The sequence below is a fragment of the Cetorhinus maximus genome, chromosome 19 (genome assembly GCF_964194155.1).
Source record: "Cetorhinus maximus chromosome 19, sCetMax3.hap1.1, whole genome shotgun sequence".
NCBI lineage: Eukaryota > Metazoa > Chordata > Chondrichthyes > Lamniformes > Cetorhinidae > Cetorhinus > Cetorhinus maximus.
In genome coordinates, this window is record NC_135897.1 from 29,835,624 (window position 1) to 29,907,712 (window position 72,089).

General features: G+C 46.4%; 1 protein-coding gene across 1 annotated transcript; it reads left to right on the top strand.

The window, feature by feature from the left end:
• Positions 1-7,456: 7,456 nt before the first annotated feature.
• LOC144694165 (G-protein coupled receptor 35-like) lies at positions 7,457-43,393 on the top strand. Its single transcript, XM_078564514.1, has 2 exons — positions 7,457-7,553; positions 42,141-43,393. Exon 2 carries the CDS (start codon positions 42,158-42,160, stop codon positions 43,115-43,117), a length of 960 nt encoding a protein of 319 aa, XP_078420640.1. The 5' UTR covers positions 7,457-7,553; positions 42,141-42,157; the 3' UTR covers positions 43,118-43,393.
• The last annotated feature ends 28,696 nt before the right edge of the window (positions 43,394-72,089 follow it).

The following is a 72,089-nucleotide window of genomic DNA, read 5'->3' on the forward strand; positions in this document are numbered from 1 at the left end:
AAGCAGAGGGCGATTCTTTTGTCCACATGCAGGAATAAAACATACGGGCTGATCCGTAGCCTCGCGTCACCTAACACCCCCGACTCCAAGGCTTTCAACGAGTTAATAAAAATTGTACAAAACCACCTGAGACCAAAGCCCTCAGTCACCATGCAACACTTCAAGTTCAATTCAAGGAATAGGCTTCCAGGGGAGACAATAGCTGACTATGTGGCCATTTTAAAAGCATTAACTGAACATTGCGAATTCAGAGTGTCCATTAGTGATATGTTGAGAGGCCGACTGATATGCGGGATTGGAGATGATACTATTCAAAGGTGTTTGCTAGCCAAAGCTAATCTAGACTTCAATTAGGCGTTAGAATTAGCCACAGCCATGGAGAGTGCCGTTAGAAATTCAGAAGCTGTAAGAGGTGCACAAAATGATGTCGTCCATCTGGTAGGGCGGGACAGACCAGTAACAAAAGGTGCGAAAACATCAGACCCCACAAAAAGGCGGGAAATGCCCTCTATGTACAGATCAGTGAAAAATCAACAGTACTACAGTGAAAACCCACCAAATGAATGAGAGAAATGCATCCAGGCATCCAGTGGGCGATCAACAATTCAAACAAGTTGAATGCTTTTTCTGCCACCGCTATGGTCACATAAGGCGGCACTGCAAAGATAGGCTGAGACAGCATTTTAAAGACAAAGGGAGGAATCATGACATATGTCTCATGGAAGAACCAGAAAAAATAGAAATAGACATCCATTCATTATATAACCTGAAAGTGGGTAGAACCGAGTCAATCCAAGTAGTCATTATAGTCAATGGACAACCCGTTAAGGTGGAAGTTGACACTGGAATGTTGATGTCCGTCACTGGAGAACATACATTCAGATATTTGAATAAAGGAACCCATCCTTTAAGATTGGAAGTTTTGGACACTAAACTGAGAACATGCACGGATGAAGAAATAAGACTGAAAGGGTTACGTCAAGTCTCGATGACGCATGGAGATTAATCTGAAAGGTTGCCCTTGTTAGTGGTAGCTGGAGAGGGCGTCAGCTTAATAGGCTGCAACTGGCTTGAAAAGATTAAATTGAAATGGGTCGAAATTTTTCAAATTACAACAAAAGGCTTACGGGAGTTGTTGCAAAAGTATGCTGCCGTTTTCAACAATGAGTTAGGAAGGATTCGAGGGCGACCATCCAGAATCCATGTAGACCCAACGCAACCCCCAGATTTATATGCTCTATGGGATAAGGTTGAAACTGAACTGGACAGACTGCAAAAATTGGGCATCCTACAACCAGTGCAATTTTCTGAGTGGGCGGCACCCATCGTACTTTCACGGTGGGAGATACGGTCCTCACGAAGAACTTTGGAGATGGGCCCAATTGGCTGTTAGGCGAATGAGTGCAGTAACTGGACCCCTCTCCTACAATGTATCAGTAAACGGCCAAATAATTAGACAACATGTGGATCATCTCCGCAAAAGAACACCAGCCCCACAAGAAGAAATACAGTCTTCATCTACGCTTGAGTCTGTGCCGTATGTAGAGGACAGATCACACGATTTGGAAGCACCGGTGGGGCTTGTGGGACCCACGGGGGGTCAGGGAGACAAACCTGCCAATTTCCAATGAGGAACCTAGTGGACAACTGCCCCCTGAGAAGGAGGTCTCAGAAACACCAGCTGAAAGCTGGACTATGATGCTCAACCTGTCTGAAAAAACCTCCTGAGAGATTTGATTTGTAAATAGTTATTAGTGTAAATATTTCACATGTTATTAAGTTCATCAACTGTATTTTTTAAGTAAAGGGGGAGGGATGTGGTAAAGTGGTGTACCATGTACCTTTAAGCGAATGCAAGTGGACTAACCATGTGACAGTATTGACTAATGACTGCACAGTGCGGGCTACTGGTTAACTAAGTCTAGAGCTGGAAGTGGCTGTGGGAGCACGCAAGGATTTAGTGCTCTGCCTTCTGTTGCAATAAACAAGCAAGTTTGTTCGTATGTCGGTCTCTCTGTTGTTGATAGCGAGCATCAACTAACAAGTATATATGAAGGCGTGCAATTCGAGTTTACTCAACTAGTGAACTCAGACTCAAGACTTAAAAGACATCAAATCAGAAAACACCCTTGGTTTCTAATAACCCTCTGCCACTGGTCTACAGCTCGTGGCAGATTCTCCCTCTGCCTCAAAGCTGCCCCCCAGCTTGACTTCGACTAACTTTCTGTGATAAACCATACAGATTAAAAACCCAAAACAAGAGAAACCCTCCCTGCAATCTATCCACAAGGCAATGTAGCATAACTGAGATGTTCCAGGCAGAGATTTAAACCAATTATCTCCAATTCCCAAACTTTTCCTTTGTTCTGGGAAACCATATGAATAATCTAAACCCATTATTGAGAGAACTATAGACCTCCTAACTCCACCATGAAACTCAGAAAGAGGTTACCCATTGTCTCCCACTTCCAACTCTGACGTTAGTAAATAAACATAGGCCACCTTTTGAATTACAATTATTCAAGGTGCGTTTACCAAGTTCTCAAGCCAGGAGTTTTCATTTATCTTACCTTTGAAAATTTCAATCCTCAGGCTAAAACTTATATTCCTAAAACATATGAATCATGAAATTACATATTCGTAACAAGTTCTGGATGGCAATGTGAACTTTTAACTTGATTGGATTGATTAGATCAAACTGTGGCATTAAAAGAAAACTGATTATGCTTCACTGTTAGTAATAATCTGAATTTGAATGTGACTCATAACACTGTGGAAAGCATCTTCCTATTTTCTAGAATATGCGGTGTGATTAATTTAGCACCACCAACCCCTTTTCAAAACAGCAGCTCAATTGGACATTTTAGTCCGCTGACATTTGCCACAACTTCAAACCTCTGAATATAAAAAAAAGCTGTTTTAATACAGCCCAAAATACTCATAAGAACCCAGGGCAGAGTCTTTAGGTCGACAGGCGGACATGATCGGTGGGCCCGGGGTCGGCCGGGGAACAGACCAAATTAAAAACCCAAAACAAGAGAAACCCTCCCTGCAATCTATCCACAAGGCAATGTAACATAACTGAGATGTTCCAGGCAGAGATTTAAACCAATTATCTCCAATTCCCAAACTTTTCCTTTGTTCTGGGAAACCATATGAATAATCTAAACCCATTATTGAGAGAACTATAGACCTCCTAACTCCACCATGAAACTCAGAAAGAGGTTACCCATTGTCTCCCACTTCCAACTCTGACGTTAGTAAATAAACATAGGCCACCTTTTGAATTACAATTACTCAAGGTGCGTTTACCAAGTTCTCAAGCCAGGAGTTTTCATTTATCTTACCTTTGAAAATTTCAATCCTCAGGCTAAAACTTATATTCCTAAAACATATGAATCATGAAATTACATATTCGTAACAAGTTCTGGATGGCAATGTGAACTTTTAACTTGATTGGATTGATTAGGTCAAACTGTGGCATTAAAAGAAAACTGATTATGCTTCACTGTTAGTAATAATCTGAATTTGAATGTGACTCATAACACTGTGGAAAGCATCTTCCTATTTTCTAGAATATGCGGTGTGATTAATTTAGCACCACCAACCCCTTTTCAAAACAGCAGCTCAATTGGACATTTTAGTCCACTGACATTTGCCACAACTTCAAACCTCTGAATATAAAAAAAAGCTGTTTTAATACAGCCCAAAATACTCATAAGAACCCAGGGCAGAGTCTTTAGGTCGACAGGCAGACATGATCGGTGGGCCCGGGGTCGGCCGGGGAACAGACCACCGCCTGCTATCGACCTCCGACTGTGATTTCACGCTGGCTGGCCAATTAACGAACAGCCAACATGAAGCGCGTGCTGAAGTGCTCGGCGCTGCTGGGGCGGGGGCAGGAGGAGGGTGGGCGCTGACATAAGCGCGGGCGCAGCCAAGTGCTGATTTAAAGCACCCTGAAGGCAGAGAGCTCCCTCAGGGAGCTGAAGACTTTAAAACAAATAAATAAAGCTTTTAAAATCAGGAAAAAAAAGTCCATGCATCAGAATCAGTCACCTGAACACATACATGATAAAAAATGCTGTCCATAGATTTTTTTTTTAATTTAATAACGGAAACCTCATCCTGCCCTTGGATGAGGTTTCATGAAAAATGCAAAGTCTGCCTGGCTGATTCGCCCATCTGCCAACCGTAAGGTTGGACGGACCACAAAACTCGGAGACAATTACAACTTTAATAGGCCTTAACAGGCCTCTTAATTGTCGGCAGGCATGCTTCCAACCTTTGCGTGTGCCCACTGACTGAAATATCGCGCGAGCACAAGATGACGTCAGGACGCTTGCCCGACATCATCCCACGCGATTTTGAGTCCAATCAGCTCGGGCGCGTGCCCACATGCCAACCTAAAAATTCTGCTCCTAAACCCATATTCCACATGATAGTCAATGAGCATTAAAAATTACTAACGGCGCAGTAGGCCCTCCCAACAGAAAATCCCCTGCCCCAACCCTCCCCCCCCACCCCAGCCCCCACGCTTACTGAAGCTGTTTGTAAATGGAGAATGGATTGAACTGCAATCATAATGAAACAGGGTTGCATAAACTTATTTTCCACTTTTACAGGAGTTGCTTTTCATCAAAGGTTTTGCATGTCAGAAATGTCGCAATCAAACCTTTTCCTGACATTGGTGGTGCGTTTACTGTTGGGGCAGTTTATGTCTTCTTGTTGAAAATATCAATGGTTTGCAGCATAATGAAGAAACTGGTCAACTTCAGAAAAAATATTTTTGTTACCAGTTCTTCTCCTATCCCATCTTGTGTGAAGAGTTGGCTCTTTGTTGGTACACAGTGTCCCAGGACTAAACCAAATAGCTATTATTCATGTCCAATCTTTGTCAGTGCATGTCAGCTACTAACAGATGCACCACAACTTAGTCTGAACTTACTCAACATAAGCACACCAAAGACTTTCCAGTTAGGGTTGCAAGCCTGGGAGCTCCAGCCAATTATCTTCTCCTAACTCAGTAGCACCGGGCCAATTGTAGACCTCGCCATCTCAAGTGCAGAATGAAGATCAATCTTTCTGATCATCCCCATGCTCAATTATTCACTAGGTCAACTCACAGGGGCAGAAACTGGATCTTGTTGTGCCTGCTTTCTAGGCAATAGACAGAGCTAAGTGACCCTACCACCGACAGATCAGACCAAAGCTTTGCAACTGCCACATCCTGTTGTGAAGGGTATTAAACTAATCAGCGGATTCTCCAAAAATATCCCCATTGTCAATCACGGGGGAGTCCAGCATATCAGTACAAGTGACAAGGCTGAAGCATTAGCAACCATCCTTAGTCAAAGTGCTGAGTGAATGATCCAACTTGGCCTCCCCCCGTTGTTCCCAGCATCACAGATATGAATCTTCAGCTAATTCAATTCACCCCAGATGATATCAAGAAATGCCTGATGGCACTGAATACATACAGCAACATCCTGGCAGTAGTACTGAAGATTTGTGCTCTAGAACTTGCTGTACCTCTCGCCAAGCTGTTTCAATACAGCTACAACACTGGCATCTACCCGACAATTTGGAAAATTGTACAGGTATGACCTGTCCTCAAAAAGCAGGACAAATCCAACCCGGCCAATTACCACTCCATCAGTCTACTCTTGATCATCAGAAAAGTGATAGGAGGTGGCAACCACGTTGCTACCAAGTGGCACTTACACAGCAATATCCTGCTCACTGATGTTCTATTTAGTTTCACCTGCACTACTTAACTACTGACCTCATTACAGCTTTAGTCCAAACATGGACAAAAGAGCTGAATTCAAGAGACAAAGTGAGAATGACTGCCCTTGACGTCAAGGCAGCATTTGACCGAGTGTGGCATCAAGGAACCCTAGCAAAATTGAAGTCAATGAAAACCAGGAGGAAAACTCTCTGCTGGTTGGAGTCATTCCTAGCACAAAGGAAGATGGTTGTGGCTGTTGGAGGCCAATCACCTCAGCCCCAGGACATTGCTGCAGGAGTTCCTCAGGATAGTGTCATGGCCCAACCACCTTCAGATGGTAACAAACAATGATCATCCCTCTATCATTAAGTCAGAAGTGGGGATAATCACTGATGTGGCACAACGTTAAGTCCCATTCATGACTCCTCAGATACTGAAGCAAGAGCTGGGCAACATTCAAGTTTGGGCTGCCACGTGGCAAGTAACATTCACGTCACACAAGTGCCAGGCAATTACCACCTTGAACAAAAGACTAACCCTGTCTCTTTGGCATTCAACAGCATTACCACCACTGAATCCACCACCATCAACATTCTGGGAGTTGCTATTGACCAGAAACTGAACTGGACAAGCCACATAAATACTTTGCCAGAAGTGCAGGTCAGAGGTTGAGAATTCCACCGTGAGTATCTCACCTCCTGTCTCCCATAAGCCTGTCCACCATCTACAAGGTGCAAGTCAGGAGTGTGATGGAATACTCCCCACTTGCCTGGATGAGTGCAGCTCCAGCAACATTCAAGAATGTTAAACACTATCTAGAATAAAGCAGCCCGGATGATTGGCACCCCATCCACCACCTTAAACATTCATTCCTTCCACCATTAATGCACAATGGCAGCAGTGTGTACCATCTATAGGATGCACAGCAGGAACTCACCAAGCTTCCTTCGACAGCATCTTCCAAACTCGCGATCTCTGCCAGTTAAAAGGACAAGAGCAGCATATGCATGGGAACACCACCATCCGCAATTTTCTGTCCAAGCCACACATCTTGAGTTGGAAATTTAATGCCATTCCTTCACTGTCGCTGGAATTCCCTTCCCAGCAGCACTGATGCTATGCCTACTCCAGATGGAGTACACTGGTTCAAGAAGACAGCTCATCACCACCTTTTCAAGGGCAATTAATAACGATGCCCATATCCTGTGAAATAAGATTAAAAATTTAGTCCCCCATGCCTAAATAACTTTGCAAATACTTTGGACATGGATTCAGGCATCGCTCTCAGCCTTCTTAAACAAACATTAGGCCCTTAAATATGCTACTAAGCAACCTAATGTTTGTTTTAAGACCCAAATAGGAAACTGCATTGCCCTGAAGGCAACAGATCAGTGGTCCTGCTGTGTTTGTGGTTACCAAGTCTGTTTATGGCTAATCAGCTGTTTTCAAAATGAAGGCTGTCACCAAAGCAGGACTTATTTTAAAAAGTATGGCTATGTATGTGAAACCAAGACAGACATGACTATTCTCCTCAGCCCCACATTCCAACCATGAACCACTACCTGCTCCTGATCCTGATTAACTTTCTCCAACTGGCTCACTAAGAGCAGGAAATTCTGTAAAACGCATGCTCAGTGTTTTATGACAGATAAGGACTAACGGATGTGATTGTCACTTGTTTAAAAGCCAACTCACTTTCTGAGGCATATGACTATATATTTGGAAATCGCTTCAGATGCACAAGTCTGATATCATTGGAAACTGAGAATCCTGAGCGTGCAGTTGCAGAGATAGTCCCTTTATGAGTTTCTTCAGTCAACTGGTAAGCATCTGTAACATTGCTCCTCATTCTCTTTTGCGTGATTTGTTCTGTTAAAGACAGCTGCTTGAATAGACATTCTAACATAATATTGAATTAACTTTTTTTTTATTCATTCACGGGGATGTTGGCTTCGCTGGCTGGCCAGCATTTACTGCCCATCCCTAGTTGCCCTTGAGAAGGTTGTGGTGAGCTGCAGATCATAATTTCCCAATTGTATAACCAAAGTATTATCCGACAATATTGCAGTGGCATGTTACAAACAGAATTCAAACAATTGGCAATGATTACTTCATTTGGGACCTTAGCACGTGTTCCAGTATCTGAGATAGTTCGATCCATTACAATTAAACAAAGCATCCTTTAAAGAGAATAAAATGTTCATTGATATATTGCAGGTGTTAAATCTACATAAAGCTTTTTAAAGCTCCACCTATTTTGTTTAACGTTTTCTCCCTTACTCCCTGATTCTCCTCATATCAGTGAGATACTGTGAGAAAAAGGTAATGGGTGGCTTGAGGGCAGACCTCTGCAAATAGCAGCCTTTGAAATGAGGCACACACATCTTAAATCTGAGTCCAGTACTATCATCTATTTTTCCAAAGCACTCTGAGTCTCTAGCTGTATTCAATGGAAATAACTTTGGATGAGATGTAAAATGGCTGCTGGTTCATATATCGCAGTCAAAATTTCCTCCAGTCTAACCTAGGTAATGGGTGTGATTAGTTGTTCAAAATAAAGTATCGTTTTCATATTATTTCTTATTACTGCCATTAAATTCTGCAATAAGAAAGTCTTGCATTTATGCAAGATTTTGGGTTCGGGAAATACCTAAGATAAACGGTCGAAAACTCATAATAATGCATTAGATAAATACTTGGAAGAGTGTACATGACAATTGAGAGTGGCTCACTGATCCCAAAGGACAAATGGTACAGAGCAACAGCTTAAATATAATGCATTAGCTAAATAAACAAGAAGAGTACAACCCATAGATATAAGCAAAAACCTGCGGATGCTGGAAATCCAAAACAAAAATAAAAATACCTGGAAAAACTCAGCAGATCTGGCAGCATCTGCAGAGAGGAACACAGTTAACGTTTCAAGTCCGTATGACTCTTCAACAGAGTCATACAGACTTGAAACGTTAACTATGTTCCTTTTCTATTTTTCCTTAGTTGTGTTGAAGAGTCATACGGACTTGAAATGTTAACTGTGTTCCTTTCCGCAGATGCTGCCAGACCTGTTGAGTTTTTCCAGAGTACAACCCATGACAGCCCAGACTGTTGCTTCTCAAATTTCAAAACAGTAACACTTTGACTAGTTGTGAATTCCATTTCTGACACCAGTCTGTAAAATGGCTTCACTTAATTAATAACTACGATATGCCTTTCACCAGAAACTAAGACTTGCTTCTCAAATTTCAACCCAATGAGACTCAAACACTGTCACTTCAGGATGTCCAATGCACTTCACAGCTAATGAAGTACTCATGAAATTTAGTCACTGTTGTAATGTTGTTACTGATGACAATCAATAACAAAGAGTTTAGATATGTTCTGTAAGAAAATCAAAAGCTACATTTGTAAAGGACCCCTTTATGACATTGTTATATGTATTTCACAGCAAAATATTCCATGAATTTTGCAATCTAGGGAGGCTTTCGTAACATGGGCTTGAATTTTTCAGGCCGCAGGCGGGCTCGACGGGAGTGGGCGGGGGCAGTCACAGACCCGATCACCGCCCGCGATCTGCCCCATGCCGCCATTTTACACAGGCGAGCCAATTAAGGCCCACCCAGCGTAAGACGCAAGCGGTAGCACTCAGCGCTACCGGTGCAGGGCTGGGGGAGGAGGGAGAGTCGAGGCCAGCGCTCTTTCACACATCCACGCGAAAGAGGGCTTCAAACTGCCTGAGGCTCGGAGCTGCCTCAGGGAGGTTGAAGGGCTTTGCAAATTATTAGATAAAAGGTTTAAAAATGTATTTCAACATGTCCCCTCATGCGACTGTGTTACACGAGATGGGACATGTTTTTATATTTTTGAAAAATTTTTTATTTAATAAAAGCTTTCGGAAACCTCATCCCACTCGTGGATAAGGTTTCCTAAAAAATGCAAAGGCCGCTTGGGCTCTTCGCCTGCCCGCCAACCTTAAGGTTGGAGGGACAGCACTAACAATTACAATAATTACTTTGTTAATGGCCTTCATAGGCCACTTACATTTCAAAGGGCGCGCAGCCGACTCCAGCGCACACCCGCCGAACAAAATATCGCGGGACTGCGCGATGATGTCGGGACGCGCGCCCGATGTCATCATGCGTCATTTTACACGTCGGCGTGTCGTGTCCAGCCCCCCCCACTCCCCCCCACCATGCCAACAGAAAAATCCTGCCCATAATATTTACATTTTCTTCATGTTTGCACATCAGATGCTAACTTTGGGGAAGATTTTCTTTGCACACCATGTGGTAGCTGGTGATGAATCATCAGATAAAAAAATGTGGGGGATTCTTCTCTTACAAATTGATTCCTGGCCCATGGTATTGACTCTAAGGATTTTTTTAGGATGCTCATTATACTTTGCCTCAATGCTGTTTCAAGGACAAAGATATATCGAGAGCTCCATTTAATGACTTTTATCAAAAAACACAAATACAGATGATTTTCTATGTCCATGAGGTCAGCATTACTACTCACAGGCATTCGACTCCTCAAAGCTTCTCTCAATCACTCACAGGTCAAACTATATAGAGTTCTTAAAGTACAACAGAGCATTCTGCATTTATATTTTTAATGGCTGTGTTCAATACCTTCTGTTGATATTTCAGATTGTTCAGTTGTAAAGTCAGCTGCTATATTTCAGCCCACCTATCAATTCAGATAATGTATTACACACTGAATATTAACTGCATCAGCATGGGGTTTGATCCCCGTTCTGGCTGATATAGACTCAGAGCCTGCATCCTCACGCTACCCATAGTAAAAAATCATGGCACTTTGCCGTGGTTTGGTGAATAATTGCTAAGAGCCTGCCATCGGGCAGAGAGCTCAAGAAGAAAATGACACACTGAATGCTACCATACACGAGTGCTCATTACAATTCACTGCAACTCATAATCCCTTATCTCTTTCAATCTTTATTGCAAAAAAGACTTATTCGATATCTACCCTAGAGTCCATTCAGCGACTGACATTCCTTTCTCACACGTGCCCCTGCTGTGCTGAAAAGCCTGCCTGTTTCATTTGTGCATCTGTCTAAAGTTTATTTTAGCATAATGATCCTACAGTATTCTAATTCAACAACTTGTACAATTCTATATAAAATCAATTATCTTAGCCTATGAAATAATCTAAATGTGTTTACACTTATTGACAAGTGAAGCAACACTAGATGAAAAGAAAATGTCAGCTTTAACTGGAGTTGATTGTTTCTTTTGAGCCATTAGCTTAAGCTATCTGATTAGAAAGAATTGACTTTGCACTCTTTGAGAGGACAATGATTTTTCCCTGTGCATGAACTAATGTCCTTCAGTGCCACTCGCACCAGAAGTAGGCATGGTGCCACAGACACCAGTCTGTACTTCTAGGCCATTTGGAACACACAAAAAACTGGCACTATACATCCAAATTTTGCACCGATTGTCTAGAAATACATGACAATGCATGGCACGGCCTGCCTACAGCTATTTAACACAGAGTCAACAGGAAGGGATAATTAATGACTAAGGCAGAAGCTTCCCAAATGTTTTCCCAGTGTGACCCCATTTTAATGCTTCAGACGTCGTGTGACCCCGAGGGTGGTGGCTGGGGAGGGGTTTAGCTTCTTAGCATGGTGGTGGCGTGGGTGGGGAAAGGGGAGTTCAATTGTGTTAACTGCAGGGATTTTTGGAAAAAAGAACAAAACACCTACCTTTTCAAAGGCTTTTTTTGTAGCAGCGATCAGGCCTCAACAATCTGTCTGTTATGCTACACCCATCGTTAGAAAAAAAAAAGCACGTGGATTTCAAGGGGTCTAGCAGCTGTTAGTATTCAGTTCGAGCTCCAAAGTAGCTATTGCTGCCTTGGAGCTTGTGACCCCAAAATCTCGTCTCGCGACCCCAAATATATAGACCTCACTGAGGGTCATGACCCACAGTTTGGGAAGCCCTGAATTAAGAGATAAGAACTGAAATGTACACATGCAGCCAAGGCTTCCAAAATACTATGAAGGCAGATTGTTCCCCTTTGAAAATTTAAGGCTCTTAGTGACAGATGTTGATGTTAGTCACTTTTCAGTACAGTAGAAAAGCCAGGTTGCATTAATTGCTGGTCATTTAATGTACTAATGTAGAATGACAGGTAGAGTTTCCGCTTTGGTACAATTGCCGATTTCAGCGTAATTTATGTCCAAAATTGCACTCTTTGAGAAGTGATTTTTCATTCCTTATCAGCCCAATTGTCAATGATTTTTCGTGGCCCGTCCAATATTAAGGTTGGCAGATGGGCCAATTGTCCAGACAGGTTTTACATTCTTGGTTTTACATTTTTGCTCAAACCTCATCCAACGGCAGGATGAAACCATAGTTCAGTTTCAAAATAGAAAGAAATTTCTGGGGACTGTTTATCTTAATGAGGTACGCTGTCAGGCACTTGACTCTGCTGCATGGCCACTTTTTTTTCAGCATGTTTCTGCTTTATTTTATTTCTTGGCAGCCTGCAGCACTTGAAGCAGCTGTCTGCCTTCAGGGAGCCCAGTAGAAGTGCTCACCAGCACCCGGTGACATCAGCACCCACACTCTTCCCGCCTCCAAAGGCAGTGCTGACCCTTTCTCCAGGCCGTTAATTGGCCAGCCAGCATAAGATCACGTTCATCGCGCAATCCCGGCCGGAAGCAGGTTTTACGTGGATTTGGTGGGTCCCTCATTAGGAATTGGCATCAGGCAGGGGGGTGGCCACTGAAAACCATGTCTTGCCCTTGCCTCTGACCCAGTGCCCTCCTACACCCACCCCCAACCCCCATCCTGCCCTCACACACCATTGGCCTGGAGTCCCGAGATGATCCTGGGCCTCTGTTGGGTGCATTGCCATCAGCAGCCACTGATCCCATTGACTCTGCAGCAATGAGGAATTGCCATCCTCTGATTGGCCAGCAGCTCTCAGGGGGCCTCAATCACTGGAAAGGCGCTTAATTCCATCGGGAATTCCCCACAGAACTGAGGGGGTTTCTCTGACCGGTGCACAAGACTCCCATCAGCCTGTCAGTATCCCAGCCAGTATCAATCCATTACCCCTGAGTAACCTGATTTAAAATTATTGAAATTCACTTTGAAAAATATGTAAAACTATTTTCTGGTTATATCAGAGTACAGTAGTCAGTTAATCAGTAAATTTATGCAAAAATCGTATTTAAAACCTTTTAAAACAAATAAAACGCAGAAGGATTTGGCCCGTTGTGTCTATACTGGCTCTTTGCAAGAGAAATTGACCTTTTGTTACTTCCCCACCCTTTCCTCGTGGTTCTGCATGTCTTTCTTCTTCATATAATAATCCAAATCTCTTTTGAAAGCGATGATTGAATCTGCCTCCACCATATTCTCAGGAAGTACATTCCTCGTCCTAACCACTCATTGCATAATAAAGTTTTTCCTCATGTTGCCATTGCTTCCTTTGCCAATCACCTTAAATCAGTGTCCTCTGGTTCTCGACCCTTCCACCAATGGGAACAGTTTCTCCCAATCTTCTGTGTACGGACCCCTCATGAGTTTGAATACACCTATCAAATCTCCAGTCAACCTTCTCTTCTCCAAGAAGAATAGCTCCAAGCTTCTCCAATCTGTCTACCTATGGTTGTTGGAGGCCAGTCATCTCAGTCCCAGGATATCGCTGCAGGAGTTCCTTAGGATAGTGTCCCATACACAACCATCTTCAGCTGCTTCATCAATGACCTTCCCTCCATTATAAGGTCAGAAATGGTGATGTTTGCTGATGTTCACTGATGACAGTGTTCGGTACCATTCGCGATTCCTCAGATACTGAAGCATGTGTCCTTGCTCCTTGAACCTCCTTGAACTGCAAACAAGTGCATTTAGCAAAACTCCCAATGGTAATTTGTTCATCCTGCAAGGGGTTTGGGGGAAGAGTGTTCATCATTTTTTTGGGTGGGGCCTGCTTCCAGCGTAATGTTTTTAAAACTTGCTCAAAGATCACGGAAATTGGAGTTGTGTCGCAAGCAAATTGCGTTTAAAATTTTGCAATCTTTTGCATCAGCAACACCAATTTCTGTTGAATTGCAGCAGAAAACCAAAGCAATCATTCAGAAACCCTGGGCACATTTATATAAGAGCAATACTGTTAATAGTCAATATTTTAAAGCTCATTGTAAAAATTGCTCAGGTCTGAAATAGACAAGTTGCAAAAAAATGTTTTGTATTGGGGGAGAGTGGATTTTAGTAAAATAAGGCAGGATCTGGCCAAGGTAGACTGGGAACAGCTACTTGTGGGGAAATCTACAGAGGAGCAGTGGGGAGCGTTCAAAAAGGAAATGGGGAGGTACAGGCTCAACATGTTCCCTCTAGGGTGATAGGAAGGTCTAACAAGCCCAGAGAACCATGGATGACCAGAGATATTCAGGGTACGATGAGAAGGAAAAGAGAGGCTTTTAGCAGGTACAAGGGAAGCAAATCAACGGGGACATTGGTGGAGTACAGAAAGCGCAGGGTGGAGCTTAAGAAAGCAATTAGGAGAGCAAAGAGGAGATATGAGAAAGCTCTGGCTGGTAAAAGTAGGGAAAATCCCAAGATATTCTATAAGTATATCAATGGAAGAGGATAACCAGGGAAAGAGTATGGCCCATTAGAGACCAAGGGGGCAATCTATGGGTGGAACCAGAGGACATCGGTAGAGTGTTGAACGAATACTTCACATCCATCTTCACCCGAGAGAATGAGGATGAAGGCATCGAACTCGGGGAGAGAGACTGCGAGGTTCTTGAGCAAATTGATATAGGGAGTGACAAGGTATTGGAGGTGTTGGCAGGCTTAAAAGTGGACAAATCTCCAGGTCTGGATGATTTGTGACCCAGACTGCTGAGGGAGGCAAGGGAGGAGATCGCAGGGGCTCTGACCCAAATTTTAAATTCCTCTCTGGCCACGGGGAAGGTGTCAGAGGAATGGAGAACAGCTAATGTGATTCCGCTATTTAAGAAGGGTTGTAGAGATAAGCCAGGGAACTACAGACCAGTGAGTCTCACATCAGTGGTAGGGAAACTATTGGAGAAAATTCTGAAGGAGAGAATCTATCTGCACTTGGAGAGGCAAGGTTTGATCAGGGATAGTCAGCATGGCTTTGTTAGAGGGAGGTCATGCCTAACAAATTTGATTGAATTTTTTGAGGAGGTGACCAGGTGTGTAGATGAGGGTAGTACAGTTGATATAGTTTATATGGACTTCAGCAAAGACTTTGACAAGGTCCCACATTGGAGACTTATAAAGAAGGCAAATGCACATGGGGTACACGGTAATTTGATAAGGTGGATTCAAAATTGGCTTAGTTGTAGGAGACAGAGGGTGATGACAGAAGGATGCTTTAGTGACTGGAAGCCAGTGTCTAGTGGCATACCACAGGGATCTGTGCTGGGTCCCCTATTATTCATCATTTATAGAAACGACATCGATGACTATGTAGGGGGTAGGATTAGTAAGTTTGCGGATGACACAAAGATTGGCTGGGTGGTTAACACTGAGGTTGAGTGTCTTGGGCTACAGGAAGATATAGACGGGTGGTTAAATGGGCAGCTAAGTGGCAGATGGAATTTAACCCTGAAAAGTGTGAGGTGATACACTTTGGAAGGAGTAATTTGACACGGAAGTATTCAATGAACGGCATGACACTAGGAAGTCCTGAGGAACAAAGGGAGCTTGGCTTGTGTGTCCATCGATCTCTGAAGGCAGAGGGGCATGTTAGTGGGGTGGTGAAAAAGGCATATGGGACACTTGCCTTTATCAATCGAGGCATAGATTACAAAAGTAGGGAGATCATGTTGGGTAGAATCTTGGTGAGGCCACAGCTGGAGTACAGTGTGCAGTTCTGGTCGCCACATTATAGGAAGGATGTGATTGCACTGGAGCGGGTGCAGAGGAGATTCACCAGGATGCTGCCTGGGATGAAACATTTAAGTTATGAAGAGAGGTTGGATAAACTTGGGTTGTTTTTGTTGGAGCAGAGAAGACTGAGGGGTGACTTGATCGAGATGTACAAGATTATGAGGGGCATGGACAGGGTGGATAGGGAGTAGCTGTTCTCCTTAGTTGAAGGGTCAGTCACAAGGGGACATAAGTTCAAGGTGAGGGGCAGGAAGTTTAGGGGGATGTGAGGAAAAACATTTTCACCCAGAGGGTGGTGATGGTCTGGAATGCGCTGCCTGGGAGGATGGTGGAGGCGGGTTGCCTCACATCCTTTAAAAAGTACCTGGATGAGCACTGGGCACGTCATAACATTCAAGGCTATGGGCCAAGTGCTGGTAAACGGGATTAGGTAGGTAGGTCAGGTGTTTCTGACGTGTCGGTGCAGACTCGATGGGTCGAAGGGCCTCTTCTGCACTGTGTGATTCTGTGAATCATACAGATGTTGGGCAGAATCATCCCAGACATCGACAAAGTCCAATATTTGGCAAGGAAAGTAGTGTGTGACCCTCCAACAGCAATGGCGTCTTTTTCCACCGTATTGTGCGGCACTTTGTTTTAAAAATGCAGATTCACAGGTTTCATGTTGGATCACTGGCAGGGCAGCCTCTGATTCACCCGCCCCACCGTCACCTCAGGCCTTCAGTAATCTGGGCGCCATATTTAAAAGGGGCCCCTGCACAGAGCTAACACTCTCTAAGTGATTGGAAGCTGCTGGAAAGTCATGGCTGCCAAAGGGAGGAAACATGTTGCCCCCAAATTTAGCGACACTTCCCTCGGTCGCCTGCTGGACACAGTGGGGGCCCCTCACGAATTCCTCTACCCCAGTCTGTGCAAAGACCAGCAAAAAAGGTGACAAATCCAGCATGGGAGATGATGGCAGTGGTGCCGAATGCCAACGCCCTGCAAAAGAGGATAGCCACCCAGTGCCGAAAAAGGATGAATGATCTCTTCCATTCTACCAGGGTAAGTCACTCTTTTCATCACTCTCAACTCACATACTCACAAGCTCATCTCAAATATAGGGATCTCACTCACTGCCAGTTCAAGGGACATCACCATTCACTCTCTCACACTTACTTTCATCAGCCTTGCAGATTGTGTCCTTGTCCTGTCCATGGCACCACTCACCACACACACATGCCAGGCATTCTTCTCATCTGGCTTGACAGGGATCCTGTTTAAACCCTCTCCATCTGTATTCATGCTGGTACACAACAAAAGGGAGAGGTCGCAGACTGGTGGAGGAATGCCTGATATCAAGGTCCTCATAGACTTTGAAAACAGAGCCATTCTCTGGCCAGTGAAGATCTGGGCCATTCCAGTGCTGATGGTGAGGTCGGTAGCACTAAACCAAGTGAGGATCCAGCAATGCAACATCCATCAGACAACCATGCTGTGAGTCAGTTCCCCTGTTTCGCAGTCCCCTGCCATGCACTAATTATCGCTCCTTCAGGCACATCTGGGAAGCAGCTGAGGGAGTCCACGACCCAGGTCCTCGACTCAAGCCCCAAAGACACTTCAGAAGAGAAATCTGACCCTAACTGAAGACATGTCACAGTGCTCACCCACATCCTCAGCCAGCGCAGAGACACACAACTCAGTGGGACCTAGCTCTAGAGTAGCCTCAGGGTCACAATCTAGTGAGCACATCACACTGTCTGATCCACAGCAGGCAGCGGCAGGGACTTCCCAGATTTCCGGCACTTGAAGGACAGATGGAGGCCAGAAATGTGCTGAGAACGAGTCAGATGAGAAGCCTCTGGACTCGATCATGCCTCAGTTGCTGCAGCTACAAAGGCAAGCTCGGGAACATCAGGATGAGATGTCCGCTGCACTCCTCAGATTGCAAGCACGATGGAGGAGTCCGTCCGTCTTCAGTCTTATATGATACCATCGGCATATCAACGCACCGAGGTCAACATTGGTAGGATGGCGGCTGCTATGGAGGCCCTGCACTATTGGCCCTGCACTACTTCAGGAGCTGCACTCCATCGCTGAGGCACTTGCTGACATCCGTCAGTGTCAACGCGAGAGGGGGGCGCGGCACCTCAAGCTCACTCCAGCTGCCCCTTCCTCTCAAGGAGTCAGTCAGGGGTCCTCAGGCAGCCATTGGGAGGAGAAGCAGCCAGTGCATACCACAAGGTCATCCACCCAGGTGACTCCAGGAATGTCTGGTCCATCTGAATCCCCTCTTCCTGTGACCCTAGCAGCTCCAGCTGCACAGGCGGAGGAGGCTGCCACTGCTACACAGTAGGATGCCAAAAGCAGGCCTCTAGGTCTTGGCCGTGCAGGGGACGCCTGTCAAGGTCATTACAGACAGGGTGTAGCAGTCAGCTGGCTGCCTCCACCTCCAGTGTGTATGTTGGGGGAGCACCAAGACGTAGCGGCAGGGTTAGAAAGGTCAAGAAAATTAGTCGCACAACGTGGGCACGGGTGTTAATCACTTGTTGACTTGTTAATCAACTTAATGACTTAACTTGACTATTGTAAATACACTCCCAACGATATCTATTGCTAGCAATTGTCTATTGCTCCTTGTTATGCTGAGCAGTGTTCATGTTAATCAGATGTGAAACCTTGTTTCCTGTACAAAACAAAGGTTACTGTCACAGTCCAGGGCCTCTCCCCTTTTGAGCACGGTGATTGTCCAGCCTTAAAGTCACTCTCCAAATCAGTGATGCCCGCACCTCCATGTGGCTTATGTTTGCTGCAAGAATCTCGTACCCGAGCGTCACTAGGTTCCATGTTTTTCTCTGTGTGCTCTCAGCACCTTTGGGGGGAGGGAGGGGCAGGGGTGAGGGGGGGGGGGCGGGGGGGGTTGAGGGTGGTGGGGGGTGGGGGGTGGGGGGGGTGAGGGTTGCCCCCACCCCCATCTTGACACCATTCCTGACAGGTGAAGCTGTGGTGCTGAAGGGAACAGGTGATGAAGCCTGCCAAAGGATCAAGTTGTCTTAAAGTCCATGTGGCTGCTGTTTCTCAGCAGCGTCTCGATGATATGAGTCCCTTTACAGAGCGTATGTGCGCTGCCCTCAGCCAGACAGGTGTCAAACATTCCCAGATGCAATGTGAAGATCTCAGGAGTGTCCTCGCTGCTTCTCATCATCATCCTCCTGGAATCTTGTGGCACTGAGGGCCTCACTGGCCTGCTTCGTCTGGCCAGTGCAATGGCCTCATCGCCTGCACCCTCGCCTTCCAGGACCTCATCACCCTCATCCCCTTCAACTTCCTCCTCATTGGAGGAGACGTGTATCTCTTCCATCTCCTTATCATCCAGGATGCCCCCACTTTGCATTGCCAGTTGTGTAGCGTGCAGCAAGCCACTATAATGCGTGACATCCCCTGGGAGTTTGCTGCAGTGCTCCATCAGATCTGTCCAGGCACTGGAATCTCATCTTCAGGATGCCTGTGGTGTGCTCAACCAAACTCCAGGTTGCGGCATGAGCCTCGTAGTAGCTTCTCTCGTCAGGAGCCTGAGGCCACCACACGGTCGTCATCAGCCACGTCCTTTGTGCGTAGCCTTTGTCCCCAAGGAGCCAACCCTGCAGCCTGTGTTGACCCTGGAAGATGTCAGGGACCTGTGATCTGCTGAGGATGTACGAGTCATGGATGCTTCTGGGATACCTTGCACACGCCTGCCTGATCTGTGTGTTGTGGTCACTGAAGCACAATGGTTCTGCAGCACCATAGCACTCATTCGAGTTTGAAGTCTGTGTGCGAGGGGTTAACAGTAGAGGTGCAATCATTGGTACAGTGAGGAATTAGTGCTGATATAGTGGGCAGAATTGCTTGACTAGGCTAACTCAAAGCATGTCAACTGATCTTAAACTAAATGCCCTCAGCTGTGGTGGAGTGCTTATCTTTGACATGTTTTGCCATGTCGTACCTTCGTACCTTATGGCCAGGATTTTACGTTCAGCGTGCAGGCGTGCGCCCGACACACCCGAGTGTAACATGACGTTAGGCGTGCTTCCCGACATCATCACGCACCCTCACGATATTTCGCTAGGCGCGCACGCGATGAAGACGGAGGCATGCCCATCATTAATTAACGAGCCAGTTAAGGCCCTTGAGACACCAATTGTCTCAGAGTTTATGTAGCCCGTGCAATTTTCATTGCGTCGCATGGGCGCAATGGGCAGGCAGGTAGGCCACATTTTCAAAAACCTCATCCATGGGCAGGATAAGAGGGGTGAGTGGGCTCGCTTATGCGAGTTGTTTGTACTTTAGATTATAACTTGCTGCTGCTTGCTTGTGTGAATAGGACATCTTCATTTTGCTTCAGAGCTGCTTTGACAGGAGTAAGAGGCTTCAGTTCAGGACTCCGGAGGAATCATACCACTTGGGGCCTTCCAGGTATCAGACAGCCTCCCCTTACCGTGGTCTGTGGTCTCTGCTGGAGGCACCTCCTCTGAGGAGGAAGAGAGGGCCAGAAGGGGGAGGAGGCCAGGTGTCCCTTTTCAGCCTCCAGGGGAGGGACAAATGGGAGGACAGGCGCAGGCACAAGGGGCGCAGGGCCAACAGGAAGTCAAACGCGGAAGGGGCCGGAGAAGATGCCACTATCCTGCTGCCACGGTTTACAGGTGGTGATGCAGCTACCTCAATATGCCTGAGGTGCAGTGCCGAAGGAGGCTCCGTCTCTCAAAGGAGACCGTGACCTCCATCTGTCAGATGATTGGCCCTGAGATCAGCTCCGACTGTGTGGGTGGACACCCCATGCCAGTGGCACTGAAGTTCACAGCTGCCCTCTACTTCTATGCCTCCAGCTCTTTCCAGGGGTCAGTGGGTGGTCTTTGTGGAGTCTCCTAATCAGATGTCCACAGTCGTGTCAAGCTGGTGGCAGACACTCTGTTCAGGTGTGCATTGAATTTCATTCATTACCGTATGGACAAGGCCAGCCAGGCAGAGCGAGCCAGAGGCTTTGCGGCCATTGCTGGCTTCCTCCACGTCCAGGGTGCAATAGACTGCACACATGTGGCCATCAAGGCGCCAGCAGGTGAGCCCAGTGCCTTTGTCAACAGGAAGGGCTTCCACTCTATGAACGTGCAGATAGTGTGTGATCACAGGATGCTGATTCTACAAGTCTGTGCAAGGTACCCAGGCAGCTCCCACGATGCCTACATCCTCAGACACTCCCAGATGCCGGGGCTCTTCAGTGCTCCAGCCCGGCTGGATGGTTGGCTGCTGGGTGACAAGGGCTATCCCCTCAAAAGGTGGCTCATGATGCCACTCCACCATCCAAGAACAGAGACCGGGCAGCAGTACAATAGGAGCCACGCCTCCACAAGTGCTGTGGTAGAGAGAGCCATAGATCTTCTCAAGATGCGCTTCCGATGCCTGGACTGTTCAGGGGGCGCACTCCAATACCCCCAGATTGTGTGTCACTGATAGTGGTTGCATGCTGTGCTCTCCACAATCTGGCGCTGGAAAGGGGGGACGCAGTGGAGGAAGAATATGTTGACGCAGATGCTCTGGATGAGTCCAGTAGTGAGTCTGAGGATGAGCACGGTCAGGAGAACGCTGAGGGGATAGACACTGACCTGGGCAACCTCCAGGGAGGCAGGGACACCCGGGAGGCTTTGATCCAATGATCCTACAGCTAGCCTAGCAAATAAGAACCACCAACACATGTCAGGGCTGCAGGCTCCATACTTGATACCTGACAGGAACATTTGCTTGGTGAACAACATGCACTATGTGCCACTTTAATAAAGTTCAATGACAAACAAGTTACTCATAACATCATGGCTTACCCTTCACCTGCAGAACTAATGAAGCACCCAGAGGCTTGTTGAACACAAACACATTTAATGATGTGTTGTCTGGCATACATAATACAAATGAAATTGAGAGGTGTTATCCATTGCGCCAATGAACATTTAATATAAAAGTGGGGGAAAAACTATCACCAGTGATAATCCTGTGTTGTGCTTAAGGTACTTTAAGTTTGCGTTTGCGGGTGCTATGTCTAGGTGCTCCCCCCTCGCTGGCACTGGCATTGGAGACACCCTGCTCACTCTGCTGTCCTGTTGGCCTTGATGACCTTGGCGGGCATCCTTTGGCCCGTGGAGCCTGTGATGGCCCCACCTGGGAGGGAGCGGCCAGTGCCACAGCTGCCATCTCCCCAGTTGCCAAAGCCCCATCAGATGTCATGGTCACTGGCAGAGGGGCGGAGGAGCTGCTGCGCTCATCCAGAGCGCCCTGAGAGGAGCTCGCAGAGATGACAGGCAGCTGCTGCGCAGACAAGAGGTCGCTTTGGCCTCCCTGCTCACCATTGATGGACAGACACCTAGCTGGGATACTGGGTGCCCAATCCATCTGCCACACTGACAGTGACCACCCAAGGTCAATGCCGTTGTGAGGTCTTGCAGGTCCGAGCGCATCCCCAGGAACCCCTGATTCAGCTCCTGGAGGAGCCTCTCCATGAGAGTTGCCACTCTCTCCATGGAGGAGGCATTGCACTCGGCCATGAGGGTTAACGCATTGCTCATGCTCCACAGGGACTCCTCCACAATGGAGACCATGGCACGCATTCCCTCATGTATCTCTGCCAGATCCTCCCGCACACACTGCTGGACTCCAGCACCTGCTGCCTCAGGGACGACTCCAGAGGCCAATCATCAGCCATCGACTGAGCATGTTCCTGGTCCCCAGGAGTCCTCCGACTGCCGGCGCCCTGGGCATTCTCTGTCTCCACCTGCACCGCAAGCGAGTGTGAAGTGCCCTCACCGCTGTGCACCGAGATACTAGCCGATGATCTTCTCCCCACCAAGGTGCTGGTATCTGCACTGGTCCCTGCCTGGCTGAGAGGGTGTGACACTGGTGAGTTTCTATGGTCGTTGTCCTCTGGGGTGAGCGGCGGGTCTTCAGGCTCCTCACCCCGATGGGCTTCTGGTGAACCTGAAAGGAAGAACAAGGACATGTCATTAGTTGAAGTTGTTACACTGTTACTGTGCATGCCTGGCACCTGGATCAGGGTGCCCTCGTCTTTTCATTATCAATGGGGATTCCATGTTGGAGGCTCACATCAATATAGAGACAACAGTGGAATGGTTGCTATTACAGACATTCTGACCTCAGTGCACTGCAGTCTTACCTCCCAGTGGCCAGTTGTCCGAGGCATGGCGCCTCTCTAGCTCCAGGGCCTCCTGCTCATATCAAGTGAGGATGAGTAGGTGGGGCGCTCCACCGCCAGTCTGCAACCTCTTGGCATTGTTATGGGATGTCTTCTCTTGAAAGGAGAGAGGAGCATTGATTAGTCCACCCTGTATCTGCATTGCCATTGCAGCCTGGCCAACCCCACCTGTGGAATACCTCGCAGGGCTCAGCCGATTCATGACACCGGAATCACAAGGCACTCAGTCCAAGCAGCCAGGGCTCACTCCCTTGCCCAGATGCTGCCTTATTGACGTTTGCCACTCACACTCTAAGAACTCTGAGGTCCAAGGGCGGGTGGGGGGAGGGGCGTGGGTGCAGGGTGGGCAGCTCCTAACTGCTGTGCTAAGTGACCCATGCCAACACGGTACCCAGCCTCCTTTGCAGAAGACAATTGAAGCGCTTGCGGCACAGTACCCATGTGCGCCTCACCACATCGTGGGAGCTGACCTTGGATGCCGCCTCCTCCCAGGCATTTTTGGTGAGTGGCAGGGGGGTGGTCTCCTCCTCTCGTCCCTGGGGACAAGTATACCTCTCCATGCTGCCACGTCCTCCAGGAGGGCAGCGAGACACTCATTGGAAAAACATGGGGCTGACTGTCCCACCAACCTGCCCTCCCGCCTGCCGTGTTCACCCACTACGATCTCCATCACGAGGTGCAAGTGCTTCACTGGCAGCCTTGGCATGGCTGCTGCGGCCACTTTTCAATTGGCCGCCGGGTCGCCATTGGACCTGGCTGACGTTGAGCACCGGCCCCCGCCCACCCATTCTCGCTCATTCCACAGCCGCGTCTTACGCTGGGCAGGCCTTAATTGGCCCACCCGCGTCAATTTGTGGTGCGGAGCCGATCCCGGGCAGCAATCGGCTTCCCGACCGCACCCACCCAGTCCCGCCGAGCCCGACCGATGTGGAAAACTTCTGGCCTGTGTCATTTTCAGCCTTTATTGTGTGCAGTCTTTTCACAAGATTTAGTTTCCCACAGAAACTCCAACTTAAAATTGCCTGTATATCTACAACAGGCAGCTGGCATGTGATGCTCTTATACATAATGCTGACAATAATCCTTCCTTTGAAGGTTTATTTTTTCCCAGGTATCCCTTTATTTTTATCTTAGCCTCTTGCAATTTAGGTCTGCGCTATAGGTTTATGCAACCCTGCTCAAATATGATAAACGTTTCACTTCCTATATCAAGTTATAAATTCTGTAATAAGAGCTAATGCTGAAAAGGAGATTGTCAGGAATAGGAAACGGAAAATGGAGGGTATTTCCAGATGTAGGTCCGAGGAGCTAGAAAAGGCAAGAGAAAACAAGAGTCAAGATGTGAAGAAACAGTTCTATTGGGCTAGAACAAGTTGAAACGATGGGCGTAGCGGTGTAGTCCTGTTTGTGGACCTCGGGAAAGAGGTAGAAGTGGGTTCTGCAGAATTTGAGGACTATGGGCAGGATTTTACGGCCCCGTTTTGGCGGGGACGGGGCTGTAAAATGTGGCGAGACATTCTAAACCCCATTGACTTCAGCAGGAACATAAAATCCCACTGCCGTAAATTTCTGCCCTATGAGCTAGAAAGACGTGGAGGGCAGATTGCCAGAGGAGATGAAGCCAATGACAGCCTTAGAAACAATGGCTTGACGTTCGGTGGTGAGGATATGGTGCAGGGGAAGCAGAAGAAGGTGTCAGAAAGTTGGCATTCAGCATCCACTAGGTGGAGGTAGGTTCACCAACCAACAAAGTGCACATTTATTGGCATTGTTAGAGTTGGACCTGAGAGAATGGAGTGCTGCAAGTTCATGACAAAAGAGGAGGAAACTCCAAACCAAAGCTGCATAGAAGGACTTAGCTTTTTCCCTTAAACCCCTACCACAATGAATTTCAAGCTTGGTTTGAACGCTGAGCTCTTCTTCCATTGCCTTTGCCTCTGCCAGGAGTTTCCTTCTGCACAGTAGACCTTTCTCCCATCTTCAGAATTCTCAATCCACCTGGAACCCTACTTCTAGCCTCTCACCCTCTCATTGGCCATCTCAATTTTGTTGCTCCCCTAACTCACATCAACCTATCTTCCTTTGAACTTGCAGCATTCCATTCTCTCAAAGTGGATGACCATTTAGTCTGCATTTTAATTTTCTGTCACACTACCTCTCTGACCTAGCAATATAGAAACATGGGGCTTAGGAGCAGGAGTCGGCCATTCAGCCCTTCGAGCCTGCTCCACCATTCAATAAGATCATGACTGACCTGGTTGTGGTCTCAACTCCTTTGCCAGCTACCCCCCATAACCCTTGACTCCCTTGTCTATCAAAAATCCGTCTAACTCTGCAGCCTCCACTGCTTTCTGGGGAAGAGAATTCCACATATTAACTACCCTTTGAGAGAAAAAGATTCTCGTCTTCTCCCTCTTAAATGGCAGACCTCTTATTTTTAAACTATGTGCACTGGTTTTAGTCTCTCCCACAAGTGGAAACATCCTTCAGGTATCTACCCTATCAACGCCCTTCAGGATTTTATATGTTTCAATAAGTTCACCTCTCATTCTTCTAAGCTCCAATAAGTACAGGCCCAGCCTCTTCAAACTTTCTTCATAAGATAAGCCCCTCATCAGGAATAATTTGAGTGAACCTTCCCAGAACTGCGTCTAATGCAATGATTTTTCTTTCAGTAAGGAGCCCAAAACTGTACGCAGTACTCCAGAAGTGGTCCCACAAAGGCCCTGTACAGCTGCAGTAAAACTTCCCTACTTTTATATTCCATTCCTCTTGCAATAAACACCAACATTCCATTTGCCTTCCTAAGCACTTGCTGTATTTGCATAGCAACTTTTTGTGATTCATGTACCAGGACACCCAGATCCCTCTGTACATCAGAGTTCTGCAATCTCTCCCCATTTAAATCGGATACTGCTTTTCTATTCTTCCTGCCTAAATGGACAAGATCATGTTTTCCCACATTGCACTCCATCTGCCAAATTTTTGCCCACTCACTTAACCTGTCTATATCTGTTTGCAGATTTTCTATCTCCTCTTGACAACTTACTTTCCTTATCTTGGTGTTATCAGCAAATTTAGCTACCATACATTCAGTCCCTTCATCCAAATGGACCTCTCTGTCCTCAGCCTCTTATACTGTTACAATCATGCTCAACCTAAAGTTGAGGGACAGCACTTCATCTTTTACTTTACAGCTTTCCAGACTCAAGGGCCAGAATTTTCCAGCCCCTCACGTTGGTGAGATCTTCCAGTCCTGCTGATGTGAATGGAGGTTTCAATGGCTCGCAGGCCCTGCCACGAGGAAGGTAGCGGGGGGCAGGGGGGGGCTGGAAAATTGGATCCAAAATTCCAGATCATAACCTCTGCCCTTATTTCTTTGGACATCACTTGTCAAAATGCTGCCGATGCTGGAAATCGGAAATAAAAACATAAAATGATGGAAATATTTGGCAGGTCTGGCAGCACCTGTGGAGAGAGAAAAGAGTTAACGTTTCAGAACTGGGAAAAGTTAGAAATGTAATAGGTTCGAGCTGGGAAAATGGAGGGAGTGAAAGAAGAACAGAAGTAAGGTCTGTGATAGGGCGGAAGGCAGGAGAGGTTAAATGACAAAAAGTTTCATGGTGCGAGGCAAGAAGGAGTGGTAATGGGACAAGTTATTGTGGTGTGTGAATGGCAGAATCCTGAATAACTGACATCTGAAAGCAAAGTGAAGGAGATAGAATCGTGGCACAGTTACAGCACAGGAGGCCATTCAACACCATCATGCCCGTGCCCGCCCTCTGCAAGAGCAACTCATCTAGTCCCACTGCCCCACCTTTTCCCCATAGTCCTGTATTTCTTTTCCTCCTCAGATAATAATCCAATTCTCTTTTGAAAACCTCAATTGAATCTACCTCCACCACCCTCTCAGGCTGTATATTCCAGATTCGAAGGAAAGAAGGAATGAAAGGTAAAAAAAAAACAGCAAAGGAAAATTAAACAAGATGGAGGCAGAGGTTTCAGTATGAAATTGTTGAACTCAATATTCAGTCCAGGAATTTGTAAAATGCCTAGTCAAATGATAAGGTGCTATTCCCTGAGCTTGTGTTGAGTTTCGTTGGAGCATAAAGCAGGCCAAGGACAGAAAGGGCAGAATGGGAGCAAGGTGTTGAATAAAAATGGCAGGCAACTCAAGGTCATGCTTGTGGACTAAGCGGAGGTATTCTGCAAAGCAGTCATCAAGTCTGCATTTGATCTCCCCAACATAGACTTCATATCATGTGCAGCACATACAGTATACTAAATTGAAAGAAGAACGTGTAAATCGCTGTTTCACCTGGAAGGAGCGTTTGAGGACTTGGATGGTGAGAAGGGAGCAGGTAAAAGGTGTTGCATCTCCTGAGCTTGCATGGGAATGTGCCATTGGAAGAGAGGGGTTGTTTGGGGTGATAGAGAACTGGAACAGTGTACAATGGAGGTACCACTCCCTTCAGAATTCTGAAAGGGGCAGGGGGAATGGAAGATGTCTTTGGTGGTGATATCACGGCAGAGGTAAGGGAAATGGGCAGATGGATGATCTGTTGAATACGAAGACTGGTGGAATGGAAACCTGTCGTGGTTCTGGGAGGGAGAGGAAGGATTGAGAGCAAAAATGCATGAAATAGAATGGGCATGGTCGAGGGCCTTGACAACCATAGTGGGGGAGGGGGATTTCTCAATTGAGGAAGAAAGAAGACACACCGGAAGCACAAGGATGGAAGTGTGCATCATTGGAACAGATGCGATGGAGACCAAGAAACTGGGAGAATGTGGGGCATGAGGATGTGTAGTCAAAGTAGTTGTGGGAGTCAGTGGTAATAGCCTATCCCCAGAAATGGAGACAGAGAAGTCAGTAAAGAGAAGGAAAGAAGAATAAACCATGTGACAGCATGAGAAGGGTGGAAATTGGAAGCAAACTCATAGGCGTCAATGCGGGCAAGGCTTGTACTGCGGTTGGGGCAAGTTGAAGAGGGGCAAGGCAGCACAGTCTGATGGCAGTGCACAAGCACACATGGTGAGGGGAGAGAAGTGGCCATGCAATAGGGAAATCTCGCATAAAGTGACCATTCCTCCGCAGCTGAGACTGCTCAGGTGCAGCCACATTGATGTGATTGGAGTTGGGCCTCTAGCTTCTCTGCCCAGTCAAACAACACAGAGGCATGAAAGTGCCACCAAATGCTCCAGAACTTTGCACCCCTCGGACACAGGTGGCAAATTAGTGAGCATTTTAGGGGGCTGCAAAACAACTGGACAATTGGGCAAGTCATAAAATCTCCTTGCAAAAGCTGGTCATGGAGCAGTGATAAGCTCACAGCCACTTGCAAGGTCTTCATTCAGGTTTGGACCAGTCTCCCCCATGGTTCAAGTTAACAGTGCAGCCTTGCAGTGCGGGTTAGGAGAATGGCTGTGCCTGAGCTGAGAGCACAGCATGCAGTCCAGTGGGCAAAGCTGCTGACAATCGGTCAGGTGGATTGGGGCTGAGGTGGGTGGGGTTTCAGCAGCCATGCAGCGCACTAATGTCTGGCCATCCAAGTGGTGGCCAGCCCTCTCTGGGATGCATTAAGGGGCCTTGAGAAGAAGCCAGAGCCACACACGTAACCATGAGAGGTCCCTAGGAAACCAGTGCTAACTCACGCATCTCCCTCTTTCATCCTGCAGGAGGAGTACATCAGCAATATGGAGCCTGGTGACCTAACTGTATGCCTCATGGCTTGCAGGGAGCAGAGACAAAGGAGAAGAGAGTGCCTGAGGCACTTGGCTGGGGCTCCTACGCGTGCTGCTAAAGAGCCACAGCGAGCTGTCTCAGGCTGGCACATAGCCAGTATAGAGACGGTGCTTGTCATTCATGCAGATGACTAAGACCCAGTGTCGCCGTAGACTGCACAATCCAGGGAACTAATTGGTCACAGATGCCACCTGCTGTAGGATTTGGCACCACGGAGACATGGAGGTCATCCACTGCCAGTGACCATGAAAGTGACTGCAGTGCTCAATTTGTACGTCAATGGCTCCTTCCAGGGCTCCACAGGTGATCTGTGCGGGATCAGGCAAACCTTTACACAGAAGCACATCCAGGAGGTCATGGACACCATGGTTGCAAAGGCACACAACCTGGATCAGGAAAGCCAGGGAGCAAGAGCATTGGGATTTGCGCAGATCTCAAGTTTCCCACAGGTGCAGGGTGTCATCGACTGCACTCATACGGCACTTAGTTCCGCGGCAATAAGCAGTCAACTATGTCAACCGTAAGGGCTTCCACTTACTGAATGTTCAGCTGGTCTGCGACCATCACAAATGCATCCTATAGGTCTGCGCACGATTCCCAAGGAGTGTCCACAACTCCTACATTCTCAGTAGGTGTCAGTCCCCTGATGCCTTCCAGGGTCCACAGAAGCTACAGGGTTGGCTCCTCGGGGACTAGAGCTGCCCGCAGAGAACATGCAGCAGCCTCAGAGAGCAGCAGGGAGAAGGTACAATGAGGCTCATGTTGCAACTCGCACTTTGGTGGAGCAAGCCATTGGGATATTGAAAATGAGGTTCCGGTGCCTGGACCGGTCTGGTAAAGCCCTGCAATACACTTACAGACAGTGTCACGCGTCATTATCGCCTGCTGCGCCCTGCACAACCTGGCACTGCAAAGGGGGAAAGAACTGCCTGAGGAGGAGATGCAGAAGCTGCACGTCTCCTCCGATGAGGAAGACATCGATGGGGATGATGTTGATGAGGTCCTCAAAGGCAAGGATGATGGCAATGGGGCCATCGCGTTGTCCAGATGAGGCAGGCACACTCAGGAGGCCCTTAAAGCTAGTACATTCTAGGGGGATGATGATGACATGCAGTGAGGAGACTCCATAGATCCTCACATAGCTTATGTGAATGTCTGACTCCTGTCTGGCTGATGGCAGCTCACTCGTGCTCTGTGAACAGGGTCATATCATGGAGATGCAGCGGGGAAACTTTAACTTCTCCTGATCCTATGGCTTCCTTCGTGAGCCTTCAGGACCAGACTGGCACCGGACACAGATGCTGATTGGGGGGGCCAACTGCACGTCAAAGGTGCAGGGAGCACATAGAGAGAATGAGGGACTCTGTGCCCCCGGCCCAGGACATTCTGGCAGCAATGATAAGGCCCATTATGATGCAGGCATGGCTGATGTCCAGTGACTGTGAAGGTGCACCATCAGTGTGCTGAGCAGGTTATACAAAGCACAGGGAGGAGGCCCTGGACTGAGACACCTGCCTCTATCTTGTGCAGGAACCAAACTTTCACATCTGAGTGACACGGACACTGCTCATCATAACAAGGAGCCATAGACAGGGGAACATTGTTGGGGGTTTATTTACAAGAGTCAAAATTATGCGCAAGTGATCAAGGCCCATGCCCACGCAGTGAAACTACATTTTCTTGTCTTGGTTCTCCCCCAACATCCACAGTAGAGGTGGAGGCAGCCTGCTGACTGCTATGCCCTGTCTGTGATGACCTTGGTGGACGTCGTCTGGAGGGCCCCGGCCTGCTTTTGGGGTCCTGCCATGTGGCAGTTGCACCCTCCCAGGCCTGTGGAGCTGGTGCTGCTGGAATAACAGGAAGAGGAGATTCAGATGGACCAGACACTCCCAGAGTCACCTGGGTGGATGGCCCCGGGGTGTGCATCTGCTGATCCTCCTCCCTGTGGGTGCCCGAGGGCCCCTGGCTGACTCCTTGAGGAAAAGGGGAAGCTGGAGTAAGATCAAGCTACCTCACACCCTCCCGCATTGACAATGTTGGAGGAACTATGGCATCAGTAATGGAGTTCAGTCTACGTAGCAATGCAAGACTGATGCCCCAAGGTCTCCATGGCGGCTGCCATCCTACCAGTGTTGACCCTGCTGCGTTGGCATGCCGGCGCTATCATCCCAGACTGAAGGTGGACAGGCTCCTCCATCATGCCTTGCAAACTGAGGAGTGCAGCGGACATCCCTTCCCAATATTCCCGAGCTTGCCTTTGCAGCTCAAGCAACTGAGGTATGACCGAGTCCAGAGGCTCATCATCTGACTTGGACTCAGCAAGTTTCCGACCTCCAGCAGTCCTCTGAGTGTCAGGGACCTGGGAAGTCCCTGCCGCTGCCTGCTGTGGATCAGACAGTGCGATGTGCTCACCAGATTGTGACCCCGTGGCTACTCTAGAGCTAGGTCCCACCAAGGTGTGTGTCTCTACGCTGGTGGAGGGTGTAGCTGAGCACTGTGATGGGACTTCAATTAGGTTGTCATCAGACTCTTCTTCCAAGGTGTCTTTGGGGCTTGAGTCGAGGACCTGGCTTGTGGACTCCCTCAGCTGTTTCCCCAATGTGCCTGCAAAAGCAAGGAGAGATAATTAATGCATGGTAGGGGATTGCGGAACAGGGGAACTCACTCACAGCATGGTTGTCTGATGGATGTTGCACTGCTGGATCCTCACTTGGTTGAGCACCTCTGACCTCACTGTCAGCGCAAGAATGTTCCAGTTCATCGCTGGCCAGCTGGATGACTCTATTTTCAAAGTCTGTGAGGACCTTCATGTCAGACATTCCTCCACCAGTCTGTGACCTATGTTATAAAGAACAAAGAACAAAGGAAAGTACAGCACAGGAACAGGCCCTTCGGCCCTCCAAGCCTGCGCCGATCATATTGCCTGTCAAACTAAAACATTTTGCACTTCCGGGGTCCATATCCCTCTATTCCCATCCTATTCATGTATTTGTCAAGCTGCCTCTTAAACACTACTATCGTACCTGATACAACCACCTCCTCTGGCAGCGAATTCCAGACACTCACTACCCTCTGCGTAAAAAATTTGCCCCGCACATCTCCTGTAAAGTTTTCTCCTCTCACCTTAAATCTATGACCCCTTGTAATTGACTCTTCCACCCTGGGAAAAAGCTTCTGACTACCTACTCTGTCCATGCCACTCATAATTTTGTAAACTTCTATCAAGTCGCCCCTCAATCTCCGTCGCTCTAGTGAGAACAATCCGAGTTTCTCCAACCTCTCCCCATAGCTAATAACCTCCAGACCAGGCAGTATCCTGGTAAACCTCCTCTGCACCCTCTCCAATGCCTCCATATCCTTCTGGTAATTCTGGTGACCAGAATTGCATGCAATATTCCAAGTGTGGCCTAACCAAGGTTCTATACAGCTGCAGCATGACTTCCCAGCTTTTATACTCAATACCCCTGCCGATGAAGGCAAGCATGCCATATGCCTTCCTGACTACCTTATCCACCTGCGTTGCCACTTTCAGTGACCTGTGGACCTGTACACCCAGATCCCTCTGCCCGTCGATGCACTTAAGGGTTCTGCCATTTACTGTATAATTCCTACCTGTATTAGACCTTCTAAAATGCATTACCTCACATTTGTCTGGATTAAACTCCATCTGCCATTCCTCTGCTCAAGTCTCCAATCGATCTATATCCCGTTGTATTCTTTGACAATCCTCTTCACTATCTGCAACTCCTCCAACTTTGGTGTGGTCTGCAAACTTACTAATTAGCCCAGTTACATTTTCCTCCAAATCATTTACGTATACTACAAACAGCTTTGTCACTTCCTTGAAAAACTCGATCAAGTTAGTGAGACAAGAGCTCCCCTTCACAAAACCATGCTGCCTCTCACTAATACGCCCATTTGCTTCCAAATGGTAGTAAATCCTGTCACGAAGAATCTTCTCCAATAATTTCCCTACCACTGATGTAAGGCTCACCAGCCTGTAATTTCCTGGATTATCCTTGCTACCCTTCTTAAACAATGGAACAACATTGTGTTGTGTGCCAGCTTGTGCTGCATGAATACAGATGGAGAGAGTGTAAGAAAGATGCTTGTTAGGCCAGATGAGAAGGATGCCTGGCATGTGTGGGTGGTGAGTGGTGCCATGGGTGGGATGAGGACACGATCCTCAGGACAGATGAAGGTGTGTGTGTGAGAGAGTGACCGGTGGTGTCCCTTGAGCTGGCAGTGAGTGAGATCCATGTGGATGTGTGGTGGGTTTGTGAGTTGAGAGTGATGAGAAGAGTGCCTTACCCTGGCAGAATGGAGGAGATCATTCATCCTCTTTTGGCACTGAGTGGCTGTCCTCTTTCGCAAGGCGTTGGCACTAACCACCACTGCCACCGCCTCCCATGTTGGATTGGTCACCTTTTTTGCTGGTCTTCGCACAGAGCGAGGGTAGAGGAACTCGTGGCAGGCCTCCACTGCATCCGATAGGCACTTGAGGAAGGCGTTGCTAAATTTGGAGGGCAGCATTTTTCCTCTCTTTGGCAGCCATGACTTTCCAGCAGCTTCCAATCTCTTAGAGAGTACTAGCTGTGCAAGGACACCCATTAAATGTGGCGCCTGGATTACTGAAAGCCTGAGGTGACAGCGGGGCGGGTGAATCAGAGGCTGCCCATCAGTGACCCGACATGTTTCACGGGAATGCATTATTAATAAGGTGGGACACGCCGGGAATGGGACGATACGGCGTGAAAAGCCATCATTGCGGCCAGCGGGTAAAAAGTCCCTTTTCCCTACATGCCACTGTACTTAGTGCATAGCTGGGACAATTCCATCCATTGAAATTTTCCAGTTCACGGCAAGAATGGAAAATGTCATTGATATAGTCATCAATGTACCAGAAAAAGAGGCGAGAAAGTAGGCTAAAGTTCCACCTATCCCACCTTTTGTTACTTGACTTGTCTCATTACCATATCCTTTGGCCTTGTACCATCATTGCTTTTGTTACTTTATCTCTCCTGCCTTTCACCCTGTCAAAGATGTTCTCTTTTGTACTTGGTTAATTTTGTTTCTCTCACCACAGATGCAGTCAGGCCTGCTGAGTATTTCCAGCATTTCCTGTTTATAGTTTAGATGTCCAGCATCAACAGTATTTTGCTTTCATATTGCTGTTGAATTTTATAATGTTTTTTGGTTCACTGTTAATGGTAATATCCAGACTGTCCAATTTGCTTAATTCACAGCTGCTGCAGGAATTTCCTCAAGTCCTTTGTCTAATATGCATTTGATGTTGCCTATTCTGCACAACATTTCATAGTGCAGTTCAAATACTTTTCATAAGTCCCCTGTGAACATCTGTTCTGTCACTAAATTAAGGGTCAAATCACATGAACTGGTTGATTATTTTTTACTTAGACATTGAGCTGATTTACCTTTTGCTGACAGGAAGCACTGCATCGCAGTATATCTAACATTAGAAATACTAGCTATATGATGCCTTCATATTTCAATGCACTAGCGAGTGTAATAGGCAGCCATATGTACCAGGAAAGTCACAAGGTTGATCTCTGGTCCCTGATGAGTCACCCGGTCTCAACTGAAGTGTTTCGTTTGATCTCAGTGCCCATGGAGTAGGGAGAGAAAAATCAACAACTTTAACATAGAAAAATATCCAAGGTGTTCATCAGAGGAAATTGGAAGCCGTAACATGGACGGAGGTATTTGCTGGAGGTGAGCAGAAATTTGGCTAAAGGGGTGGCTTTTATCATGGGTCTTCAAGAAATACAAGGAGCTGGTGGGTCCTGGGTGGGAACTCAAGGGCGAGGGACCCAGATGGCTGAAGTTCAGTGATAGAGGAAGGTAGAGCGAGGGATTCTGTTTCAAATTGCATTTAGTGTTGTCTTGGACAGAATTTATAGGAAAAATATTCCCCCTGCTGGGGAGGGGGGGGAGGGTGGCGGAGGGAACTGCGGGAGCGGGCATGGGTGGGGGCACCTCCGATCGGCGCCCCCAACTGGGGGCATGGCGCCATTTTACGTGGGTGGGCCAATTAAGCGTGACGTTCGCCAGGAAGCGCTGTGCGCTCCCTGTGCGAGCGGGGGTGGGGGGGGGACTCCCTTAGCCGGAAGTGCGCTCTTTCGCGCATGTGCACAGATCTCCCTGAGGCTAAGTGCTGCCTCAGGAAGATCGGCTCGGAATTAAAATTTGTAATACAAATGATAGAACTCTGACACATGAGTTGGGACATGTCCATAACTTTTATTGAAACCTTTAACAAAAATTTAAATACCTTCATGAAACCTCATCCCGCCCGTGGATGAGGTTTCATGCTTTCTCCGAAGCCCGCCAGGGCTCCCGGCCTGCCCGCCAACCTTAAGGTTAGACGGGCAGGTCCATTAATGTCTTTAATTATTTTTTCAATGGCCTCAATAGGCCGTTGACATGTTGGCGGGTGTACAGCTGACTCGACTGAGCCCCCGCCAACCTGAAAATGGAAATGACGCGAGGTGACATCGGGAGTTCCACCCGCCATCATCCAGCGTCATTTTAGGCATCGGCGAGGGCACCCCACACCCACTCGCCAACCGGAAGATCCTGCCTTATGTGTTTCTTTTCACTGCCCATGATCAGTATGTTGATATGTAAATACTATGTATTTTCTTGCCCTCAGAGTGAGAATCACAATTAAATAATTCCAGCAACAAGCTCTTCTGTGAGTTTCAAAATAAAGAAAGTTATTTCGCACTCTTGCCCTGGATTTTTTAAAAACATGATTTTTCATTCACACGTCTCACATCCATTCCCACACACACAAGGATTAGATACAGATGAAGGTAAAAAAAAAAATGTGGTTGCAATTTATAGTTATCTCAGTCTCTTTTGTGGCAGGTCTGTAGTTACTTAGATGAAGGCGGTGCTTTAGTTAAAGTGAAAGACTGATAAAATGAAGGATTCTCAGTTATCTTCAAGGTTTCTTGTAGTCAAATATCCAGGAGGTTGGTTCTCAGATGAACCCAAAATTTGAACAGGTTTGGGGAAGTCCTTCTCCCAGTTTCAATGTATTGCTGTTTATTACCTTGACTACTAAGATGACCCCCTGCTAGATCGATGTCTTGGTGAAATTCCTGCTGCACAAAAGCTTCTTGCTGCTTTTTAAAAGCAGCCAGCAAAATGGCTTCCTCATCAAGTGACTTGTACAAGTTCAAAGTCCTTTTTCCAAACAAAGCATGGTGTTCCAAACATCCTGTTTTGTCATTTGATACCTTGAGAGTTTGAGACAGCCAGTGTCTCTGTGTTTGAATGACCCATTTAATTTGAAATTAGCCTTTTGAATTAGTTTCAGGAAAGTCATTAATACACCATCAGTCTGGAGTATTCCTTTTTACCCCTCTGGAGAGAGGGGAGTGGTTTCAATCCACAAAAGAAATGAGGGGCAGAATTTTTAGGTTGGCGTGTGGCCGTGTGCCTGACCCCCTCGAGCGTAAAATAGCCCGACATTTCAGTTGGTGGGCGCGGGCAAAGGGCGGAAGCACACCTGCCGACAATTAAGAGGGCAATTAAGCACATTAAAGTTGCAATTGTCCACGATATTTTGTGGTCCGTCCAACCTTACGGTTGGTGGATGGGTGAATCTGCCAGGCGGACTTTGCATTTTTGATGAAACCTCATCCAAGAGTGGGATGAAGTTTCCGTTATTAAATAAAAAAATTAAAATGTATGGGCAGAATTTTCTGCTTGACGTGTGGGGGGGGCGGGCCCCGGGGCGCAGTGTGTAAAATGTCGCACGATGACGTTGGGCGAGCGTCCCGATGTCACCGCGCGCCATCGCGATATTTCTCTGGCGGGCGCACGATGAAGTCTGATACGCGCCTGCCATTAATTAACGGGCCAGTTAAGGCCCTTAAATCATCAATCAACGGTGATTTTCAGGCGCCCGTGTGATCTTCAGGTCGGTGCACGGGCACAACGGGCAGGCGGGTAAGAGACTTTTTAATCTGGTCTGTGAATATTTATTGCAGAAAGTTTTTTAAATTGCCTGTGTGATCTGTAGCAGTTCAGAACCAATTCCAGCAGCTTTCTGTGTAATTTGAACCTTCAGCTCAGCGCTCTTCAGTCAGGAATCTTTATCGGGCCTGCAGCTTTCCGGAGGCCTCCATTTAGCCTGGGTATGGGTTCTGACATATCCACTGGAGGCAGCTCCTCTGAGGAGGAAGGGAGGGATAGAATAAGGAGGAGGCCAGGAGTGGACAATCAGCCTCCAGCGGAGCCACCTTTGGGAGGCCAGGCGCAGGCACAAGGGGCGCAGGGCCAAGAGGTTGTCCAAGGTGGAAGGGGCCACAGAAGACGCCACTATCCTGCTGCCAGGGTATACAGGCGGCGAAGCAGCTACCTCAGTATGACTGAGGTGCAGTGCCAAAGGAGGCTCCGTCCCTCAAGGGAGACAGTCAACTATATCTGTCGGATGATTGACCCTGAGATCTCCGCTAACTATGTGGGTGACACCCCATGCCAGCAGTTCTGAAGGTCACAGTTACCCTCCACTTCTATGCCTCTGGCTCCTTCCAGAGCTTGGTGGGTGATCTTTGTGGTGTCTCCCAATCAGCTGTCCACACTTGTGTCAAGCAGGTTACAGACGCTCTGTTCAGACGGGCATTGACCTTCATCCACTTCCACAGGCAAGTCAGGCACAGCGAGCCAGAGGCTTCGCAGCCATTGCTGGCTTCCCCCGCGTCCAGGGTGCAATAGACTGTACACATGTGGCCAACAAGGCACCAGCAGGTGAGCCCAGTGCCTTCATCAACAGGAAGGGCTTTCACTCCATGAACGTGCAGATAGTGTGAGATCACAGGATGCTGATTCTACAAGTCTGTGCAAGGTACCCAGGCAGCTCCCACGACATCTACATCCTCAGACACTCCCAGGTGCTGGGGCCCTTCAATGCTCCAGCCCGGCTGGATGGATGGCTGCTGGGTGACAAGGGCTATCCCCTCAGAAGGTGGCTCATGATGCCTCTCCACCATCCAAGAACAGAAGCTGAGCAGCGGTACAATAGGAGTCACGCCTCCACAAGGGCTGTGGTGGAGAGAGCCATCAGTGTTCTCAAGATGTGCGTCCGATGCCTGGACCGCTCAGGGGGCGCACTCCAGTACCCCCCCAGATCGTGTCTCTCTGATTGTGGTTGCATGCTGCGCTCTCCACAATCTTGCGCTGGAAAGGGGAGGCGCAGTGGACTATGAAGACTTTGATGCAGTGAATGCGGCTGCACACGATGAGTCCAGCACTGATTCTGAGGATGAGGAAGCACAGGGGAATGATGAGGGGCTGAACGCTGACCCGGGACTACACCAAGGAGGCAGGGACACCCGGGAGACTTTAATCCAACGAACCTTCAGCTAGCTCCACACAAATGGATCAAGGGGACCAGCCTTGTCTGGCGCTTCCATACTCGGCACTTAAGTGCTAAATCAGCCAGGTCATCAGCTGCAACTAAGGGATTTGGACATAAACTTCAATGTCCACTCAAACACTCATAACATTTATCTTAAACAAACAAATGCAGAACAAAGGAGCCACCCTCAGCCACGGTAACACATCTGGTTTTAATTTTCTCCATCATAAGGTCACACAAAGTGAAAACAAAACGTTTTTCAAGCATAAACAAATAATAATTCCCTCATCTCAGGCCAACACAAAATCACCAGTGAGAAACCCGTGGTGTATCTAAGGTGCCTTATGTTTCCGTTTCTGGGTGATACGTCTTGGTGCTGCCCCATCACTGGGAGTGCTATCTGAGCCAGTCTGCTGACTCTGCTGTCCTGTTGGCCTTGATGACCTTGGCGGTCGACCTCTGGCCCATGGAGCCTGTGCTGTCCCCGCCTTGGAGGGAGCTGCTAGTTCCACAGCTGGCATCTCCCCAGTCGTCGCAGCCTCACCGGATGAAACGGTGACTGGGAGAGGGGCGGAGGAGCTGGTGTCCTCACCCAGAGCGCCCTAAGAGGAGCCCGCAGAAACGACAGGCAGCTGCTGCTCTGACGTGAGGTCATCCCGGACCTCCCTGCTCACTGTCAATGGATGGGTAATGAGCTGGGAAGCTTGAAGCCCACACCATCTCCCACATTGGCAATGACCAGCTGTGGCCACTGCCGCTGTGAAGGCTTGCAGGTCGAAGCGTAACCCCAGGAGGACTTGATTGTTCTCCTGGAGGTGCCTCTCTCTCCATGGAGGAAGCATGAACCACTCAGGCTGATCTAAGCATGGGCACTATCTGCTTGCGAAGGAAAAATGCCCAACATGATTCAATGCAGCGACGACAGTAAGACTTAGGTGTGGGGGGACCCTCAAAGGCTAAGGTTACCTGCTGGGTTAAGTGACCAATGCCAACATGGTACTCACCCTGCCAAAGCGCAACAAACCATTGAAGCGCTTACAGCACTGGATCCAGGTGCGCCACATCACACCGCGGGAGCTCACCACCTCCACCACCTCCTCCCAGGCACGCTTCGTCATGTGGGGGGGCCTCCTCCTCCCGTCCTGGGGGACCAACACCTCCCACCGTGCTGCCTCCTAGAGGAGAGCAGCGAGGCAGTCATCAGAAAAACGAGGGGCGCATTGGCCCCCCGCTGGCCTGCCCTGCAGCCTGCCCTGCTCCTGTGACAGACCCTGCAGCCTGCCCTGCTCCTGTGGCAGACCCTGCAGCCTGCCCTGCTCCTGGGGCAGACCCTGCAGCCTGCCCTGCTCCTGGGGCAGACCCTGCAGCCTGCCCTGCTCCTGGGGCAGACCCTGCAGCCTGCCCTGCTCCTGTGGCAGACCCTGCAGCCTGCCCTGCTCCTGGGGCAGACCCTGCAGCCTGCCCTGCTCCTGGTGCAGACCCTGCAACCTGCCCTGCTCCTGTGACAGACCCTGCAGTCTGCCCTGCTCCTGGGGCAGACCCTGCAGCCTGCCCTGCTCCTGTGGCAGACCCTGCAGCCTGCCCTGCTCCTGTGGCAGACCCTGCAGCCTGGCCTGCTCCTCTGCCCTTCCCTCCAGTGTGCCCTGCTCAGCCAACCCCCTGCAGTGTGACCTTGAAGTAGCCCTTGTCACCAGCCTACAGGAGGCTGTCAGGCCTTCCTTTAAACAAGCTGCTGGATCGCCATTGGACCTGGTGGCCTGTGCACGCCCGCTGCAGCCCGCACACTCCCGCTATCCACGGGAGTCGGTGAATACGCTGGGCGGGCCTTAATTGGCCCACCCGCTCAAAATGGTGGAGCGGCCCCGATCGTGGGCACCAATCTGGTCCATGCCCGCCCGCAACTCCTCTGCCCGCCCGATAGGCAGAAAATTCTGCCCCTATGTTCAGGCGACTGATTCTGATGTGTGAACATTTTTTCCAGATTTTAAAATCTTTGGTTTTAAATTCTTCAGCTCCCTGCCTTCAGGGAGCTTTCATTCCGCGCTCCGCCATACCTGCGCTTACCTGAGGGCGCCACACTCCTCCCGCCAGTACCCCCTCCCCTCAACAACCCCCCCCCTCAATCCCTGCAGCGCTGGGCATCTCGGCGCACAATTCACGCTGGCCAGCCAGCATGAGATTGCAGCCGGGGACCGACCGCGGGCTGCGGGCTGTTCCCCAGGCCCACCGATCACGCCCGCACACCGACCTAAAAACTCTGCCCCGGGCTTTCCTCGGGCGGCCAACTTTTGCAGCCTTTTGTTCAGTATTTAAAAGTATAAATGTTGACTGGACATCTATAATATACTGGAACATGTGTCTTGTTGGAAAGCGCGTGTGGATGTGGGGTGAGGAGAGGTTCAGTCTCAGCTCTAAGTGCCTTCCGTTACTTTCCTCACTGCCATGAATGACACTTTGCTGAGGTTGTTGGAACCCGTGGAACAGTGTGTTCAGAGTCGAGAGAAGAAAACGGGGAAAATATGTTACAATTTTTACCCGAGGCCAGTGGTCAGTGCATGAATCAAACTTTGCTCCCCCAGTTTGGAAGTAGTGTGAAGAGGCAGCATCACCTCAATACTGACATTGAAGTGAAGTACTGGACCTCAGAGTAGAGTAGACTCATTTCTAACATTTATCACATCGTGATAAAACAATTACAAAAGCTTAATAAGATGCAGGGACATAGCAATAGAACAGGACACAGTTTCTTTCACATTATGAGTTCAGCTTTGTTGCAAAGCACTTTTCTTTTAGCATCAAAGCTAAACACATGTAGTATAAATGTGGGGTGTTAGGTTCTGGCTGAAGTAAAACTCCACATAGTAAGTGGAATTGCTTCATTTCCACCCAGCAATAAGTCTATTTTTGGAATACTACGTCAGTCACCAAAGTCACAAAAAATTATCTGACTGTAGAGTACAAAAAGAAGAAACACAGTGTAAAAAGGATCTGTCATGAAGAAAGATGAGAAAACCTTAAGCTCTACAGTCTTGAAAAATGGTGATTAAGAAGCAATTCATCAAAACATAAAACTATTAAATGGAGAAGAAGAAGACCTTGAGGAGAGAGGGGATGGGGGTGATCTGAATTGGAACAGAACTTCAGCCAGCCCACTGATGATGTCCCTGGATCCATCCAAGACCAAGGACCAGGCCAATTTCCATATCCTGGTTGGCACTACTGAGTCACCTCCTGAGTGAGTGATTGGAAGCATTTTGTGCAGGTATTATGTCACAGTATTAATGTACACAGGCCTCTGCTGGCTTCTCCAATTTCTTTTCAATTAGCTGCTCTTCTTTATTCTGCTGCTCTATGGTTGATTGCATAGCAAAACTGGCATTTACATATTTGTGCAACCCTCTCCCCAGCACTTCCTCACAGCTTTAGTAATGCTGGAGGCCAGCAGCTTACAAGCATTCCTGATGCTGTGATTGCCAAGGCTGTAACTGAGGAAATTCATCACATGGGCCGACCATTGACCCGACACCCAAAAGTGCCAAGAATACTGACTGGGCTGAGAAGGGGCTGGACCCAACCGGATCCAAATTCACGGGCACCCCTTCCTCAACTGTTAGTGTATCACAAATCCATTCTCCTATATCCAGGAATTTTGAGGCACTAACATTTCAGTTTAGAAGGGGAAAGCAGGAGGAGGGGCATTCAACTTAAAATTAGTGAAAAGTAAATTTAAAGAGATGTCAACAGGAACTTTAGAGATGTATGTTTCTAGAGTTGGGAATTCATCTTGCAGCTGAATATGATAATGGCAGAGCTAAAATACTAGAGAGAAAGACCAATAGAACAGTTCACATACTTGCCTTGTGTTGTTAAACTCTGTGCTGTTGCCTAACATTGCTCCAGAAGCAGAACTGACATGACAGATGCAAAGGGAAGTAATATGAGAGACGCAGTCAGTTCCTGATACAATGGAACTCAAATTTACAAACATGTGTTGCACAGATAAGCCTTTATGATTGAAGTATCCCATGATATACAACTCAATAATTATTGGAAAAAAATATCCTTGATTGAAGAAATCCAGGAAAGAAGTTAGCCCTTTGATGAAAGCTTCATACTCATGCAATATATTTTACTCTTCATATTGTATTGATGTTTTACAGCTTAGCTGATTGGAGAGATGATGTGCAATATTTCAGTGAATCATACAATGCAGTTGGCTCTGACCGCGATGTCCATCCCAGTGTTTCTACTGGGATTAATATTCAATGTATTGACCTTGTGGGCATTCTGCTGGAAGATCAGGAAATGGACAGAGACCATCATTTATGTGACAAACCTGGCTGTTTCAGACAGTGCACTACTCCTGTCTTTACCCTTCAAGATGTACAGCTACAAGCCACCCAGGAAGCTTGACCCAGGCCTCTGTGCATTTGGCGAATTGCTGTATTTTGTGAACATGTACGTGAGCATCTACATCACTGTCTGCATTAGCATGGATCGATACGTCGCAGTAAAGCACCCGCTTAAAGCAAAACGCTTAAGGTCACCAACGAAGGCTGCAATTGCATGCGGTGCAGTTTGGACTTTTGTCTGTTTGATCGGAATTATCCTGCAAATAAAATTTACTGTTGAAAATGAAAAGACTGAATTTTGCTTTCTGAAAAAGAATGAGAAGCCCACCAGCATCTGGATTATTATTGCCATTGAACTAATTGGATTTATAATTCCTTCTTGCATTTTGAGCTTTTGCTCATTTCAGATCATCATGACTCTCTGCAAGAAAAGCAGAGAATCCCAGGGAAACTTAACTTTCAGCCGAAGCATCAGAATCGTCGCTTCAAATCTAATCATCTATTTTATTTGCTTCATGCCTTTTCACATAGGATTATTGATTCAGTTCTTGGTGGAGACGTTATGGAACAATTGTGAAATGCTGAAAAATGTGCGCAATTTTATTAGTGTGTCCACATGTGTGGCTAATATGAACTGCTGCCTGGATGCAATTATTTATTATTTTGCTTCATCAGAGGTTCGTGCTTCTTTAAATCAAAGTAATAGGATGTCTAGTAAAAAAAACAGCCTTTATATCATAGCTGGTGAGAACACCCAATATACACAGCAGTCAGATGACCTGTAGCTCATGTTGACTAATATGGTAGAGAAATAGAGAAACAGGAGTCAGCCATTTAGCCCCTCAACACTGTTCCACCATTCAGTTAGATAATGGCTGATCTGTATCTGAAGTCCATCTACCCACCTTGCTTCCATAACCTTAATACCCTCGTCTTAATCTCAAACATTTAAGTTTGATTTCTTTTAAATAAAGCTGGAGCTCATTACTATAACGGCAAACATAATTGCCAATGCCTCATCATTCTAAAATACATTGAAGCATATTTAAACTATTATAAGATCACGCCGCATAATGGATTATTGTCTTGAGAGCTGTGAACAAAAGGAATGTGCTGAGTGACCAAAAATGGACCAGACGTGCAAATCCGTTTAAGCACACGGAAATTGCTTTACTTTTAAGAATGTTATATGACAAAACACAGTGTAAATTAAAATGAAAAGACAGCTCAGTTTGAATTTATCCTAATCAATTTAGTACAAAAAGAGGATAAGTAAGACTGCGATGGTGATATTCCTTCAATATCCATTTCCAATTAACGGCCAGTCAGCGTGAAACGCGGGCTGAGGGCCTCAGTGCTACCGGGGTGGGGGGCAGGAGGAGCGCGAGCACTGAAGTCTGCGTATGCACAGGGGTGCATTCACTGAAAGCTCCCTTAAGGCACAGAGCTACCTCAGGGAGCTGAAGAATTTTAAAATGAAAATAAAGATTTTACAAATGATATAAGTATGTCCCCACATGTGACTCAGCCACATGAAGAGGGGCATGTTAAAAATGATGTTAAAAATATTTTATTGTTTATATATTTACCGTTGGGAACCTCATCCCCTCTGTGGATGAGGTTTTGTTAAAAATGCAAAGGCTGACTGTCCTGTTCGTTCACCTGCTCATCCACCAACCATGGGAAAAATTTTCCTCCTGTTCAGGGGGAAGTGCGGCAGTGGGCGCTCCCTGTGCGGGCGGGGGGGGGGATTCCCTCAGCCGGGAGTGCACTCTTTCGCTCATGCTCGAAAGAGTGCACCGATCTCCCTGAGGCTAAGTGCTGCTCGGAATTAAAATTTGTAATACAAATGATAGAAAAATTTCCCTGACACTGTCACATGAGTTGGGACATGTCCATAACTTTTATTGAAAGATTGGATAAAAATTTAAATACCCTCATGAAACCTCATCCCGTCCGTGGATGAGGTTTCATGCTTTTTCCGAAGCCCGCCAGGGCTCCTGGCCTGCCCGCCAACCTTAAGGTTGGACGGACAGATCCATTAATGATGTTAATTACTTTTTCAATGGCCTCATTAGGCCGTTGACAGGTCGGCGGCTGAAAATGGAAATGATGCGGGGTGACATCGGGAGTTCCACCCAACGTCATCCCGCGTCATTTTACGCGTCGGCGAGCGGGCCCCGCTCCCGCTCGCTGACCAGAAGATCTTGCCCCATAAGTTTGGACGGGCAGCGCAAATACTCCTTAATTATTTGCTTAAGGGCCTTAATAGGCTTCTTAATTGCCAGCGGGTGCTCTGCCAACTCTCGCGCACGCCCACCAACTGAAATATCACACGAGCACACGATGGCTTCTGGGCGCTTGCCCGACATCATCGTACACTGCTTTACAACCGATCGAGTCGGACACACACACACCCACAGGTTGTAAAATTCTGCCTATAGCCCTACAAATTACTACTATAATAACCCCTAAAACCCCTCATTAATCTGGCTTCCAGTTACACCCCCGTTAAGGCAACAGTGAAAACAAATAGATTTAAACAGACCCAGGCAAAGCCACATAATACCCTGAACAGCTGAATTCAAAGTGTGTTGTCTCAGCTTCGGTTCCTGTAGACAGCAACTTGGTGTCCTGATGCTGGAGGTTTTTCACACTTGTTGGGTCTTAGAATGCCTTCTCCCTTCTGACACATAGCCTCAACTCTTTTATACGTCTCTCCCTTTTTAATGTATATTTCATTGTTCCCATATGGTTTTGCAATTTTATTAATCAGTAATATAAATCTTTCACAGTACTAATTTTAGCAGTAACCTCTGTGAAAATAAACACACTGGGCAGAAGTTTTCGCTGAGTGGGTGGGTGCGTGCTCACTCGAGCGTAAAGTAGCGCGTGGTGACGTTGGGCAAGCATCCCGCCGTCATCGTGCACTGGGGCGATGTTTTGATCACCGGGTGCGAGCCCACCAATAATTATGAGAGCAATTAAGCCCATTAATGGCGCAATTAACAGAGATTTTTCATTGCCCGTCCAGCGCTATGGTTGGCGGGTGGACGAATCAGCCTTTGCAATTTCAGGAAACCTCATCCGCCGACAGAATGAGGTTTCCGTGATAAATGAAAATAAAAATCATTTTCTGTGGACAGCATTGTCATGACTTACATTTTCAGGTATCTGATTATGAAGCTTGGACACTTTTTTTGGTTTCTGTGACTTTTATTTTAGGTTGCTCAGGTCTTCAACTTCCTGAGGCAGCTGAGTTGTACGGTATTTTTTATGTTTATCATCCTGTGTATCAAGACCTGGACTGGCTTCTCACTGCTTCTGGCAGGGTCAGATCACCAACAATTTGTAAACTTCTTCCCCACCCAGCTTCACCCATTACCCAGAGTCCAGGCTTTTCAGGAACAGGTATGACTTCCCCATATGCGCATTAAGAGGAAGAGGAACAGCAGCACAGAATGGAGCATAAGAGTCAGGCAGTATCTATGGAGAATGCAATCCCCCAGATAATATAGTCCTTATAGAATGTACAAAGCAGTACTAGTCATATGAGGACCTTACTGAGGAGATGTGCTTAAGATGATCAAAGGGAATAGGGCAGTTCCATGCAGCCATGCTCTTCTCCCTGCACTGCTTTCTCTCTTCCTATGAAAGTGACCACTGCTCTCGCCCTCTTTTGCCATAGATTCATTTTGAGTAGACTTAGGGGAACTCTGTAATATTGGTGAAGCCGCAGTACAAACTTGAACTCACGAGGTGACTGGTGCACCTTACAGGAGTACTGGTGAATTCATCTGTTTTGGTATCACAGTGAGGGAGCGGCAAGAATAGGCCATTTAAATTTGCAGGATATCTGGAATTCCCAAGTTCCAGAGTGCAATCAATGGTACCGCATTGCTATGCTTCCATAGAACAGTGCCTCAGCGGGAAGTGCTTCCTTCCCATTGACCTATTGATTGCCCAAGATTCTACATGTTAATATCATATAAGCTGGAGGTTGCCACAATATTCATCCTTTGAAATCTCTGGCCTCTTCAGGGAAAATTAAATCATATAAATGGATCACTTCTGAAGTCTCCATGAGGAGCGACTCAAACAGCAGTAGTGGAGAACTACAATGAGGCACATTGCTCCTACAAGATTGGTTGGCAAGCTGTCCATTGAGATCTTAAAGACACACTTTCGCAGCCTCAACACTTCAGGAGATGCTCTGCAGTATGTTCCACCTAATTCTAGCCTGCTGTTCCCTTCACAATTTAGTCAAACAAAAAGGGCTGAAAGTTGACATTGCCGGCAAAGAGACCCAGGTTCAGTTGGAAGCAGGGCTACATGGAGGAGAGCCTCACAATGACCTGCATTCAGAGGTCTCCTCAATGCCTGCTGCAAGAGCCATCAGAGTGCATCTCAGCACTGAAATATACTCCTCTGTATAACTCAGTTTAGCTTTAACACCAGCACCATCCTATCCAATTAAAAGACATTTCCTCTATCCAGTACCCATCCTACAACATCACATCAGTGCTCTTTGCCCCTACATGACTATGCCATTAATCATCACTTGAGTGAATAGGTCACTACCAAATACATGCCTCCTTTCTTGTACAACTCTAACCTCCATGAATAACAAAGTGTGACATCAGTGCGCATTCTATTTTATTACAATAATATCTTTAGTGACAGTAGTCAACCAATACATTCCTAACACTGCTTTCGCTAAATGGATACATGTGCCTTTACATGTTCTAGTGCTGCTTTTAGGTACACCTTGAGGGTCAGTATTGCAAAAGGGTCAAGGAACTGAGTTAACTCTACTGTCAAGGTAGTTTGGTCCTTGCAGTCCACTTACCAATGAAATAAATTTCATCACATTCCCACTTCTCTTCAACTCTGAAGAAGGGTCTTATGGACTCGAAACGTTAACTCTGTTTCTCTCTCCACAGATGCTGCCAGACCTGCTGAGTTTTTCCAGCATTTTCCGTTTTTGTATCAATGAAACCATTGGGTAACCAGCTAATGTATTTAAATATTTAATTCATGATGGAAGTTTATTGATTTCAGATATGGCCCCAGTTCTGGTGGTCACTTAGAATCTCTTGCCCTTGTTAAGTGAGCCTTTCCTGTGCTTTGCAGTGTTAACACCCTAACTGAATAGTCAGGAATCCCTATTTAGGTTCTAAATATCCAAGCATACAATTAGATGTTGGGTTCTCACTCTTTTTTCACATGTGGACTGTCTGGTTAAACTGTAAGTGGGTTGCCCCATCTGGCAGACCGTTTCATCTCATAAGGGTAGGAAAGATCACTCACATGACACTCACCCTTTATCAGTTATCAATCCTGTCAGCCAATTAGACAGTCATATTGATAGCAGCTTTGTAGAGCTTTGTCATTTTGATAGAACTACTTGATAACTAGATTAAATTGAAGAGTTCTATAATATTCGTGAAAAAAATGGAATGAATAAAAATGATTTTGCCTTCAGTGTGAATACAATCTTATCATTTTTTCATCATGAAGTTTCTAATGAATACAAATGCAAACCAGATTACGCAAGAGAAAAATGAATATACTTGAGAATATTGTTTGTACAAAATTTTACTTAATGATTCCAGTATTATCTTTTTCCTTCTAAAATATACCTGATTTGGGTTATCATTGTGCTCATGGTTATTCCTGAAATTAATGTTCCCATTGTACTGCCTACAAAAATAAAAAGAATATTTTAGTTTTGTTTGAAAAATATTCTGGCTGCATGTAATTAAATAATCAAGAATAAAGCTTGTTATTTTGCTGTCTTACATTACAAATTTGTACTCTTTACCAATTTTCTTAGCTCTTGTTACCTGTATAAAGTCATTTCCCTAAAGATTTTTCTGCAGCCATGAGAAAGAAGCATTGTATTTGAAGGGTGAACTAGAAAATTGTCTCCTACAAGATTGTTTCCATTCAAGCCCATTGTATCCACTCATTCCAATAGCTTTGTATAACTTCTTTTAGATGCTCCTTAATTTACAATCACCTGAGAAGTGTCATATGGCACTCAGTCATTTTGGCTTGGCAAGTGAAATATGATCATCTTCATAATGACAACTCACAACATTCTTACACTGCCTGAATTAATTCTTATATTTTACCACCCACAGTATCTTCATGTCAGCAGTCAGTGGGTGTGGCGGGTGACAAGTCCTCAGAGGAGATGAGTCCTTCTGAGGGTGCACAGTGAAAGGACTCATTCAGAGCTTGCAACAGCTGAGATACCTGCATTTGGTGTGTCCAGTTAGGCAGGTAGTTGGATTTTCATGTGGTGGCTCAGGCTACAAAGTAAGCAAGGGCAGATGGTGGAGACAGGGAGAGACAGCAGTGGAGAGCACACATCAGCGAATGTATCTGTCGCAAAGGTCTGATGCTGTAACCTAGGGGTACTATAAATGAACAGGAGGATATTAAGCCAGCAGCAGAGAATTTTGCAATGCACTGACAGGCCTTCATGATAGACTCACCACAATTGCAGAGGGATTGGAGGAATTCACCTCAAACATGATGGGGAGATGGGTGTGATGTCACAGGCCACTCTGATGATGTCTTCTACCATGGAAGGAAAAAGCATGGAAGTGTGAACTCCACTGAAAGCATTTTGTCATTAAATCAATTTGTTTTTGCCCCTGTGCGTTTTGTAAGCTAGCACCTATGGAGATTGAAACATTCAGGGCACAGGATATTCCAATACTTGTTAGATCTGATCTTGCCTAGTAACAAGGATGGGACCCTCTTAGAGTATTTTGATAGGTCACCCAGATCAGTTCAAGGGTCAGTGAAGAGCAGTTCAAGGGTCAGAGAAGAGCAGTTCATGGGCCAATCAGTTTTAGTCAAAAAGTCAGAGCGGGTAAAGAAGATCCTTGCAGCTAAAGTGCTGATGTTAGCTCTGAGGAGCTGGGTTGACTGGCTGCAAGTACTGAGGGCTTGAGAGAAACCCTGAAGAGCTGAAAAGACAGTGGAAAGTTGGTGACTCCATGCTGCAGGTCGTTGGGGCAAAGTTAGTCCTTTGGAGCATGGGTGTTCTGCTTGATGTGGCTAAAAACATGAAGTTGTATCCAAGAGTTGGGGCTGGAGTGCAGACTCTGGAATCCAGGAGCACTTGGTTTTGGGAGACGAGATTGAAACCCTGGGAGGTGAGTAGCTGTTGAGGCAGTCTGAGTCGGAGTGAGTTTTGGAGGGAATTCAGAGGCTAGATCTTCAAAAGTGAACACTGGAAATCCCTCATAAAGGAGACAGAGCTTTAATGAGATTGTGTAACTCACAGTGGACAATTATGTCTGGGTAGGTTGCTAAGAAATTAGTGGGATCTGTCTTGGTTGAATCTGTCATTTATTGTGCAGTGGAGTGTGTTCAACCACAGCTTACCTGTTAATTCACACAAACCGCATGTTGATTCTGAATGTTACTGTATGAGATAGATAATGTAAATTGTTTTACTTTTCTTATTTGGATTGTTATGATGTAGCAGATGATGTGTGTCAGGCAGATCAAATCCACATGGGAAACTTGGCTGTGCTAACACAATGGTTTTGCAGTTTGTATTTATTACGAGAAAATGTGTGCACTGAATTCAGAAGTAATGAGTCCACAAAGACATTCAGAGATTTAAAAAAATAAATTAAAATGCTTATTAACAAGATAAAAGATTTCAAGCACATTCGTAAGAGTACAATTACTTACTACGATAACAAATCCTAAGGGCAGAATTTTGCCCTTGCCGGGCGGGCAGGGGTGGTAGGGAAGTCGACCGCCGCCAACGATTGGCACCGCACCACAATTTCACACCGGCAGGCCAATTAAGGCACGCCCAGCGTGAAACGCGAGTGGCAGCGCTGAGCACTGCCTGTGCGTTAGGTTAGACGGGCAGCGAAAAATTTACATTAATTGATAACTTAATGGCCTTAACAGGCCTTTTAATTGTCGGTGGGTGAGCGCTGGAGCTGGCAGCGTGCCCGAACTATCAGGCGACTGTGTGTTGATGTCAGCACGCTCAGCCAACGTCAATGCACATCATTTCACACTCGAGCGGGTCAGGCGCACGCCCGGCCGCTAAACAAAAATTTCTGCCCTAAAATTCATAATGAACCTGACTGCCGGTTACACCCCCCTTTAAGGCAACAGTCCAAAATTGATTTCAGATTTAAAACAGAATCAGCAAATTAACACAGTACTCGCTTGACAATGGAATTCCAAATAGGTGTCTCCAACTTCAGTTGCTTTACATAGCAGATTTATGCATAAATGGCTGGAGGCTTCTTGAAGGTTGTTTTATATTCCTGTTAGATCTTACATGGCCTTCCTTACATAGCCGTTCATTCTCCTTTATATATGTTTCTCTCTTTTTAATAAATTTTACTGTTCCATGTGTCTTTGAAACTATATCTTCCTCATAATATAAAAGCTTTCATGTTGCCAATATTATCAGTAACCTTTGGGAAAAATAAACATACTCCTTATCCTTGTTTATCTGTCTAGTTGTAAACAGACTAAGATCTCTTTGAAGTCCAACAATCCCTTAATTTATCTAAAAAAGCAAATGCCCTTTATACCTTACACCCTAAGCCAGCATGCATGTTTACTCATTAGCATGTCAAGCACCTAGCTTCTTTTGATGATTTCAAGCTTGCAGTCTACTTGACTCCGAATGTAATTAAATCACACAGACAGACCCAACTATAACCACACTCATAAACCTACTTCACAACAAACCAGGAAAATATTATGAAAATTATTATACTTTTGTCACAGTATAGTAGAGTTTATTTTGTTTGCTCAGAAACCATGGATCCTTGTGGTTTTATTCTCTTAGCAAATAACTGGGATTTCAAACTTTGCCACTTTAAACAAAAGGTTACTGGTCCCTAGCCAGATCATAGCATAAATTTGGGGGTCTGGTCCAGGATCATAACAATTTCCACTTCTGCACTCACCCCCACTCCAACCTACCCTACCCCCTCACCCAACCACCCCCAGTCAGTACCTGCAATGTGTCTTGTTTCCCAATGGCCAAGTTTAGCACTGCAGAAGTGCAAATGGAGTGGCTTTTGCTGGGCTTCAAAACCCAGAGGATATTGGCTAAGAGCTTCTCAGTAATCAGAGCAGGATTCTGAGCATATCTATCTCCATCTCTGCTCAAACCACAAAGGCTGTGCTGCATCGAGTAGCAGAGAAAGGAAGGCAGCGGCTTTGTAGTTGCAAAAGGGTACATATGGGTTTCTGAGAAAATGTTTGTTTTGATAAATTTCTGTTCCTTATTTAGTTCACATAAATGTTTTTTCACCACTTCCCCAATGTGTCCATTCTTGGGTTTGAATTGATGGGGACCAATGGCGTGATGTTTAAAGTGTAGTTAATTGGTTTCAGTGCTGCTTTGTGCAGGTGGCATTGATGAGAAGGGAAGCAGGAAGTATGGCTGTTGCATTTTCCACTAACATGGGTCTACTGGAGCAACCTAAGCGAACCTTGCATTAATAAGGGCAAGCCCTGGCAGCGCTGTGAGCAGCTAGAAATGAATTGCCCTCATCACCCTCCTTCTTCTCCTACCCATCCTCTTCTTTCTACCTATCCCCCCTCCAAATCATGTGAGAAGGATCTGAACTCTTTGCCTTGCTCCTCCTCAAGGTCCAATCCTAACTATTACCCAATGCTGTGCGGAGCACAGTAAACTGCAACCATTCTGGACATGATGACTAGTGCATGCTAAAGGGCGCCTTCACCTCCAGATTTGTCTAGGTACCTGGAGCATCTCTTCAGGATGCCCGATGACTTCTTCAAATACACATATGGCATTCGCAGCAGCATTGATGGGATTCATTTTTAGATTTCTGACGGGTGTCATAAGCCACATTTGCAGTAGGTATCCCACATTGCCTAACACTCGCACTTTAAGTCTGCTTCCAATTCTGAAGAAATCAAAGAACTTGGACTGCCACAGGGCAATAGCATCACGACAGCTCCCCAGTTTACTTGCATACATCTGCATAAAGATCTTCCTGTGGTTGCGCATTATAAGAAGCTGCTTATTGATTGATTGGAAGTCCTTGCAGTTGACACATACTCCTGGTTAATCTGAAAGTATCCAAGATTGTCCCACGTGTGTGCAGTCAATAGAGTTTTGAACCTAGGGGAAGTCAACCAGAGCCAGAAAGCTGAGCAGCTGCCTGTTCCGTCTGGCATCATCAGAGGCAAAGTTGATATAACTGGCAACCCTGGCAAACAATCCATCATTCACCTGTTTTAGGCATTTACGGATGACCAACTGGGAGATCTTGAGCATGCCTGAAGTGGAATTCTGGATGGATCCAGAGGCAAAAATGTTGAAGACAGTGTTGACTTTAATAGTCACTAGTAACATGCGGGCACCAGGTCCAACAGAGAGCAGTTGATTGGCTCATTAACAGTCCATTCTCATTCTTCCAGGAGTCAGTAGGTGTCTGCTACCATCTGACATGCCACCCTGGGCTTCCTGACACACTGATGTTCCAACATGTCAAAGAAGCTGAACACTTGTCTGTAGATCCTGTTGCCTCCTTCAATTTGCACATTTGTGTTAGTCCCCTCCCTGCTGCTCCCCCCTCTCCTGTGCAGCTACAGGTCTGTGACCTGCATGGTGCTGTTGCTGATCGTCTTAGTCCTCATCTGACCTCCAACCTAATGCACAGTAAGCACTACCCATCCTGATTTCAATCAGGCAGCCTCCGAAGTGTAGGAAATAACTTCCCAAAAAAAATACTGTGAACAAACCCATTCCCATTAGCAGATGAGAAAGCAGCTGTGAGTACTGAAAATTTCTTAGCACATTTCCCCGAGACTGCTTCAGTGCCTCAAATGCTGCAGCGTACATACGAACATATGAAATAGGAGCAGAAGTAGGCCATTCAGCCCCTTGAACCTGCTCTGCCATTCAATAAGATCATGGCTGATCTGTTTGTGTTTCAAGTTCCACATTCCCATCCACCCCCGATAACCTTTAATTCACTGCTTTCACTGACAGGATGTCCAGGAAACCCACGGAATCCACACTAACTCTAAAAGTGGACTGAAATATCACTCTAAATGAGCAATTAACATATTGAAATTGACAAGCCAGCTCTCCTGAGGGAGTTTTCCACAAACCACCTAATACATTAGAGTGAAATGTAGAATTCAGCAGGTTGGAGCAACTTCCTGATGCGTTATAGATTTTGTTGCCTTTAAACCCCCTGACCCACCCCGACACCCAAACGCACATGCTCCTGCAGATTAAAATGCAATTCTTATTTTCCAAGCAATATGTAGCTTCTTATTATTCCAAAATGTCCAACCTAACATAAAAGCAAAATATTGCAGGTGCTGGAAATCTGAAACAAAAACAAAAATTGCTGGAAAAACTCAGCAAGTCTGACAGCATCTGTGGAGAGAGAAACAGAATTAGGTTTCGAGTCTGTATGACTCATCTTCAGAACCAAAGAGAACTGTGACAAGGCCCTCAACTATGTCCGACCCATCTCCCTCGCCTCTGCCCTCGCACCTTCCTCTCCCTCCCAGAACCATGATAGGGTCCCCCTTGTCCTCATTTTTCACCCCACCAGCCTCAGCATTCAAAGGATCATCCTCCGCCATTTCCGCCAACTCCAGCATGATGCCGCCACCAAATACATCTTCCCTTCACCCCCCCCTCCCCCCCAACCCCGGTCAGCATTCCATAGTGACCGTTCCCTCCCGGACACCCCGGTCCAATCCTCCATCACCCCCTACACCTCAACCCCCTCCACGGCGCCTTCCCATGCAATCGCAGAAGGTGCGACAACTGCCCCTTTACCTCCTCCCTCCTCACCGTCCAAGGGCTCAAACATTCCTTTCAAGTGAAGCAGCATTTCACTTGCACTTCCCTCAATTTGGTCCACTGCATTCATTGCTCCTAATGCGGTCTCCTCTACATTGGAGAGGCCAAACGCAGGCTGGGTGACTGCATTGCAGAACACCTTTGGTCTGTCCGCAAGCATGACCCAGACCTCCCTGTCGCTTGCTATTTCAACACTCCACCCTGCTCTCATGTCCACATGTCCGTCCTTGGCCTGCTGCAATGTTCCAGTGAAGCCCAGCGCAAACTGGAGGAACAGCATCTCATCTTCCAACTAGGCACTTTACAGCCTTCCGGACTTAACATTGAGTTCAACAACTTCAGACCATGAACTCTCTCCTACATCCCCAACCCTTTTTGATCTCCTTTTTTCAAATATTCAATTTTTAATTTTCATATATATTTTTTTTTCCCACATATTTCTATTATTATTATTTTTTTTAATTTATTTCCATTCATTGCTTTATCCCCACCTTTTAGCCCATTTCAATCTTTTTTCCCACACCGTCCCCTCCCCCACCCCACTAGGGCTATCTGTCATTTGCTCATTCTGCTTTCTACTCTTAATGTCACCATTGGCACCTCCTTTAGCCAGTATCACCACCATCAACACCCCTTTGAGCTTTTGTTTATTACATCTTTGGCAATCTCTCCTTTGCCTCCACCTATCACTGGCCTTCCATCCAGCTTCACCTGTCCCACCCTCCCTTTCACCACATTTTTACTTCCCTTTAGTTCTGAAGAAGAGTCATATGGACTTGAAATGTTAACTCTGTCTTTCTCTCCACAGATGCTGTCAGACCCACTGAGTTTTTCCAGCAATTTTTGTTTTCGTGTCCATCTAACACTTAGCTATGCTGAAGTTGGTTGGCCAATTACGCACCCATTCGACAAGTTCATTATGTCTTCCTGTATTTTGTCGCAGTCCTCCTCTATGTTAACCACACCCCCAATTTATTGGATGGTTATTATCCTTGAGGTGAGGAGTTCACAGTATCACAGTATCTTTACAGTGCAGAAGGAAGCCATTCAGCCCATCGAGTCTGCACTGGCTCACTGAAAGAGCATTCCACTGAGTCCCACTCCCCTGCCTTACCCACACACCCATGCACATTCTCCCTTTTCAGGTAGCAATTTTAAATACCTCGATCGAACCTACCTCCACCACCCTTTCAGGAAGTTTGTTCCGAACTCCAACCACCTTCTGTAATAAACTAAGGTTGTTCAGTGATTTTGAAGTTCCCGTAGCTATTGAATGAAAAGAAGGGAGTTTTGCAGGTGATCTGGACACCAATGCTTTGCTACCACCAAAAACAGATGAACTAGTTATATGTTCCATAGCTTATGAGATTGTGTCATACACAATAACTGTTGTGCAAACTTGCATGAAAATCCATTGTTTTTCACAGTAGTTCATTGTATGTGAGGCACTTTGGTGAGTAACTTCTGTGAATGTAATTAGGTTTTATGTGAATATATTTTTGAAATCTAATGTACACATTTGTGGTTAATTTTTGAGTATTGCCCTGTAATGAAATCTCGTATATGGTCACGACTAATGTGACATGCATAGGCCCAGTAATAACAAATAAAATTTGGCTTATTATAATTTTTTTCAATTGAGGTCACTTTCAAAAAAGTTCATGGAACAATCACTTAAAAATTCTCCATTTTAATGTAAATTTTCCAAATGTACAAACATTTAAAATCTGAAAAGGAAAAAAAAAACTGCAAACTACATAAAAACAGAAAAGCTGGGCTTTTTAATAACATTGAGAACTTTGCCTCATCATCATTCATCAAAGGTGCCACCCCCACCCCCGCTTTCAGCTGTAGTGGAGAGAGGTTGCTGATCCATTTGCCCCGTTGCCCTGGATGACTTTGGCAGGAGTCCTCTGTGCGGGAGAGGATTTGATGGCCCCGCCAAGTTAGAAGTCTCCTGCGGTGTGGAGGCAGGCCCTTCTGCTGCCGCAGCACTCAAGGGTGACTCCGCCAATGGCGGAGGAGCAGAAGAGAGGCTGTCCCCATCAGAACTGCCCTCTAGGCACTTCCAGATGTTGTCAGCTGCTGATCAACCACCACCATGAGGACCAATTGGACCCCCCTGCCTTCCTGAGAGGGACTAGGATCTGGCTGATTGTCCAGGCTCCCAGTCCCTCTGTCACCAGGTCAGTGCACATCCGCATGATTGCTTCTGCAATCTGCATATTCTGCCCTCAAACGCAGCCACCATGAAGGAAACCATGTGCTCTGAAGGGTGGGTTATTGCAATGCACATGGCCTGGATAGGCATCTCCAGAATTCATGCCAGAGCACACAACTCCTCTGATATCCCTGCCAAATCTCCACATACCTCACACTGGACATTTAGCAACTGCTACCTTACAGACGACTCCAGAGACTCATCATCCGACTGGGAATCAGTCTCTGGATCACCTCGAACACTCCTCCAACTGCCCAAGGCCTGCTCGAACACAGTCTCAGGCAGCTGCACATGCGAATGTGAAGTGGCCCCACCAGATTATGGCGCCCCTTGCTCCGAGGCGCAAAACCCTGCCAGTATCTGCATTGATGCAGGGAGAGCATGTGACACTGAGTCCCTGACACACTGGTGGGAAGCAACCAAGGAAAACATCGAGGTTTTTCATCCTCAAAGGCGCCCAGAAAGCTAGAAAGGAACAGAGGGAAATGTCCCGACTCCAGAAAAACATGCAGAACCTGCTTCGGCTGCAGTTCATGGGGGCCGATGTCAAGGAGGAACGCCAAGAGGTGAAGAGCCAGCAAACCTCACACTTTGCCTCGGAGGCCTCCAAGATCATCTTCCGGTCCGGAGTCCGCTCCGTGGAGCAGGATGAGACGTGCTCACGTTTCTTCTTCCAAAAGGTAAACAGAGAGAGCTCTGTGATCAGCAGCCCGAAGGAAGAAGACGGCTCAGTAAAGTCATCGCAGTCTGACAGTTTGAGGATCAGCAAATCCTTTTATGCCGGATTGTATGACGTGAAGCCCACAGACAGCATGGCCTCCCAGTCCTTCCTGTCCTCTATCACGAGATCTTAGACGACAGTACACGGGAGAGTCTGGACAAATCGCTAACTCCTGATGAACTGACTAAGGCCCTTGAATCCTTCGAGAAGAGTAAAACTCCCGGAAGCGACGGCTTGCCGGCGGAGTTGTATTCGGCTCTGTGGGACTGGATCGGCCCAGACCTGCTAGAAGTGTACGAGAGTATGCTCCTGGCCGGCAGTATGTCAGAATCCATGAGGAAAGGCATCATCACCCTCATCTACAAGCGGAAGAGGGAAAGGGAGGAAATTAGAAATTGACAACCCATTTCACTGTTTAAGATTCTGTCCAAGGTCATCGCCAATTGGGTCAAGTCTGCTCTGGAGTTGGTGATCCACCCTGACCAGACCTGCACTGTGCCGGGCAGGAAGATCTCTGACAGCCTCGCGCTGTTCAGGGATACGATTGCCTATGTACAGGACAGGGGTGTGGATACCTGCCTCATCAGCCTGGATCAGGAGAAGGCCTTTGACAGGATATCACACACATACATGGTGGATGTGCTCTCCAAAATGGGGTTTGGGGAGAGAATCTGCAAGTGGATCTAATTGCTCTACACTAACATCAGTAGCGTAGTCTCAATCAATGGGTGGGAATCAGATAGCTTTCCTGTTAAATCTGGAGTCAGGCGGGGCTGCCCTCTCTCCCCTGTCCTGTTTGTGTGTTGCATCAAACCCTTTGCTGAGTCCATCAGGAAGGATCTGGGCATAAGAACAGTGCCGATCCCAGGCAGTGGAGGCACTCAGGTCAAAGCCTCCCTGTACATGGACGATGTCGCCGTCTTCTGCTCGGATCCGCTGTCGGTGCGCAGACTGATCCACATCTGTGACCAGGTCGAAGTGGCCTCGGGAGCCAAGGTAAATCGTGGCAAGAGCGAGGTCATGTTCTTGAAGGGACCCTTTGTTCCCTTCAACTTCAGGTCAGACAGCCTGAGGGTGCTGGGTATAGGGTTCGGAGGGACTGGGGCATGTGTTACAAACTGGAAGGAGTGAGTGTCTATGGTGGAAAGAAAACTGGGCATGTGGGGGCGACGCTCCCTCTCCATTGTGGGTAAGGACCTGATCATCAGGTGTGAGGCACTCTCGCTGTTGCTGTACGTGGCGCAGGTCTGGCCCATTCCTGCGCAATGGCGATCACCTGAGCCATCTTCCGCTTTATCTGGATGTCAAAAATGGATCGTGTCTGCAGGGACGCGATGTACAAGCCTCTAACTAAAGGAGGAAAAAACATGCCCAACATCGCCCTCATCTTGATGGCCACCTTTGTGTGTGGCTGCATCAAGCAGTGCGTAGACCCTCAGTATGCAAACACCAAGTGTCACCATGTGCTGAGGCTCTACCTGTCCCCGGTGTTGCGAAGGATGTGTCTGGCCACGCTGCCGCGGAACACTCCAAATAGTTGGACCGTGCCATACCACTTGTCCCTTGTGGAAAAATTTATGCAGAGAAACACCTTTGACCACAAGTCCATCAGACAGTGGTCAGCACGTAACATCCTGGAGGCCCTGAGGGAAAAGGAGAGGGTGGATCCTGTGGGATGGTTCCCCGAGCAGACTGTCAAAGTCATTTGGCAGAATGCCTCATCACCAGAACTTTCCAACAAGCACCAAGACGTAGCTTGGCTGGTGGTGAGAAAGGCCCTCTCTGTCAGATCCTTCCTACACGCCAGGAGTCTCACCCCCTCTGCACGTTGCCCTCGAGGTGGCTGTGGTGGGGACGAGACCGTTGTTCACCTCCTTGTGGAATGTGCCTTTGCAAAGAAAGTCTGGAGAGAGATGCAGTGGTTTTTGTCGAGGTTCCGCCCAAGCAGTTCTGTGACACAGGACTCTGTGCTCTACGGGCTGTTCCCAGGGACACACACCGAGACAAACATCAACTGCAGCTGGAGAATCATCAACTTGGTGAAAGACGCTCTTTGGTCTGCCCGAAACTTGTTGGTCTTCCAGTGCAAAGATTTGTCCCAGACTGAATGTTGCAGACCAGCACATTCCAAAGTCCAGGACTACGTGCTGAGGGATGCACTAAAGATTGGGCCAGCCACCGCAAAGGCGCAATGGGGAAAGGTCGCTGTCTAAGACCTTTCTGCCATAGTGCACCGAGGGGCTGGGAATTGTGTAGACCCCCCCACCAAGGCTGTACGACTCACAAAGATTGTATGTAGTGAACACTAAATGTATCATAATTGTATTGAAGCACCTCACAGTGCAACATGATGTAGGTCAATAACCCCAATCCCATTGCACTGTCTGACTGTCTGTAATGACCATATTGAAATGACGGTAATATTCATTGATTGTATTGAAGCACCTCGTGATCCATGTGTAAAAGTTGAATCTGATTGCACTTTTTGTGATGGCCATTTAGAAATGTTTTGTAATGTTCTTTCAGATATTTTATGAATAAAGTATATTTTTTCAAAACAAAAGAGAGGATGCGACACTGCACAATCCAAGGCTTCCTCTTCCTCCCCAGGGGTTAGTGTGTGTCCATTGGAGCCTGCAGGCACAGCAGTCAATGGTTCAACAGTGCAGGAGACAAAAAAGGGTGGATTATGGATATTCTCTATCTTCACGGTGTGCGTGAAGGCACAAACTTCAATTATGGTTGCACCACATGCAGATTGAGATATTACTATTTGTTAGCATTTTACAACTTCTACAATGCTGACACTGTTTCCTCACCAATCCATGAGAGCCTTTGAACACATAAACCATTAATGGGTCATTCTTAACAGTGTACCAGGCATCATGCTCCCTCCCCTCAGCCCTATTAACACCTCTCTCTTCCAATCTCACAACTCCGAGGCCTTTCCCCAATCTCGCCTCAGCCAATTGAATGCCTCCAGTCACTTGCTGAACGTCCTCCTCCAGCGGGGTCAGGATAGCCAGGATTTGCGTGCAGTTCCGGAATCCACATTTTAGGAACGATATGATTGCACTAGAGAGAGTGCAGAGGAGATTTACCAGGATGTTGCCTGGGCTGGAGAGTTTTAGATATGAAGAGAGATTGGATAGACTAGGGTTATTTTCCTTGGAGCAGAGGAGATTGAGGGGGGAATGATTGAGGTGTATAAAATTATGAGGGGCATAGATAGGGTAGACAGGAAGAAATTTTTCCCCTTGGCGGAGGGATCAATAACCAGGGGGCATAGATTTAAGATAAGGGGCAGGAGGTTTAGAGGGGATGTGAGGAAGAATTTTTTCACCCAGAGGATGGTGGGAATCTGGAACTCACTGCCTGAAAGGGTGGTAGAGGCAGAAACCCTCATAACATTTAAGAAGTATTTGGATGTGCACTTGCGATGCCATGGCATACAAGGCTATGGGCCTAATGCTGGAAAATGGGATTAGAATAGTTAGGTACTTGTTTGACTGGTGCAGACTCAATGGGCCAAAGGACCTTTCCCTGTGCTGTAGACCTCTATGACTTTATGAGGTTGGCAACACCGCCTCCAGTCCTACTCCTCTCCCTGGCATTGTAGGCCCTCTTCTCCAGCAATAAAGTGTGACAGTGCAATGAACTACATTCTCAGGTACATTCATTCCTTCACATTTATGCACTGTGAGAACTCCACAGGTCTGCACAATGATTAGCAGCCAATAGCCTGTGTGCCTTCCACACCTCACTCTCATAACCCCAACCATTGCCAACACAACTGACATAGACCTTGGGGCTACAATCAGTGTTATTTTTCCTTCATGTTGCCTCGGACTCCTGAGCAGTACATAAGGCATTACCCAGATGGAGCCTTTCCATGACCTTCCATGTACGCTCATGTCCACAGTGGAGACACAGTGGAGATACCCTTTTAGATCTTAAAAAATCATTGAGCCTCTTTCAGCATTGGGCATCTTGGGAAGACCCCACCACTACTGACCCCTGCTGCCACCTCTGTCCAGGCTGCTCTTGCCATGCTGCAAGATCTTCTCCTCCCATCAACAGGCAAGAATACCTCCCACTTATCACTTACAGCCTGGAGAAGAGCTCACAGGAATTCAAAGTCATTGAACTTTGGGGCCACCCTGGTCCTTGTCCTGCAAAAGAGAACAGCCGCCCAGTGCCAAAAGAGGATAAATGATCTCTTCTGTTCCACCAGGGTAAGTCACTCCTCTCATCACTCTCAGCTCACACACTCACAAACCCAGCACACATCCACAGGATCTCACTCACTGCCAGTTCAAGGGACATCATCATTCACTCTCACACACACCTTGATCTCCCTTGTGGATCGTCTCCTCATCCCATCCATGGCACCACACAGCACCCACACATGCCAGGCTTCCTTCTCATCTGACCTAGCAGGAGTCCTGCTTACACTCTCTCCATCTGTATTCATGCAGGACAAGCCAGCACACAACCAAAGGGAGAGGTTGCTGACTGGTGGAGGAATGCCTGACATCAAGCTCCTCACAGGCTTTGAAAATAGAGTCAGTCGGCGGGCCGGCAACAATCTGGACTGTTCCTGTGCTGATGGTGAGGCCGGCAGTGCTCAACCAAGAGAGAACTCAGCAGTGCAACACCCATAAGACAACCATGCTGTGAGTGATGTGTCCTGTTTCACTGGCCACTACCATGCACTAATTATCTCTCCTTTTTTTCGCAGGCACATCTGGGAAGCAGCCAAAGGGGTCCACGAGCCAGGTCCTTGACTCAAGTCCCAAAGAAACATGGCTCCCTTCTCTTGGCCATCTATGGCTGTTCCATATTTCCCTATTTTCATCATGGCTATGCTTACAATGCACACCACAGCAGTGTCTTCCCTGCCAAAGGTCCTTAATTCTGTCCCTCTGTGAAAAGTCAAAGTGGATTGAAAATTCTAACTCAACTATGTCAATGCTTGCACATATTTATAAACTGCACCAAAATCTTCTGCCTTCCAGATAACTTCAACCCCTGGTGCACTTGACACAATCTCACAGTGTCCCTTTAAATTCGTGGCCGCGAACTCCTTTGGGGTCACGGCCTGATAGCCCAGTGTGCGGACATTCTTCCCTCTAAGTGCCATTCGATGGAAAGGCCACCATCCTGAAATGCTGCAGGCTGGAAACCCACCCGCAGGCTGCTCATTGGAGAATTGCCGTATCATATGGTGTCCTGGAATAGCGGGAACGGGAACGGGAGTCGGCGAGCCACTCACTTCCAGGTCCAAATCCCACCCACTGCCATGGAGGTATTATGCAGCCCATTGTTTTTGGTCCCTGCTCCAATCTCCATTCCCTTAATACCATTCCATCCCTCTCCCAGGCAACAGGCTGAGATTAAACTAGTCTGTTCACAATTTTGGTGTCATATTTGACCCCAGGGTGAGCTTACAATAGCATGTTTGCTCAATCACTAAGACTGCCTATTTCCATCTCTGTAACATCACCTGACATTGCCCTTATCTCAGCTCATCTGCTGCTGAATCCCTCATTCATGCCTTTGTTAGCTCTAAATTGACTAATCCAATGCACTCCCTGCTGGCCTCCACATTCTGCCTCCTGTAAACTTAAGTTCACCCAAAACTCTGCTACCCCTATCTTAACTTGCACCAAACCTCATTCTCCTATCACCCCTGTACTCAATAACTTACACTGTCTCCTGGTCAAGCAACATATTGATTTTAAAATTCTTATCCTTGTTTTCAAATCCCCCCATGGCCTTGCTCCTCCCTATCTCTGTAATCCCCTTGAGCCCCACAATCCACTGAGCTACCTGCGTCCATCTAATTCTTGAGCAGCCTCAATTTTAATCACTCCACCATTAGTGATCGTGCCTTCAGATGTGTAGGCCCTAAGCTCTGGAACTCTCCCCCTGCATCTTTCTGCCTCTCTCACTGTTAGATCCTAGATGCTAGTTTGGTGGACCCTACTTGCACATTGGTTGTAAGTGGTGGCCAATTTGGTACTAAAGATAACAGTTGAGTAGCAGACACGTCATAGGTTGAAACTCTGTGTTTATTTACAAAGGTATTCAACAGCAACTAAACATATGCTTACACTTCAAACTCTATATCTACACTACTGCAACTACTAACTACTGACTACAGACTACTAACTACAGAGGTGGCCCGCGCTACTCTGCTATTGGATACTAAGATCATGTGATCTTCCTTAATAATATTCTCCTTAAAGGTGTATTACACATCAGCTGACCATACTCACTTTCAGAAACTCCTCAGAACCTACTTCTTTGACCAAGCTTTTCTAACCTGTCTCCTTAAGTGCCTCAGTGTCTTATATTGTTTTCTAATGCTCCTGTGAAGTGTTTTGGGACATTTATTATGTTAAAGATGCCACAAATATAAACTGCTTTTGTTATGCAATAATCTGAAAAATAATTCTGACCATGTGTTTCCACCTGGATACATTGGCCTTGTGATGTTTTATTTCCTGCCTTCAAAGGTGACAGTGGAACATACGGTGCATCTCATGCCATCACCAAGTTTGTAGCAATGTGGGATTAATTTTTAAAGCACGGGCATTCTCTCCTGTACACAGCAGTGAATAAAGCTGCAAGTTTTATTTCAGAAGGGTCTGGGTCTGCTTTCAGACACTGAACCCTGACCATGAACTGAAAGAAAGTGATGAGAAAAATCCATCACTATAAATTCTGTAGCAAGGCCCTAATGTGAGACTCTAAACAGAGAGTCCAAGCTGTTGCAATGAATGCAGTGAAAAACTCTATCACATTGATATATAAACTGCCTTACAAGTGTGAAAAATAACAAATTTTAGCTGATAATTTTTCAGTGTTTAAGTTGTAAATTCATACAGCACAGAAATAGGCCATTCAGACCATCATTCATGTGCTAGCTCTTTGAAAGAACTATCTGATCAGTTCCACTCACCTGGCCTTTCCACATGACCCTGCAAATGTCATTGACTCAACAACACACTGCAAGCTTCTTCCGTCCTGCCTGGTCAGTGCTTTAGAAATCCCTGTCCTCCTCACTACAGATCTCTGAAATTGCTCTGCTTCGCTTGAGTGTTCTTTATTCATCTCCCTGATGACTCCCACGTCAGTAAAATCTTACAGCCGCTCTCGTCATTTTAACTCACTTGCACAAGGTTAAAATCAGACCTACATCCCCAAGGTCCTTTAATTTTAAGGTCACTTACCCAATCCTTTTGATATTATCTATCATATAAGTCAAAGCATTTTTAAAATGAGAAATATTACACTTGAAAGAATTACATTTATAAGCACAGGAACTCACACCAGTTCAATTTTACGAAATAATATTTTTTGAAAGAGAACACCCACAACTTGCTGTGTTTAAGTTGCAGATAAGAAAAGCAAATTTTTTGTTTCTTTTGAATTTGGAGGAATGAAATTTGGTTCCATGTGTGCACATTGACTGAATTAATGGAAGGTTTTCTTTATTCATTCACAGGATGTGGGCTTCACTGGCTGGGCCAGCATTTATTGCTCATCCCTAGTTGCACTTGAGAAGGTGGTGGTGAGCTGCCTTCTTGAACCACTGCAGTCGCTGTGGTGTAGATACTTAAATATTTTTCAACTCCAACCCCCGAGCAATACAGGCCAAAATTCCATTTGCCTTCTTAATTACTAGCTGCACCTGCACGCTAACTTTTTGTGTTTCATGCACAAGAACACCCAGATCCCTCTGTGCTGCATATTTTTGGAGTCTCTTTCCATTTAAAAAATAGTCTGCCTTTTGATTTTTCCTACCAAAGTGCATGACCTCACACTTTGCTGCATTAAACTCCATCCACCAAGTTTTTTCCCACTCACTCAACCTGTCTCTATCCCCTTGCAGATTCCTTATGTCCTCATCACAACATGTCCTCCCACCTATTTTTGTATCATCAGCAAATTTGAATACATTACACTCTGCCCCCTCCTCCAAGTCATTAATATTGATAGTAAATAATTGAGATCCTAGGACTGATCCTTGTGGCACTCCACTAGTTACATCTTTCCACCGTGAAAAACAACCCATTAATCCCGACTCTCTGTCTTCTGTGTGTTAACCAATCCTCAATCCATGCTAATACATTACCCCCTATACCGTGAGCCCTTATCTTGTGCAATAACCTTTTATGTGGCAACTTATCGAATGCCTTCTGGAAATCCAAATAGATTACATCTACTGGTTCCCCTTTATCAACTCTGCTTGTTATATCCTCAAAGAACTCTAGCAAATTTGTCAAACATGATTTCCCTTTCACAAAACTGTTGGCCAGGGGCTGCAGAGAAACTCCTGAGCAACTTTTGAACTGAAGTAACCTGAGCTCAGTCACTGGCCTGAGCTGGCTGGAACCGGTTTGAATTAGCAAAGACAAAGGAAATGTGATGAGACACAATTCCTTATTTAGAAAAGGAGTAATGAGGTTAATGCTACCTAAGTCTTGAAACAGAGCCAATGAGAATATGCCACAGACTAGGCAAGCAGGCCTAAACCAACGAGAGAGAGACAGCACAGCTTGAAGAGATAAGATTCAGTATAAGACTGGAGGATTTCGGGCATGGAGCCAGCGAGGACTCCAGAGACCAACCATCGCAGAAGCGGAAGAACCTACATCAGCAACGTAGAGATGACACCGAAAGAGAAAGAGAATGGAACACCTGGCCAGCATCAGCTCTCCTTTTCGGGTATTAGCTTTTATATTCTGTGACCACTCAGGGAGTGTCAGAAAAACCTAGTGGGTGTGCGTTTAGATCCTAGTTTGGGTATAAGACTGTATAACCTGGTGCAAACTGCATGTCTATATCTAACCAGACGTATAAGCTATATGTATATGATCTAACAACGTGAATAAAGTGAATTTAGAGTTAAGAGAGAATTGACTCTTCTCCTCTTGGTACTAAGCCAACAACTGTTACCAGTGACCTCCGGCAACAAAACCATATTGACTCTGTTCCCACTGTTCCTAGTGTTGCTACCAGGATGATAGAGCTGCAGGCCCTCTGATGGTTGGCAGATCTTGGACATGGGACCTCCTCACAGGTGGGGGATGGAAGTCTCGTCCTGAGCCAATTAATGGCTCAATGCCTGTAGAATGGCTGCAGGGAAGCCTGGCCATTCTACAGGCATCACTCCTGAATTTTCAGGCGGAGTGTAAGGCCACTGACGGGCAAGATTCTAACTCAATCAAAACCCATTCAATTGCACAGGGTCAAAATCAGGCCCATATCTCCGAGGCCCTTTACCATTAAACTTCCTCCCCATCTCCCCAGTCTTTCTGAAAAATTCTATCATATAAACATAAGCATTTATAAAATATCACGCTTGGAAGAGTTATATTTATAAGCACAAGAGCTAGCACTTGTTCTATTGTATCCAACAAAGTTTATTGAATGTAATGAAATTTGGTCCCATGTAGGCACTTGCATTGAATCAATGGAAATAGCTGCTATCTATGGCCACTGCACTTCTATCAGCAGGACTTATTGGATTTGATTTTGTTCTTCTTGTGGTCAGCAGCATATTATTACTTTGTGAAGTGATCATTTCACAAAAAAACATTTCACCTAGAATACGGGAATAATTTTTTTATTGGCTTGCCCTGATTTCTAAAAATGCTGATGGTATTTGTTGCATGTTATATATTGTTCAAATGTTCTCATTCTTCCCACATTCTACCCTCTGCAAACCTGAGGCCACCCAAAACTCTGCTGCCAATGTCCACACTCACTTCAAGCCCCATTCACGAATCAGCTCTCTGACCTACATCGACTCCGAGTTAAACAACACATCAATTTTAAAATTCTCAATTCTATTTTTGAACCTCTCCATGGCTTCGGTCCTTTTTATCTCTGTAAGGCCCTCCAATCCCACCAACCTACAAGATATCTCTGTTCATCTGATTCTGGCCTCTTGGGCATCCCCAATTTTAATCGCAGCCCCACTGCTGGCCATGCCTTTAGCTACCTAGGCACCGAGCTCTAGAATTCCCTCCCTAAACCTCTCCGCCTTTCGCATCCTCATTTAAGACACTCCATAAAACCCACCTTTTTGACCAAACTTTTGCTCATCTGCCCTAATATTGCCTTTAGTGACTCGATGTGTAATGTTGTTTTACAATATCCCTGTGACGCAAGTTGGGACATTTTATTATGTTCAAGGTGCAACATAAATATAATATAAGTATAAAATATAAATATAATATAAATATAAATGTAAGTTGTTGTTCTGAGTCAAGAGTGAGGAGCCAAATCCCCCACAGGGTAACAATACTGTAAAATTTAGTATTAAATGGGTAGCACTAAAAAGAGACAACTTTACACACTGTATTCTAGTTGGGGTGGACCAGGAGACTATTCATCAATGAGTGAGTACCACCAATGAAATAATGAGCAGGATCCTATAATACACAGTGGGAGGAGGGACGCATTGAAATAATATGACTAAAATCACCTGATGTATATTCTATTATTTGACCATAACATTGGGTACCAGGGGTGGCATTTATTCCCTGGAATCCAACAAAAGGGAAAAGAGAATTCAGCCAATGTAAATCACTAATATCTAGCTGCCATCTCAGGACACCAATCTGATTTTCTCCTATTCCAAACACAAATCCATCTGTTGAATCAGAAATTGATCTAATTATCTTTTTTTTTTAAAGTTCAACATTGTCAGCATTCACTATGCTAGATTGCAAACTATTCCATCAGTTAACAACTCCATGTATGGGGAACTTATTCCTTGTGCTGAGCTTAGTTGTCATGCCTTTATCTAATAATAATCATGTCCTCTGGTTTCAGCATTGGTGCTGCACAAAATATCTCCCTACAGCCTCTATCAGTTTCTTCAGCATTAAAAGCTTGGACGATGTCTCCTCCTTATTGTTTTCCTTTAGACTCTCTTCATAACTTATCGATCTAAAATCACCAACAACATTCTTCTCTGAACCCTTTCCTCTGTTTCTCATTTTAATAAGTATAGTGATGGTAATTCCACATGAAGGTGCTGGTGGGGTGTATTCCACTTAAGTTACAGTGAGGGACGCCTTCCAAAAATATTTAACATGTGACACATCTGCCATTATTTGATGATTCAGTCTGGCTCCCTTTATTAAACTATTATTCCCCCTTTCCATAGAGCCATAGAAAAGTTACGGCACAGAAAGAGGACATTCAGCCCATTGTTCCTGCGCCAACCAAAAAAAGAGAAAAAAAAGAAACTAGCCGCCCATTTTTAATCCCACTTTTCAGCACCCGGTCCATAGCCTTGCAGGTCACAGCACTTCAGGTGCCAATCCAGGTACCTTTTAAATGAGTTGAATGTTTCAGCCTCAATCACCAATTCTGGCACTGAATTCCAGACACCCACCAACCTCTGGGTGAAAAGGTTTTTCCTCATGTGCCCTCTAATCCTTCTACTAATCACCTTAAATCTATGCCCTGTGGTAATTAGTCCCTCAGCTAGGGCAAACAGCTCTTTCCTCTCTATTCTATCTAAGCCCCTCATAATTTTGTACACCTCAGTTAGGTCACCCATTAGCCTCCTCTTTTCTAAGGAAAACAACCCTAGCCTATCCAATCTTTCTTCATAGCTGCAATTTTCAAGCCCTGGTAACATTCTTGTAAATCTCCTCTGTACTCTCTCCAGAGCAATTATGTCCTTCCTGGAATGTGGTGACCAGAACTGAACTCAAAATTCCAGCTGTGGCCTAACCAGCATTTTATACAGGTCCATCATTACATCCCTGCTTTTGTATTCAATACCTCATCCAATAAAGGAAAGCATTCCATGTGCTTTCTTTATCACCTTATCCACCTGTCCTGTCGCCTTAAGGGATCTGTGGACATGCACTCCAAGGTCTCTCACTTTCTCAATCCCTCTCCCTATCCTCCCATTTATTGGGTATTCCCATGCTTTTCTTCACCCTCCTCATATGCATTACTTCACATTTTTCCAGATTGAATTCCATTTGCCACTTTTCTTACCACTCAACCAAACCATTTATATCATTCTGGAGACAACAGCTATCCTCTTCACTACATGGCCAATTTTTGTGTCATCTGCAAACTTCCCAATCATGCCTCCCACATTTAAGTCCAAGTCATTAATATATATGACAAACAGCAAGGGCCCCAACACTGAACCCTGTGGAACGCCACTGGAAACCGCTTTCCATTCGCAAAAACATCCATTGACCATTACCCTTTGTTTCCTGTCACTGAGCCAATTTTGGATTCAACTAGCCACCCTCCCCTGTATCCATGGGATCTCACTGATCAGTCTGCCATGTGGGACCTTGTCAAATGCCTTACTAAAATCCATGTAGGCAACATCCACTGCACAACCCTCATCAGTCCTCCTTGTTACTTCCTCATAAACTTTGATTAAGTAAGGAAGGCACGATCTTTCCCTAACAAAACCATGCTGACTGTCTCTGATCAATCCTTGCCTTTCCTTTTAAAATCACCATCATTGCCCCCTTCATCAGCAAACCTAACCTTGGCCCCTATGTATCTGTAATGCCTCACCCAATATCCAACCTCCTCCAACACCCATTCCCATCTTTCCCACAACTCTCTATCTCAATTTCTACAATCAAGTTCCACCTTTGTCAAAGTGTTGAGATGGTCCTAGAAGCAAATTTTAAAAATGCATCATTCTTTATGATGGGAATGTGTCATATTATTCCTCCACTTCTCCCTTAACCTCTCTGCTGTCTTTGGCAAAATCATAATATACCATTCAACAGCTCTCCGCTATTGTTCAACTTGTTGGGAATGCCCTTGTTTGGTTCCATTCTTGCCTAATTTGGGATTAATTTTTAAAGCATGCCCACTCTAACCTGTACACGGCAGTGAATACAGCTGCACGTTTTCAGAAGCATCTTTCAGAAGTCTGTGTATAGCGACTACCCTTTAGCATTAAACTAAAAGGAAGTGCTGGGAAAAATCCCAAATGTTAACAGGCACTCCTTCAGTACTGAACTGCAGTGTCATTTTAAGTCATATTTAAAGTCCTCGTTTGAGGCCCTAGACCCAGAACCTTCTGATTCAGAGACAAGAAAGCAACAAACGGCTAAACTGATGCAATAAATCAAGAAATGACAGAAGGCACTGGCTACATCAAAAGCTATGGGCACTGACAGCATCCCAACTGTAGTACTTGTGCCCCTAGTCAAGATGTTCCGGTGGAGCTACAACACTGGTTTGTACCTGACAAAGTGGAAAATTGAACAAGTATATCCTACCCACAAAAAAACAGGACAAATCAAACCAGCCAATTACTGCCCCATCAATCTATTCACTATCGGAGCAAATACTAGAACTCCCTCCCACACAGCACTGTGGGTGCACTTACACCATATAGACTGCTATGGTTTAATAAGGCAGTTGACCAACACCTTCTCAAGGGCAATTAGAGATGGGCAATAAATACTAGTCTTGTCAGCAACATCGACGTCCCATGATGGAATATAAAAAACAAAGTCTATCTGCTCCTTTCCTGCCTAATCACTTAACTGGCCTATATTCCTTTCAGACACTTTGTGCAGATGTTTCCCAAATTTGCACTAAGTGCGGAAGCGGGCGGGTAAAGTGGCGCAATGCCCGCTGATGGCGATGGCGGGGTTATCATACTGTATCGTCCCGAGCCCACCTCATTATTTATGCACTCCTGGGAAACACGCCACTTCCATGGCAGACGGGCTCTCATTCGCCCTCCTGCCATCACCCCACCGTTGCATCACACTGGGTGCCATATTTAAAGGCCAGCCACAAGAACAGTGTCATTTCTTCCAGCTCACCACTGCTGCCCAGGGGACATGGCTCTCAAAGCCAAGAAGACTGCAGCCCCCCGATTTAATGACGGGTGCTTAAGCGGCTGTTGGAAGCCATGGAGGCCTGCCAGGATGTCCTGTAGCCCTGCTCTGGCCACAGGATGGGCAGCAACATGACCAATCTGCTTGGGAGGTGGTGGCAGTGGTGGTCAGTGCTGACACTCTACAAAAGAAGACATCACCCAGTGCTGCAAGAGGATGAATGATCTCCTCTGTTCCATAGGGTAAGTCACTCTTTTCATCACTCTCACCGCACATACTCACAAACCCATCACACATCCGCAGGGATCTCACTCACTGCCAGTTTAAAGGACATCAACATTCACTCTCTCACACACACCTTCATTGTCCACATACCATCCATGTGACCACTCACTACCAGCACAGGCCAGGCACATTTATCATCTGGCCCAGCAGGCGTCCTGCTTGCATTTTCTCCACCTCCATCCATGCAGGACACGCTGGCACACAACAAGAGCGAGAAGTCACAGACCAGTGGCAGAATGCCTGAAATCAAAGTCCTCACAAACATTGAAAACAGAGCCATCCTGCTGGCAGGCGAGGATCTGGACCGGTCCTGTGCTGACTGTGAGGTCGGCGATGCTCTTCCAAGTGAGGATCCAGTGATGAGTGATCAGGGTTTGGTGCAGGTTTGATGCCATCTTCACGAGGTCACTCAACTTTGCTTTTCACCTGGAACCAGGACAGCCAGGATGCAAGAGCGCTTGGATTTGCCCAGATCTCAGGTTTCCCACAAGTGGAGGGTGTCACCCACTGCACTCACGTGGCGCTCAGATCTCCATCACAACATGCGGTCAATTATGTCAACCTCAAGGGCTTCTATTTGTTGAATCTGCAGCTGGTGTGTGACCACCATAAATGCACCTTTGGTAATCTGATGTGTAATATGTCTTTAAGAAGAATCTTATAATAGAAGATCACATGATCTTATTATCCAATGACAGAGTGTCATGGGCTACCTTAGTATCTATAGTCAGTAGTCAATATTAGTTCATAGTCTAGAGTAAGAGTCTGTAATGTAGAGACAGGGTTTTAGTTGAAAGTA

Coding starts and splice junctions, on each gene's coding strand:
- LOC144694165 (XM_078564514.1), top strand. CDS start 42,158: ATGATGTGCAATATTTCAGTGAATCATACAATGCAGTTGGCTCTGACC.